The sequence below is a fragment of the Arvicanthis niloticus genome, chromosome 16 (genome assembly GCF_011762505.2).
Source record: "Arvicanthis niloticus isolate mArvNil1 chromosome 16, mArvNil1.pat.X, whole genome shotgun sequence".
Classification (NCBI taxonomy): Eukaryota; Metazoa; Chordata; class Mammalia; order Rodentia; family Muridae; genus Arvicanthis; species Arvicanthis niloticus.
The window spans coordinates 19068225-19139270 of NC_047673.1; the positions used below are offsets into that span (position 1 = coordinate 19068225).

Genomic DNA, 71046 nt, shown 5'->3' on the forward strand with positions numbered 1-71046 from the left:
TGATCCCAGAAAATGGTTAACAGATTGTAGCTGTGCCCTGCACAACGCAGGATACCATGCAAGATACCATGTAGACACCGAAGGCAACTCTGGAAACCTCGTGCCCACAAGACAGAATACTCTAGGAAGGTACTTAAACGGTAGCTCTGCCTATCTGACCCAGCACCGTGTTCTGCCCTGAGGACAGACAGATATGGAGAGACGCAGTAAGGTGATGCTGTGCTAATAATAGTCACTCTGTAGGGGAGGATGGAGCCATCGGAGGAGTGGTGATGGAATCTTCTGAAGGCTGCAGGTTGGTTGAGGCTTTCTATAGTGGTGAGAGGAATGGGGTTGAGCCCCAAGAGACGCGTTTCTCAATCTGTGGAACAACCCTTTTACAAGGGTCACGTATCAGATCTCCTGCATATCAGATATTTATGTTACGATTCATAACAGTGGCCAATTACAGTTATTAAGTAGCAATGAATTAATTTTACGGTTGGGGGTTGGCACAGCATGAGAAATTGTATTAAAGGGTGACAGCACAAGGAAGGTTGAGAACCACTGCCCTAGGTGAATAATTTCCACTGCCAGAGCAAATCAAGAAACAGGTTTCAGGGCTGGAGAGACGGTTCAGTGGTTAAGAGTACCTGCTGCCCTTCCAAAAGACCAGGGTTTGGGTCACAACCACCTGTAACTCTGCTTCCAAGGGATCTGGCTCCCTCTACTGGCCTCTATGGGTACTTACACACTGTGGCATTCACTCACCCAAACACATACATACATTTAAGTAAAAATATGAACAATTTTTTATAAGAAACTGATTTTAGCCAGTGGTGTAAACTATAGGACTGATGGTGTATAATGGTTAGCCCAGCACTTTAAAGGCTGAGGCAGAAAAATATCCTGGGCTAGCTACAGAATAAGGTCCTTATGGTTGTTTGAATGAAAATGCCCCCCCCCCATAGACCCATAGGGAGGGGCATTATTAGGAGGTGTGGCCTTCCTGGAGTAGGTGTGGCTTTTTGAAGTGCATCTGGGGAGTGGGCTTTGAGGTCAAGCCAGGCCCAGTGTGGCACTTTGTGCCTGCTGCCTGTTGGCTGGTTCATATATAGAACTCTCAGCTACCTCTCCAACACCATGTCTATCTGCATACCGTCATGCTTCCAGCCATGATGACAACAGACTAAACCTCTGAACTGTAAGTCGGCTCCAATTAAATATTTTCTTTTATAAGACTTGCCATGGTCATGGTGTCTCTCCACAGCAATAGAAACTCTAAGCCAGCCCTATCTCAAGGGGGAAAAAAAAAATCTGAATTACCGCCCAAGTGCCTACCCACTCTTTGCTGATCAGCTTGCACCTGCACATTCCACACAGCATTCCAGAGGTGGGAAGAGTATGTACTTCTTCTTGAGTGAAGACTCTTCCCAAGCTTTCCCAGGGTCAGGGCACACCACGGGCATTAATAACAACACTTCAGGAACAGGAAAAGCTGTCACCAGATTTTGAGTTGCTGATGAACTAGGTACTTTTTTTTTTATAAGACAAAATACGTTGATAGAAGGAAAGAGAGTGACTGCACTCTATAAACCTCAGAATGGAGACCAGTGGGGTCAGTATGCTTCGGTGAACTTGGAGACTATTATGGACTGTCCAGCCTAGCTGGTCGTTAGGCAGCTAGCAGAGTGGACTGTGAGCTGGGTGTCAGGGAACTTGGCTGTTGTTCTTCTTCTAAGCCTAACTACCCAACAAAATCCATCACTTAGCACACTACATTTTTTAAAAAATTAGGGCTGGAGAGATGGCTCAGCGGTTAAGAGCACCGACTGCTCTTCCAGAGGTCCTGAGTTCAATCCCCAACAACCACATGGTGGCTCACAACCATCTGTAATGGAGATCTGATACCCTCTTCTGGTGTGTCTGAAGACAGCAACAGTGTACGCACATATATAAAATAAATAAATCTTTTTTTAAAAAAAAAAAAAATTAGAGTGGTGGAAGTCTAAAGAGATGGCTTAATTGCTCTTCCCGAAGACTGAGGATTATGTTGGTTCACAGTGATCTGTTTATTCTGGTTCCACGGGATCCAACATATTCTTTATTCTTCTGGCCTCCGTGAGCACCAGGCGCATAGATAGTACACAGGGGTACATGTAGGCAAAGAACCAGTACACATAAAATAAACAGATACTTTTTTTATTTTAAAAGCATAATTTCTATCCGGGAGTACACAGCTACAATCCCAGCACTTTGGAGACAGAGGCAAGAGGATCTTAGGTTTAAGGTCACCCTGGAGTATCCAGCAAGCTCCAGAGCAGCTTACTTCAAAATAATTAATTATACTAAATAAAACCCAGCTGTTGCTGGCCTCTAATGGGTCTATATGTTTTTAATCTCCAAGATGAAATTGTTAAACTATATAAGTATCTCTTCCTAACTGAAATACTCTATAGCATTAAGACAGGGTCTTGCTATGATGTCCAGGCTAGCCTAGACATCCTCCTGCCTCAGCCCCCCAGAGTAGCTGGCACTACAAACACATATCACCATACACAGTGTCTATGGATTTATGAACTATTTAAAGAATAGAACATCATGATGGCTATAACTGGTTAGGATGCTGTCACCGAACCCCATGAAGTATAATTCTGAAGTTCCTATCAGACGTGACAACATAGCTCAGTGATAGAATATGCCCAGCATACCAGAACAGCCAGTGTGGATGATCCAGTAAAAGAGGCTCCGTGGCCTCAGTTTATCAACAGTCAGAGGGAAGGAATACACGTAAAAAATTCCAGTAGTATGGGATTCTTCACCCCCAAATCTGGGGCCTTTCAAGTGAATTGCTACTGTGTTTTATTTTTAATGAAGTGCTCAGTATGGGCTGATGTGCGTACTTCCGCAACTCCACAGATGGTTCAGGTGAGGTAGGAATGATTTTAAGTAATTTGAAAAATCCTGAGGTTAAACCAAGGGCTTCAAACAGAATTCAATTTTTCATAGCCTACAGCTAATTGTTTTCAGAGAGTGGGGCTAGCTAGAGAAGAAACGAGAAGCAGATAAATATCAAACCACACTGTAGACCTTTGCGCTGAGTGGGCAGTGGGTACTTCTGCATGGTTCAGAACATAACATGAAGTCATCGTGAGGCTTAAATCAGAGCCAGATTTAAGAATAGGAACAGCAGTTAGAAAGTATTATTGCACGTCCCTCCACATCCTGTTTGTTCTCCTGGGTGTGTGGATATGTGAGCATATGTGTGTGCATGTGTGCTATACACAAGTTTGTACTCAGTCCTTACAGGAAGTGGCATGGCGCTGCTTTCCCAGTGACTTCAGGCATGTGGAGCTGTAGATCAGACCAGCTGGAGATCAAGAAGCATCACTGTCCGTCACTGTCCGTCATAACAGTTTCATATAAGATATGCAAAGCACTCGGTTCCTCCTGGTTTTGTATACTCAGGCTGGAACCCAGGGCCTGACACATCCTAAGTAAGTGTTCTGCATCTCAGCTATAGCTCGGGTCCCAGCTACTTAATTCTTATGACAAATGACTGTTTCCCCTTGATGATAGAACTGAGATTTAAAGAGGTTAATTGCCCAAGATCTCATAGTTAAAGGGCTATGGATAGCTGAGTATAGAAAGATCCACCTGTAGTACCAAGTACTTAGTGTACTGAAACAGTAAGACTGTGCCAGATTCAGCAGTGTGCTTCCAGCCTCAGAGACCCCATCTCCAGTAAAATCAAACAAAAAAGCTATACCACCAGGATCTCGCTGTTCTCCCGACTTTAAGACAACTTGCACTTAGCTCCAGACTTTCTGTCTTGGAGATCTCCAAATCTGATGATCTGTAGGTTGCTTGTCTATCCCAAAAAAAAAAAAAAAAAAAAAAAACCATTTCCTGTTTGAAAGTTGTGTGTGTATTAGAAGCATCTTAGACCACAATGCTGGTCAGGGCAGGAGGTTTGACTCAGTCAGTAAACACTCAAAGTGACCACCACATACCAAATAAAACCAACTGGGATCAAACCCAGGGGGCCACACATGCTAAGCAGTGTTAAGCAAGCTCTCTACCTCTGAGGCAGACTCCTCTTCCAAAATATTATTTAAAAGAGCTGCATAGATATTGAACATAGATAATGATACGATTGCGTCTCACCAGTTGATACATTGTATAGAATACAATGTATTCTATTTATTGTAATTGTAGAATACAATTGTATTCTATACAATGTATCAACTACTCATACAGCATTACATCCTATTGAGTATTTCGAGTAACCTGCAAGTGGTTTGACTGGAAGCGGACCTGGGTAATAGGCAAATCCTATGCCATTTTTTATAACAGTCTTGAGCATCTGTGGATTTGGGTACCCAAGGCAGGCCCTGGAACCAATCTACCTGGATGCCAAGAGGTACCAGTCGAATAATATGGCCTAGGATTTAATTATATGCATTATGCATATGATTATTTCAAGAAATTTACAGATGAATATGGTGTGGAGACACATTCTAGTGAATGCATGCTGTACTAAGAGATCCATCAATGCTGTTGTGATAGCCACTGTTGACTAGAATCTGTGGTAACAACCAATCAACACCCAAATCCCGCCTTAAGGAAGATCTTCCTTCCTCACTCAAGTTCTATAGCCAATGTGGACCGACAAGGATTCCATCAACCATAATTCAACCAGACGGCAGTGGTAAGACACTTCTTCCGAGTCATTGGCTTATGCAATTGTAGTGGCTAGCTAAGCAGACGAGGAGTCTGTGGGGCAGCGAGCAGGAAGGGAGGATCACAAACACTCTGAAAGTCTGCTGGCATGATCCATGACTTGAGGGATGGCCTAAAACCTCTCTCAAAAATGTTCTCCCAATTAGGCCTGACCCTCCCCAGATCAACCCTTTTGATCAACCTAAAGTCCATTTCTCAGGAATTCTTACCACAGTTTTTAAAGTGTTTCACAGAGGCACTTGGACTGGTATGTGATTGCCCAGCGGGACTGTGGCTCAGTCACATCATGCCAACATATGAGAACACATCACACTATGCTATCCAAATAATCAGACCCATTGACTGACAGAGACACCAGCAGAGGATCGTGAATGCATTGTCACTTGCGTCAAGCCAAAAATGACCCCGTTACCTCTTCTCACGGGATCCTTGCCTCTAACAACAAGGATGATTTGAAGACATTATCCTTGAAGGCATCCAGTGCACAGAGTGGATGTCTACAGGGGAGACAGCCAGGGGAACTGGTGCCGTCCATTCTGACATCCTCAAGCCCATTGTCCATAGAGAAAACTAGGTCAGTGAAGAGATGAGGGTATCCCATAGCCGCTAAAGGTTATAGACCATGGATACAGGAGAAGTTCGTCTAAGCTCACCTCCAGCTGCTCCCTCAGAGCCTCCCTCACCACACAGAGGCTCTCCAGTCCCACCGAGTTCTGTTTCCCTGGACAAACTTGATGCTGACGTCATAGGGAAGGTGAGAATCTGATAGTGTGAGAGTGTGATGCCAACGCCAAGAACTTAGAACCAGAATGGCTTTGAGTTTGAGGCCAGCCTGGGCTACATAAGGAGTTTCATGACATCCCAGAGTGAGATACTGTTTCAAATATAGAAGGGGAGGGGAGGGGAAGAAAAGGAAAGTAAGGACCCCCCCCCCCCCCCCCAGGGATGGAATGCTTTGGCAGCCAAGGCTGGCAACACCAAGGGCAAAGCAGAAGGCTCAGAGCTACACAGAGATCAAGACTCGCACCCTCCACAGAGCTGAGGCCTCCACCTTACAAAGAGCCACAGATGTGAGCACTTTCTGTGGCTTATAAGTGAACCTCCCCCAACAAAAGAGCTAGGGGCCTCTGATGTCTTTGGTGACAACAATGGCCTCCCAGTACAATTTCCAGGAAGCTAAAGGTTGACCCAAAGTGGTAATGATCGGTGGTCACTGCCATCAATGGTCACCAACGGGTGCTGTCAATAGAATGTGCTCAAAGTTCAAATGAAATCGAATGGATCCCTGGGACCAGACCTGAGCCCTTCTCTCTCCTGTAACATTAACTGGAGGCTTGCTGCGTATCAGGCACTGAGTTAGCACTAGGCACAGTTGGTTTCATCAACAATTGCCTTCAGTAAGTCTTGACACACTTTGCCTAAAGTCACAAGGAGATGCCTACCAAGTCCTATAATTGCAATGCCTGTGTTTCCACCACCAGGGCTAGCTACCACAGATGGAGCCTACATCAGCCCAAGGCAGAAGCAAGCAAGCGAGCAGGTCTCATAGCTGCCTATGAGAGCCAGTGTGGGCTGTATCCACAAAGCCGCCCCATGGGGAAGCAGCAAGGGAAGCCATGATTACCTCTGACCCTGCCCTCTGAAGACCAAGGTTCAAAAGGAGCCCTCAGGCCCCTGGTCACAGGTTGCCCTCCTGAAGTCTGACACCAAATGTAGACTTGTGTCATGCTAATCACCAGCTACAAACGACTTCTGGAGCCCAGTGTCCAATACACCAAAGCCCAGTCTTCAGGAAGCTGAGGCCTGAAGATCCCAAGTTCAAGGCCTGCCTGAGCACCTTAGTATAAAACTCTGTCTCAAAAAAAAAAAAAAAAAAAAAAAAAAAAAAAAGTTTTTGTTTTTGTCTCATTCCTGGAGAACTTACAGTATGTGTTAAATACTATTGGAGACACTCTGTGCACCAAAGTGCCTATGATCCAGTAGGAAGAACAACATAAACTCACACTAATAATGCAAATGATAATGGCAAACCCCCAAAAGTTCAAGACCTTCAGAGCACCCCTACACACACACACCCAGAAGAGATAGCCTGAGCAAGACCCAAACAGGACTGTGTGTGCATACAGGGGATGCCCAGCCTGGATGCTCTGATTGACTAGCTTGTATACAGAGCAGGAAGCCACCTAAAGCCAGCAGTTGATTTTGTTTCTGGGCCCCCTGAGGAGGTGCAGCCACCCAGTAGGTGGACAAGAGAGGGCTCAGGGTAGGGAAGTAGTCTGACCAGGTTGCTTCAGCAGAAGGGAAGGGAAACCCTCGCTTTGGGCTTAAGATTTGAAATGGGTGCCACACTTGCTCAGCCAACTTTCGAAGTCCCAGCTGTCCACCCTGGACTCTCATCCTCACGGGGACCACCTCCCTGGCTACGTTAGAGCATCAGGGTCCAGAGCACAGTGGGTTCTCAGGAGCCTTTCCATAGCCACACCCACAAGATGGGACTTTGACATATCCCCAGTAGTTACCTGCTCCCCATCCCTGACTCAGTTTCTCCCCTCCCGACTATTGGGGAGTTCTTAGCATATTTCTTTGCACCCTTGTACCTCACTGCAACTGTCCCCCTTGTGCCCCTCCCCCAGAGCCATTCCTCCCCCCCCCGAGACACCCTCACATGCATGCTCCCCCTCACCCTCGCCTCCCCCCCCTTCCCCTCCATTTGTTTCAATGAACAGCCCCTTTTATCTATTCTGTAGGTACAAATGAAGCTGTCAAATTTGATCAGGCGCTTGATATGACAGGCTGTGGGAGTCAGGACCCCTTGAACAGAGTGGGCCTTGTCTGTCACAGCCTGCCTGACACTTCCCATAATGCCCAGACTGATGAGATTCTGAGTAGGGCCCAGCACATTTTCAACTCTATTTTGGGTGAAAACCCTTCTTGAAAGGTCTTGAAAGGAGCTGGCAGTTCCGCCGCCCGGATGATTAATGAGGGTTGGCTTCACTGGACGGATTTCTCCGGGTGCCAACAGCCGTCCTCCCAACAGGCCAGAACATGTTGCCTTGGACTCCCCCAGTGTTTCCTCACAGACATTACCCCCAAAAGTCCCTTCCCATCAGCCTTCAGAGTGCCACCAACTCTTGTGTCTTCCACCAGCCAAGGTCTCTGCCATCCTCCTCACGTTCTTCTGGGAGCCTCCCCCACACATGGAAAAAGTTAGCCTCACAGCTGAGGGGCCAACGTGAGGGAGCAGGGCCTCCTGGACATCTTTTGAGGAGTGGGGGTGGCTAAGGGACAGCTGGGCAGGGACTGTGGAGGACTTGTGACCATGGACTCCGTGTGTGTATTCTGTGCTCCACATGGGTAGGGTAGGCCTTTCTGCTTTCCCCTCAAGGATCTCAGGGGACAAAAGGCCCCAAAAGATAAAATATCGAATTTTTTGTTTGTTTTGCTTATCTTTGGGGGTTTCTCAAATGAGACAGCTACTGCCACGAGAGTCAGGGAGGCACCTGCAGAGGGCAGAAGGTTTAGCACCTTGGTCTCAAGACTGCCCTATCAACAAGTCCATGGGGATGATTAAAAGTGCTTCCCACCACTCCTAATGCCCCCAGGGCACTGCCAGCTAAGCCAGGGACCATCATAATGCAGAAAGCCCTTTTGACCCAGGTAGCTAAAGAGCCAGGATCAGTGTAAGCTTTCATGAACCTGTGTCCTTTAAGCCCTGCCCTCCCCACCCAACCCTGTAAACTGCAAGGTTGTCACTCTCCCTCTTCCCCCTTCTTCCCTCCCTTCTTCTCTCCCTCCCTCCCTCAATCCCTTCTTCCTTCTCCAGTTCCCCCACCCCCAATCCTATTACCTAGCAGTGCCTAAATGTTCTTTGGGGATTTTCAAACTCAGAACGCTTCAGGAACAAGCAGGCTATGGGTAGCTGGGGTTAGAAATTTGACTTGCCCTTTCTTGCTAGCCTCCTGTTTTGGTTGGTTGGTTGGTTGGTTGGTTGGCTGGTTGGTTAGTTTGGCTTTTGGTTTTGGTTTTCTTTTTTTCTTTTTGGACATGATCCCCTTATTTGGCCAGAGTTACCTCAAATCTAGAATTCTCCTGTTTCCCAAGTGCTAAGAATACAGGTCTGCATTACCACACACATGTGGCTTCTTTTCCCTCTGAGGCAGACCCTAGCTGTGTTGTTCAGGGGCCAGCCTCATGACTGACTGAGTTTACCACTAAAAGTCATTCTGTCTTTCTTTAAAGCACTCATAGATCTCTCTTTCAAACTAGGTTTGAGGTCCGGGAAAGAAAATGGGTCTCTATAACCAGAAGGTTCCCCCCTTCCCTTCCTATGAGAAGAAAGAAATTCCAGAATACCCCAGACCACTGAGTAAATAGCCAGCTTTGAGATTACCCCCAATCAACACTTGAACCTGAGACAACTATTTCATTACCAGGCTCTGGGGAGACAACAGTCAGTCAAAGTATGCAGTTAAATAAGCCTACAGATTCCCCCTTCATGCAGCTGACAGGTAAGGAGATGACACCCACACACACAAAACAGCATACAATTGTGAAATGCAGGGTAATGTTAAGCAAAAAGTGGAGTGTTACGTAGGGCATACATGGGGTATGATGAGGAATCATCGTTTAGCTCCAAGGTCCAAGAAGGCCTCACTGGAACATGATCCTGAAAATAAGATCCAGTGGCTAAATGGGGGTTATCCAGGTACAAAATATGTTGGGCTGGAGAAAGTCATGAGTGACTATCAGCTAACTTCCTTTGTTCGTAGGGCTGTTGTCCTCTTCAGCCAAAACATTATGGAAGACAAAAACTTAGAAACCCATCCAAGCCTTGACAGAACCACCGGAACAATGAGCTTGGAAGACAAAGGACGTCTAGGAACGTGGGGGGGGGGGGGGGGGGGGTGGGCAGGGGGGACACTGACCACAATAGCCTGGGCAAGGCAAGACCTTTGCACCTAGGCGGGTGAGTGAGACAATACAGATGCTGTCTCTCAGCATGTTGCAGGACCCACAGGGAGGCACTAGGCAGCCCTCCCGCTCCTGGAGCTAACTGTACAACGAAAGCTAGAGGAAGGCAAAAGTCAACAAGAAACCCTGCCATCAAAACAGAGCCATTACAAGACCTTTGCCAGAAGTGTGTGGCTTAAAGAGAAGTTAGTTTTCTCTCTTCCAGAAGATACTTTTTAAAGGAATTATAGAAGATTTTTACTTTTGGAAAACTCCTAGGTTCTATGGTAAGTTGGTTTTTCCATCAATTTTTTTTTTAACATCGGTCTTAAGGCTCAAGAGATGGCTCTGGAATTAAGGGAATTTTCAGCAATTGCAGAGGACCCAGGTTCAGTTCCCAGCACCCACACGCTGACTCACAACCATCTGGAACTCCAGTTCCAGGGGATCCGACACCTCCTTCTGGCCTCCACAGGCACCAGGTACACACATGGCAAGCAAAAGACTTCTACACACAAAATAAAATAAGTACATGTTTTAAAGAATTCAAAAAGAAATGTTAAGCAGCTTTTGGTGGCTTGTATCTGTAACTGAGGTGCTCATGAAGCTGAGGCAGAAAGGTCACTGCCAGGTGAGGCCATCAAGCATAGTAAGTTGTAGGCGGCCTTGGCTATAGAGTAAGACTTTATCTCAAAAGAGAAACAACCAACCAAAAACTAAAGGTTCATTTTAGCTCACAGTTTCGATGCCTAACAGTGTCCTGTCCCTTTGGAGCCTGTGGCAAAGCAGCATACCATGGAGGGACTCGGAGTAAAGAAAAGCATTCAATTAATGATAAGGAGATAAAAGGAGTTATGTTTGCAGTGCCCTTAAACCTGTCACTGGGCCCCCCACTTAAGGTTACACCAGCTCCTAGTATATTACCAAGATGGAGCCCAAACCTTTCATACAGGAGCTTTAGAGAGAAGTTCCACAGCCTAGCTACCAAGCGGGACTCCACTGCGCCCCCTTTGTCTACTAAGGCCAAACCTTTACTTGAACATGGATATCCTCATGTCCCCAGTGAGCTACATTCCCTACCAGAATCCTTCACAGGAGCCGATGGGACAACTAGATGCTTCCTGTACATGACGCTCTTCAGGGACTTGGGTCTTTTTCTAAGACTCCCATGCCCCTCAGAGCTGTCAGTTCTTCCCATAGCCCTTATGACTTTGGAGGTGGGGAGGAGGGGGCTAAAAACATTCTCATCTCCTCTTTATCTTCTCTGTAATCCTCATGTACGTCCCTCTCGTCTTCCTGAAATGGACCAGAGACAGCTTAGAGGTATTCTATTCATCTTCACATCCCCTCTGCCTAGGACGGTGCCCAGCACCTGGTAGGTAATCGATAAGTGCTTTCTGAGTCCCATTAGTTGAAATCACCGCAGGGATAAACATTTGTCGGTGTCTTTGAACTGAGTCATTAAGCAGACATGGGAGGAGCCCCAGGGATGAAACAAAAAGGAGACAGGAGCGGCACCGATAAAAGGGGAGAGAACCAACTTACGGTGGCACCAGGACCCAGCAATTGGTTATTCCAGGATTCCTTCCTTTAGTCAGTCTCCCTTATCTGGACCAAGCATGTGGTCACTCTGAGGGCCACAACTCCAGCAGCAGGTTTGGAAGCCCACAGGAGAAACAGACTAAACAGACGAACAGAGACTCCCTCTGCCAACATACAATAATGGCTAAAATGTTCCCTTTAAGCCACTGTTTGGAGAAAAAAGGAGATCATAAAAGCACCACAGAGGCCAAACAGGATGGTACCTGTCTGTAATTCCAACCCTCAGCAGGCTGAAGAAGGAAGACCAGAGCTTTCAGACCAGCCTGGGATACATACCAAGTTCAGTGCCCTCCCGGATTACGTAGTGAAACCCTGTTTCTGCAAAATAAACAGATAATAGAACTGTGCTTATAAGCAAGGGGTGGGGGAGGACAATCCTGCTGCTGCACCGTGTCCACTAAACAGGATAGAAATCAGACCTAGGTAAACAGAAACTGGGGGGTCTGAGGTCAAAGGGACACAAGACCATTGGAGAGTGAGACAGTGCCAGGTCACAAACAGGTTCTCAAGAAAAGCAGGTCCAGAATCAATGCCCTGAGGGTAGAGAACAGATATTTCCTTTTTAGTTTTTTAAAAATTTATTTAGTGAGGGGGTGCGCATGCGCGTGCACACACATACCTATACACACACACACACACACGCACACGCACAGGCACACGCACACACAGCACCCTTGAAGAGGTCTGTAGACAATGTATGGGACTTGGTTCTCTCCTTCTACCATGTGAGTCCAGTGTCCTGAACTCAGGTCCTCAGGCTTGGTAGCAAGCACCTTTTACCACAGAGCCATCTCAATGGCCCATAGATATTTCTTGAATACAAAATGCTTTTTCCCCTAAATCTATAATGAATAAATAAGACTAAAATGTGCTTAAACAAACAAACAAAAAAAAAAAAAAAAAAAAAACAGACCTCAAAACAAACTAGACTTTGCCCTTTGGATTCTGCAGGGGGACCTGGAAGGCACACTGAAATTCGGCCTGACCACTAGAACAATACCTGGACGAGTGGCACTCGTCTTCCAGCAAACCAGGTCTTCCATGCCTGCAGCTTGGGAAGGATGCACTTCACAGATGTTCTCCAACAGTCTCTAGAGCAAAACCAAGCTCCCTCCTGTCTTTCGGAATCTCTTCAGGGAAAAAAAAAAAAATTTCCTGCTCATGAGGCCAGAATAGAAAAACAAGGCTATATAAAACATGCCTATGAGGGAAAGAGAGGCCAGGAACAATATGCTTGCCTCTCCTGTATGCTCCTCCCCCAGGACCTCACTTCTTTTGCCTGGGGGGGGGGGAGGGGGGGCCAAGAGGCAAGCCAAGCCTAGTTTGGCCCTTGCCCTCTGACCCTTGCCAGACCAAAGGCCTTCATAGGCAGGGAAAAAAAAAAAAAAAAAAAAAACAACAAAAAAAAAAAAATACCTGAGGCTGATTACCAAGAAGGGAACTAGGTACTGGGAGCACGTGTGAGCAGAGAGCCTCGTTTCCAATTCAGGACTGTCAGGCAGTGATTAATGACTAACAGCCATGGAGCAGCCTTGATTGCCAAGTGCCGTATTGTTAAGCCTGACATTTAATGAGGCCGGACACAACTCCAGCACAATTCCACACCGTCATCTGCAAATAGTGCTCGACGGACTTAATTGGTTAAGTATTTGTGTGTGTGTGTGTGTGTGTGTGTGTGTGTACATGGGGTGGGGGGGTGGGGGTATGCAAGCTGTCCTAGGGTGAATTTGCCTTCAGTGGACAATGTGGCGCTCTATTTTAATACGCAGGGCTGGGTTATCACCATGAGGGGTTGATATGAGGGCCACAGCATTGAATCTGCCCACCTACACACCTATAACCTCTGCCCCTCGTGTGATGAAACCTGCCTACCCAACAGTATCAGTGCCCGGCTGTGGGCTCCTTCCCACCACACCACTCTCCCTGCCAGTGTCTCTGAGGGGCAGCTGGGAGCTGGCATGTTTGTGAAGTTAAAATACATGAAAGGAGATTGAAAGAAGAAGTTGTCTCGAAGCGGGCCGGGATCCAGAGCTCCCGAGAAGCTACTTTTCACTGGACTCAGATCAATGGCGCCTTGGCCTGCCTCGCTGGGCGGCTCCTCTTTTGCCAAAAGAAAACTATGTCACCCCCCATTCCGGAACTCAGGGCTCTCTCAGGAGATGGACTGAATCCATCTGATTGTTCTGGAAACAACAACATCCCAGGCAATCAGGGCTGAGAGATGGGCCTGGCATAGATTCTTTGGGCCAATTGAGCAAGGTGACATGGGGCTTTAGAGAGAAGATGTTGGCTCCGAAGGGCAGATCAATTCCAGGAACCAACGCCTATGGAGTACCAGCTCTCCCTCCAGTCTCGTGTCTTACAAGGACAGATGGAAGTGAATGGCATGCAAGGAGCTAGCCATCTAGCTGGGGGGGGGGGGGGGGGGGGAGGAGGATAACAGATGGACATGTGGGACAGCCCAGACAATGGTGCTAAGGAGCACATGACGGGGAAAGATGGTAAGTGCCATAAGGGTACTCAGAGAGGCCAGCAGCTAGGGAGGGGGGAGGGGGGAGCAGCCTTAAGAGAACCTGAAAGGTGGGAGGCACTAGGAGAGCTCTAAGAAGGCTGTCATCCGGTGATGACTTAGGACCATTAGTCCCCATTCATTAACCCCCATTGATTAGTCCCCACTAGCCACCTTAAAGGGTGTTGCCCCTAGCTATAGAAAATCTATATGCTCATGGCCCCCGGAGCCTGTTGTGATGCAGACTCTAGGACACTCTGCTAGACCCGCAATTCCACAGCTGTAATTTCACAGCAGCCCCCTAAGTAACAGTGTTCGTATTGTAGGTCATAGGTGAGAGGAGGACATCCCAGAGCGCTGGCCAAGAAGCTGTATGAAAGAGCAAGCCTGGTCCTAAACGTCATGTCTGACAGTTCTGTGATGCTTGCCTGTAATCCCAGCCTTGGGAGGCTGAGGCAAACGGTATACCAGTTCAAGGACAGCATGGGCTACCGGAAAGGGAAGGAAGGAGAAAGGAAAGGGGGGGAAAGAATAAAGCTGAGCAGAGGGGAGAGAGGATGAGTACAAGTGTTGGAGAGAAAACTTAGTCCTGGTCCTCTGGCTACAGCGAGAGTCCTCCTAGGGGCTCTGCGAGACAGTTACCCTTTGCACTGAAGGGCTCCGGTCAGGAGCAGGGGCAGGTGACTTTCTCCTGTGGGTGTCCCAGCTCTAGCCTTTGTTCCAGTCCAGTGGTTGGAACCTAAGGACCCCATGCTGGGGAATTCAGCTCATTACTGAGGCCTGGTGTGATTTAAGCATGCCTAGCCTCCCTGATTGCTCCAGCCACTCCAACTGTGGGAAGGGCTGTGTGCCTCAGAAAACAAGAATTAACAGTTAGCATTTTCCAACTGTGACTTGCCTGGGTGCGCTTCTGCTGTGGTTCAGCCTGCTGGTTCCTTTGGACCTCAGAAACCACATGCACATTTAGGGACTCTTCCTGCTTGGCACCTGACTCCCTGTGATACAGGATGCTCCTGTGACTTCCATCCTACTGCCTCGCCCCTTTCTGAAAAGCAGACTGAAATCCAGAGCCTTGGTTCTAGTTCTAGCTCAGCATTCCAAGTGATCACGCTCCTAACATTACTGGCCTCTTCTCTTCCTTCTTGTAGAATGTTATGATTTGATTAAAATGTCTCCCCACAGACTAATGGTCCTGGTGACAGGAATTGAGGAATCTGCCAGACCCCTTAGGAAGTGGACTCTACCAGATCATGAGGAGCTGGCCTCTGAAAGTTATAGCCCGGGCCCCTAGTTCTGGCCAGGCTCTGCTTCCTTGTCAGGTATCATGTGAACAGTTTGGCAACACACTCCTGCCACAATTCCAGCCAAGATGGACTGAATTCCTCAGCCAGAATAAGTCTCTTTCCTTAGGTTATCTCCATCAGGTGTTTGGGTCACAGCGATACAAAAGTAACCAGTACTGATTTCATGGATACATTGTAGGGACCACAAGGGGATGGTTGGTTTTCAATATCCTTTCAGCAGTGACACACTGATTTTTATTAGAGAATAGGTTTGAGGAATACTGAAATGAAGGATGTTAAAATTCACGAAAGCAACTTTTCACTTATTTTTTAATGATTTTTTTTCATGTGCACCCATGTTTTGCCTGAGCGTATGTCTGTCAGATCCCCAGGAACTGAAGTTATAACAGTTGTGAGCTGCTATGTGGGTGCTGGAAATTGAACCCAGGTCTTCTGGATGTTCTTAACTGCTGAGCCATCTCTCCAGTCCCCACTAAAGCATCTTCAAAGAATATTATCATCTGGACCTGAGGAGACTCACTGTCTCTCTCACTGGAGTCCCCTCCAGCACATGACTGGAAGAATCCTATTGTTTGTATGTTTCCATCTTCCTCACCATATGGGAAGGGACATGAGGGCAAAGATGGAAGTTTATATGACTTTATGTCCCTCCCAGTGACTCACACCCACAGAGGCCACTCATGGATGTTGTTTGCAGGAGGCAAACTGATTGCTCTCCCAGCTGCTTGTTCACTTAAGTAGAATTGTTAGAAGCTTAACAAACAAGTGGTCATCTTTGCTTCTTAAGAAAGGGAAGTAGTCAGGCAGTGAGTTCAAGGCCAGCCAAGTCTCTACAGAGTGAATTCTGGAACAGCCTACATTAGTTTAGCCCTCAAAATTAGCTAGAGTTGAGCCAAGCTGGTGTGTGTGCATGCTGGTGATCACAGCACTTTGGGACTGGTGCTGGGGACATACAAGCTCAAAGCCAGAAGGAGAACATAGTGACATCGTATCTTTTAACAAAGACTGTGCAATGAATGGCTCAGTAGCTAAAGGTGCTTGCCTACCATGAACTGGCATGGTAAGTTTGAGTCCCACCTAGAAAGGTAAAAGGAAGAAACAAACTCCACAAAGTTGTCCTCTGACCTATACAACACGCATAGGCACATGTGCGCATACACACACACACACACACACACACACACACACACACACCACTGGTAATACACTAGAAACCATTTTGTAACATTATCTTTCAAACCCATAGGTTGGCCCTACTCTCACCCTTGGCCAGAGAAGCATCTTTCTACAGTTGCTGAGAATTAGTGGCCATTGAGTCCTCCCTGATAAAGAGGATGTCTATACTAACACCTGAGAGGCTCGGGGAACATCAGGGTGAATGCAGAGATGCTGTGAAATGCTGTCTTCTAGATATGGTGTGGCCAGTGCCTCTTATGAACTCACTGCAGTATAGTTATCTGCACATGGTCAAACCAACGATCAGTCAACATTGAGCACAGAGAATTAACTGGACTCGAGAGAGTTACAAAGAAAACAGGAGAGCACACGGGAGAGGGGTGTGTTAGAAGGTTCCTGGGGGGAGTTGAGAGGGGAAAGTTAGGGGTTGGATATGATCAGAATATATTTTATTCGTGTGTGAGATTGCGAAGTAATAAATAAAAGAGATTAAAAATATTTTGGCACACAAAAACTATTTTAAAGCTTTATTAAGACATCTAAATGGAATTTCTAATACTCCTTTGCCAGTTAACACCACACTAGCATGCCCACAGTTTAACTCCATTCCCCAGGTTCTTCCTGAGTGTGCCATGGGCCAAGAGCTGGCTCAGCAGTCAGGGAAACCCAGAAACAACAGTGTCACATGACGGTTTGTTTGTTTCAGAAGAGGCCTCACACTGGAATCCAGTCTGGCCTCCAATGTACTCACTATATAGCTGAGGCAGGCCTTGAACTCGCCCATCACTTGTGTGCACAGCAGGACTTAGATAACAAAATAAACACTGCCCATTCAAAATGGCCACTTTGAAGTATGGGTTCTTTTTTTGCACTGTGTCACCTTGCTCCAAGCCACTTTTAAGAGCTTATGGCTTTCTGTACTGACAATGACAAAGCTTTATGGACTGATGCAGACAGGAAGTCAATTTTCAATCACTGTGATGAAATACCTGAGATAAGTTAGCATATGAAGCAGAAAGCTTTACCTTGGCTCCCAGTTTCAGAGGGTTTAGTTCCATGGGTCCCTTGGCCCTGTTGCTTGGGCTGTGGTACATAGTGTATCATGGCAGGAACGCATGGTACTGGTTACTTCATGGCAGCTGGGAAACAGAGAAAGTGGTTAGCTTCTCGGTCTCCCCTCAAATGGCATACCATCAGTGACCTTGGTTCTTCCTACTAGGTCCTATCTTGCAGTGTTTCGGCCACTCCTCAGTAGCCCCACAGGTTGGAGACCAAGCCCTCAACCTGTGGACCTTTAGGGAACGTGTTGGGTCCAGACTATAGCAAGGGAGACTCTCTCCTGAAACCAACCCTGGACATTGAGACTTATCTAAAAATCTAAATGAAGAGCTTGGTGGTTACAGGCACTGTGCCAGAGAGCCTACAACTGCCTATAGCTCCCTCTTCTGAACTCCACTGGTTACCTTCATATACACAGTGCAGATACAATCACAGAGATATACGAATATGCACATGCCCGTAAAATAAACCTTTAAAAAAAATGTAAGTGACAGGTATCTTATAGTGAAGCCTTGATGAACAAGGACTTCACACCTGTAACCTCAATACTGAGGAGGCTGAGGCAGGAGCATTCCCAAGAGTCCTAGACAAGCCTGTGCTACACGATGAGCTCCAGGTAAGCCTGGGCTAAAAAGTAAAACCACACCTCAAAAAAAAAAAAAAAAAAAAAAAAAAGAATTTGCCTGCTCCAAAAGTCAGGTTTTGTTGGGATGCCTAAATTCTGCATGCTTGCAATATATATTTATATATATCTTCTTCTGTTTTGATCTTATTCCAAACCTCCAAAACCCCATTTGTCTATCCCCAATTCAACAGTCAAAGAGATCTTTGGATACCACAAGTTAGATCATGCCACTGACTGGTTAGAAACCTCTGAGTAAAGGCCAAAGTTCCCAAAGTGGCTTCTGAGACCACACGTGATCCCACACCCTGTCCTTTCTCTAAGTTCTCCCACCATGGTCTCCTCCATTGGCTTGGCTGCCAGCCCCATGGTCTCCTTGCTGCTCCTCAAACATGCTACACATGTTCAGACTTGAGGCCTTCACTCCAGCTGTCCCCTTCTGGAAAAGTTCTCTTGAGTAGCCACTGAACAATTCCTTTATTTTCTTCAGGTCTTTCTTCTCAGAGAGACCTAGTCTGACCTCCTGTTTATCACCTCCAGAAATGGCTCCTTCTACTTCATGCATTCCACTAACTATGACGCAACCACTCACCCACACCCTCACCTCAGTGCTCACAGACCCTACATAGTTTGTCTCTTAGCCATTGTGTTACAGTTGCTGTGTCTCCCCGTAAGAACCTATGCTCAAAAGGGCTGGTATCTTTGTCCATTTAGTAGATTCACAAACACCTGGACTGGCACTTAATAAATATATGCCAAATAGGACTGGATTGGATTAAATCAGATGGACTTGCATTGTACTGGGTTGCATAACAGTTTGTGGCCACTGCTTTTCCATTTTACACTGCAGATTAAGAGACAGCCCAGTGGTTTCAAGCACCAAAGTGTCTCCTGGACAACCTGTAACACATGGCTAGGGAGATGCACAGTGCCACTGTGGGCACCCAAGAGGAACTGGTTCAGGATTGAGGAGGAGAAAGGCCATAGACCATTGTCTACCTTATCCATCATACCATCCCCTTACCCCTAGCGCATGCCCAAACATTCCAGCCCCTGCTCACTTACTATCACTGTTCCATGGGCTGTGGCACTCTTGCCTGGTTATGCTCCCTTACCCAAACTCCCCCACCCACCAATGCTCAACCTCAACCCCTTCCTCCGTGCAGTAATCGTGGCTTTCTCACAGCTTCTTTCCCCTCTCAGCTCTGTAGAACCTTCACCATTTCAAACCAAGCCTTACAGTAAAAATACATAGCGTGGAGAGGAATATACAGGGCTGGAGAGGTAGCTCAGAAATTAAGAGCACAGATCACTCTTCCAGGGGACTCGAGTTCTAATCCCAGTACCCTCATGAGATGACCCACTGCTATCAGCAACTCCGGCTCCTAGAGGATTTGACACCTCCAGTCTCTGCAGCCATTGGTCCTGAAGCACACAATCCCACACTCAGACCCACACACATAGACATTATTAAAAATAATAAATCAATCTCTCTAAGGTGTACGTGTGTTAACTCCCCAGATAACAACCGTGCTTTTTGTTTCTTCTATTATGTACAGAGAAACAAGCATGCTGCAGGCAGCGGCATCCGTGAGTTAACAGGCAAAGAGAACGAGGAGACATTTCAGGTAAGCAGGGAAGGTAAGAGACAGAGAGAACTGAAGAGTGTTTGTGTGTGTGTGTGTGTGTGTGTGTGTGTGTGTGTGTGTGTATGTGAGAATGGAAATATGGCCCAGGCATTAGTATATTTTCAGAGTTCCCCAAAATGATTGTGATGTGTATCTGGGGTTAAGAACGACCACAGGGTTAGAAATATCAAGGGACAATTAGAGAAATGAAACTGTACAAGGAATTGGGAAATGGGCCTAAGTACTATAGTCTGCCTCGCCTTCCTCTCTGTTTTATTCTTGTCAGAGGAAGTTCTATGGATCGACTGTGGACAGAAGCTACTGTCATCTTCCTAAGCTCTGAGGAGTAGCAAGAAGTCCATTCATGAAGATATCGGATGCAGCCGAGGCCCAGGTCAGTGTGAAACTCCGGGACACAGGAAGGTGTAAGGGAGTGGAGAGCTATTTGCAGCCACTGGAAACTGTGCTGCAACCTCTCCTCCCTGGCAATGGTGGTCATCTTACTCTCCAATGCCTGCTGACAGATCCAGAGCACGGTTGCTACATGAGGCCACTGTTTCAGAACCTCTAGGCTAATCCTCATGCCCCTCTTCCCTCTGCTATGTGACTTAGCAGAGGTCCAATGTCCACCCTTCACGTGGCAGCTTGGTCCAAGTGCTCTGAAGCATCTTCGGTCGATTTTAAAAGTCCAGTCTCCTAGATGGTCTGCAAGGATTCTCTGCTTTGTGCATATGACCCAGAGGGGCAGAGCAGGCAGCCAAATTGTGAGTTTACCTGAGGGGCTCCCACACGCCTCCATCACCCTCACTTTCCTTCTTACACACCAGATATGACTCCTCTCCATATGCCCCTACTAGGAAAGGGGCTGAGAACAAAAGGGCCTCTAGAAATGGGAAGGATGCAACAGAAAGATGAAGATGAAGTGTTTTCCTGAGAACAGACTCTGTCTATTCAGAGTGGAGGGTAGGGGGCTAAGAAAGGGACACAAATGTGCATATGCTGGCATTCTGTGGCTGAAGAGGAGAAGACAGTGTGCCAGGGAACCAGGGGAGGGTGTGGAATGGTGGCCTAGAGAGATGAGACAAACCCAGACTTCATGGCTGCCAAGGCCAAGCCCTGTGTCCTACAGGGCACAAGGCGGGCTCTGGAGGCCAGCTCCTTTCAACTTTCTTGTCCCCTCTGATCGCAGAGTACTCTCTCTGTACGCAGACTCACTGCCAGGCATCCAGGCTCCCACCATCCTGCGGCCTCTCTACAGTGAAAAGGGCCCAGAAAACCCCACAGGAGAAGAGAGCAGGGTGCCACAGGGAACCACACATCTACTCAGAGGTAACTCTAAACTCCAGTGGGCCACGGGAGGGGGTAAGGGAGGGGGGGTAAAGTTTTTCCACTTCCATTTGAAACTGTCAGGCGAGTGATTAATGACCAACAGGTTTGGAATCGCCTTTTATTGCCAGATCAGTATTGTTGCCCGTGACAGCTAATGAGGTTGGACAGGCTTCTCCACACTGAGCTTTATGGAGCCTGCTCCCTCCCCTGCAGAGCTCACAAGCTTTGCCAGCTTTTGTGCACAGGAATGTTCAAGCCCTACCCCCCCTTCATTCCTTCAACACCACCTCCCCCAACTCCCCAACTACCATCTCACCCAGAACCTCGCCCATCTACAAAGGAAACTGGGTAGTAGGGCACTGGCTTGCCCTACTGGAGATACCCATCTGTAACACCTAAGTCCCTAAGGCAGTTCCCACCCACCCTGGAGCTTGAACAGTAAGACCAGAAGCAGAAAGGAGAATAGAGACAAACAAACATCGTAGCCTAGGGGATGGAGGTTGGAAGGCTTGCGTGAGACAGCTGCATCTGGGTCCATCACCCTTGACAACCACTCCAGACAGCTGTAAATCTCAAGGCTGACTTGACATATTCACCATGTCAGTCTGCGATGTGTTAAGGGGGTAAAGATGTAGAAGCAATCTGAGTGAAGAAAGAAGGCTTAAAACCATCACTAAAGATTTCTGAAGCTGGGGGCTGGGCTTAGTTGTTGGTCACTGGCTTAGTAACATGAACAAGTCCTTGGCTGCCACCCCAAGAACTAAAAAGGTGGGGGAAGAACTATTTTAACCCTCACCTTAATCTAGGATCCACAAAGCTGGTTTAAGTTCAGACATCAAGATGGCCCTTGTCTGAGGGTTAAGACATTAACGAAATGCCAGCTTTGTTTTCTTACCTCTTACAAATAATATTTACCTTTGTGCTGGTCCACATCTTGATATGGTTAAGCACATGCTTGCCTGTGGTTTAATATTTGAAGGAGTGAGAGCAATGTAATAGGCAAACAGCTTAAAAGGCCCAGAAAGACCCCCTCAGCTTAAAAAATCTATTACTTTTCAGTGTGATACAAATGCATTTTGCTTCTGCTTAGAGCAATTTCCTAGTTTGCTCTTATTAAACCAGGAGACGGTTTAGCAGAGTTCTTGATTTATGAAACACATACTAGATTCATTAAAACCTTAAAAGATTTAATACATTTTATCAGGACATTAAATCTGTGCCAGCTTTTTAAATCAAATACCTGCCATATTTCATTCCCCACGCCCTGGACGCTGACTCAAGAACACTGAAATGCCGACTGACAAACATTATGGGTATTTCAGGCCTGATTTCGAAGTGCATTAAAGTCTTCCCTCCCAGGATTTACAGCTCAGCCTCTCCCCAAGCTTCATCTTTCCCAGGAGCAAGTGATTCCTCCCTTTGGAATTTGGTTCAGTAGGATGGGCTGAGCTACGTGTTTCCTATCTCACACCAACACTCCATCTCTCCTGTCCCCTTCTCCACATTCCTGATGCTGAGACCTTTTAATACAGTTCCTCATGTTAGAGTGACCCCCAACCATAAAATTACTTTCCTTCTACTTCAGAACTATAATTTTGCTACTGTTGTGAATTGTAATGTAAATATTTTCGGAGATAGGGGTTTACCACGGGGTCACAACCCACAAATTGAGAACCACTACCCTAAACCGGGTTTTATAGAACCTCACCCTCCCAATAAGCCAACTTTCTCTAGACTTCCTCATGAACTCTGTGGATTTGGGTCTTCAATCAGACCCCCAAAGACCCATCACCAGCTTGTGGTGTTATGAGGAGTCGGGGAAGCCTTTAACGCATGGGGCCTTGTAGAATTAGGTCACTAGAGAAGTACTTTCAGAGTGGGTTCTAGAGTCCTGGTCTCTCATGTTTTCTCTCTGGCTCTTTCCCAGCCAGCATGGGGTACAATGATGTCCTCCTGCCATACATCCCTGCCAGGACATACTGTACCTACCAGACTAAAAAGCAACGTGGCCTAGCAACCATAGACTGAAACCTCTGATACCATGAACCAACATAACCCTTACTCTTGTGAGTTCTGTGTCTTAGGTGTTTTCATCAGTGTGGTGGAAAGTGCATGCCCACATCACAGCCCTTTTCAGTCCTTACGACATGGCCCGTGCAGAGCCACATCGGTATAGCACACCACACTTGGGAAGCCTGCAAGAAGAGGCTTCCAGTTCTTAGCACCTCACTTTTAAAACCTTGCCGTGGTGTTTCTCAGCTGGAATATTTTTGTGACAATACACAGCGGTGGGGATGAACATTTGGCAACACCTGGGACATGTTTACTGTCACACCTGAATCAGGCACAGTGCTACTGGCCCCTAGGGATAGACGCCAGAGCTACTGATCATCATCTTACACTGCACAGGATATCTCCCTCCTCCATCCTTGTCAGGGGAGGGGAAGGGGAGAATAAGAAGTATGCAGCCTAAAACCCCAACAGTGTGGAGACTAAAGAACTCAGCAATAGCATCGTCGCAAGTATGTTCATAAGTTTTCCATTGCTGTGACAAAAATGCTTGAGATGACCAACCCAGAAGGAAGACAGAATTCTTTATTTGGACTCACAGTCTTGGAAGTTTCCATCCATGGGTGCCAGCTCCATGGATTCTGAACCTCTGAGAAGGCAAAGCTTTCTGGCAGAGAGCAAGTACATGAGGTAGCAGACCTGCTCAGGTCATCACAGTGGCCTGGGAGCAGCTAGTGCTTACAGCATAGCCCCTCCTCAAGAACTCATGCATCTATGAACCCAGTTGGAGTATGTGGTAACTTGTAGTCATTGCTGGGGGCATACAGCTATTAGCAACTGACTGAACCATTGATTATATCAATGCCTACAGGATCCATTCACCTCCCAAAGGCCCCCACTTCTAGACACATAAACTTGGGGTGGGGGTGGGGGAAGAGTCCAAGCCTAGCAACCAGTATAGGGGCTCTTCATTCTCAATGTGCTTCCATGATGTGTCTCGGAACCCACAGTCTCTTCCCCTACACGATACCATTGTGTGAGAATCACCAGACAGTTCTGGAGTAGCCTAGAAATTTTATTCAGTGGCCAATGGAGAAGATGGAGAAGAGCTCTGACTCCAAACACAACCTCCCTCAGAGGTCTAGGACTGGATTTTTGCTAGTGGTAGTTTGTGGGGAGTGTGGTACCCATGTCGTTCTTAGAGGCTTTCATGGACAGAGTTTTCAAGGGATCAGAAAACCACTTCTTTTCTTCCTCAATTCTGAGCATGGTCAAATCATGGTTAGAACAGTGGCTATGTTTTTTTGTAATTATAGTTTTAACTACAGTGAGCACGAGCTCACATGCAGCATTGACAGAGCACCTAAATCAGACGAAAGTGGACTGGTTTCACCTGGGCAGTCGGAGTGTGTGATAACTCGCCAGTAGTCATTGGTGGGAATATGTAGCCACTAGCACGAGCTTTAACTTTTTCAAGCAAGCAGTATAGCTGACACAACCAATGGGCCATCAATAGTTTCAAGGTTCAGTCTAGTGTCAGAGTCAAATTGTGGCTTAAAACAAGAGCTTGTTTCAATGAATGTTGCTTGAATTAAACCAGATTTCTATCCCGATACTGGGACTCCCTCCCAACTTACAAGTGTACAGGAGAAAGTATTGGATTTAGAATCGAGTGATTCTGCTCAAGACTCTGAAGTGCGCCTAAGATGCTTTGGGCATAGAGAAGTGTTAGGAAGAACCATGGAAGACAAATAAGAGTTAGTATCACACGCATATGCACACACACAAATATATTGAAAAGGCGGGAGGTGCAGAAAAAGGATCACATTAAAAAGTCTACATGATGAGATAAAAGATTTGAAGTTGTTTTCATGGAGAATCTATTATTACATGTTTAAGATATATATATATATATATAAAGATTAGTTGAGGGGCTGGAGAAATGACTCAGTGGTTAAGAGTGGTCAAGACTGCTCTTCCAGAGGTCCTGAGTTCAACTCCCAGCAACCACATGGTGGCTCATAACCATCTGTAATGGGGTCCAATGCTCTCTTTCTGGTGTTTTGGAGGACAGCTACAGTGTGCTCATATACATAAAATAAATAAAATCTTTTTTAAAAAAATGTTGGCAATAAGCTTTAAAAAAATTTAAAAATACAAGATTAGTTGAGCTCCAGCCTGGTCTACAGAGTGAGTTCTAGGACAGCTAGGGCTACACAGAGAAACCCTGTCTCGAAAAAGAAAAAACAAACAAGAAAGATTACTTAAGAGTCTGGTCTGGAGGTATAGCTAAATGGTAGAGCATGTGCCTAGCACATGCATAGCCCCAAGTTGGATTACGGGCACTACAGAAGACAGCATGAGGCACACTGTTCAGGAAGCACGGACTGAAAGGTGAGAGATGAAAGGTGGATTCAGGAACTCCATTAGTACAGGTGATTACAATAATCCCAGTGACAAAGCCATAGGCTGAATAGAATAGAAATAATTAGAAATCTACAAGTAATTAGATGGAGCAGAGCAGGAGAGAGGCTGATAGATTTGGGGTGTGGCTCAATAGCAGTGTTTGCTATCCATGTAGCTCTGGGTCCAAGCCCCAGTGCCACAGGAAAAAAATCATAATAAAATCAAATAGAGGATGAATGGACCTTAAATAATTGAATGAACAGTGATGTCTTTCATGGAAAGAATATGGCTGAGGAAAACAAATTTAAGTTTTAGAAAGGATCTGTTCATTTCTACCCAACATCCGAATAATTGGTACCCTAATCTATGCCTCATGGGTATCAATATTCACAGGGGTAAGGCCCTATGTTGAATGCCTGCCACTACACATTTTTTCTAACATCCCCATAAATTCAGAGTTGGGAGTCAAGATGGCCTGAAATGTCAAAGGCCAAGCAAGCTTCAAGCCAATTAGCAAAAATAAATTCAAGCTAAAGGGATATTGTTTCTGGCCATCTTCAAACTACATTATAGACCTGACTATGCTTGCTTTCTACATACTTATTTTTCCTTGTCTGCCTGATTCTCCCTGAATAAAATCAATGGACTAATTGGATATCATGGTAACAGCCTATAACGCTAGATGAAATTCCACCCAGCAGTGCTGTCCGTAGACAGAACGCGGATGTCTCTCAAAATGATTATTGTAGATCAAAGAAATGCATACTTGTGTAAGAGTGCACACTGTATAGATCCACTTCTATAAAACTCTAGAAAACACAAACCAAGAACAATGTAAGAAAATCTGTGGGTATCTGGGAGGACAGGGCTGCCACAGAGGGAAGAAAATGGTGGAGACTTCAGTAAGTGAAGCCTAGTCAAAGGAAGTTAGGTTGTTGGAGACTTGCCCTTGGAAGAGACAGGCCAAAACCTTCATGCCTCATCCACCACACTTTCCCAGTGCTATACTAGCCTAGAACAGTTCCAAAGCCAGAAAGCCAAGTGACCAGGAATGGAAACTATAGGTCAGATAACTTAGGTTAATGATCTCAGTTGTTTTGTTACGGGGAGGAAGGATGAACAACGTACTGCAGCAATCTACAACCACAAGATGAACAATACCATGTAACTCATTCACGGACTTCACAACATAATGTGGGCAGTGTCCAAATGAAAGAGCTGCCATTTCTGACCACCATCTGCATTCCTGAAAGGCTGAGTGTGAAATAACTGGTGTGTGCACCCAAGTCTACACACATATGGGTGTGGATGTTAGAAGCTCAAACATTTTCCACCTAGTTTACTAGAAAGGAAAGAAACAAAGAAAGAAAGAAAAAAGGAAAGAGGGCTGGCAAGATGGCTCGGTGGGTAAAGCCTGGTGACATAAGGTCAACCCCTGGCACCAGTGTAAAGGCGGAAGGAGAGAAGTGACTTCACAAAGTTGTCTTCTGACCTCCATGCACTATGGCACACACACACACACACACACACACACACACACACACCACACATGCATGTGATACAAACAAACATTTTTTAAAAATATAATTTAAACATAAACTAGAGATCATTTGGACTCTGACTTTGTTACTCACCAGCTCTGTGGCTGTGCAAGATGGCTTTATGTCAACTTGACACAAACTGAAGTCATCTGAGAGAAGAGAACTTCAATTAAGGAAATGCCTTTCTAAGATCTGGCTATAGAAGGGTCTGTAGGGAATTTTCTTAATTAATGATTGATGGGGAAGGGCCAGCCCATTGTGGGTGGTGCCATCTATGGCTGGCAGTGGGCCTGGGTTCTATAAGAAGCAGGTTGAGCAAACCATGGGAAGCAAACAAGTAACAGCACCCCTCCATGGCCACTGCACCAGCTCCTGCCTCCAGGATCCTGCCCTGCTTGACTTCCTGTCCTGACTTCCTTCAATGATGGACTGTGGTGTGGAAGTGTAAGCCAAATAACCCCTTCCTCCCCAGGTTGCCTGGGGTCATGGGGAAGTGCCTTTGTTTACAGCAACATTATATGTCAGTCTGAGAGTGCAGACTCATTGTTATTTGCCTCTCTGTTGCTTGAGTTATTTAGAATGTAGGTAAAGACTCCAAGAGCCTCCGCTGGGCAAGAGAGTCCACTCCCCTGTCATGTGAAACAGCCAGAGCCATCCATCTTCCCTGTAGATAAGGAGGAGGTTTCCTGGTCCAGCCTACAAAACTGGGAAGAGGAACAGACTCTGGCCAGTCTTATTTCCCATGCATCGTTTTCCCGCATTGAGGTTAGCATGCAACTTAAACTCCCATAAGACTGGTACTTTATCAATTAAAGTAATTTATCTCTTAAAACTTTAGAGTCTTGACGAATAACATTCTTTTGCACTGGAGAGATACCTCTTCGGTTAATAGCACTCCTCTTCCAGAGGACTGGGTTCGATTCCCAGCACACACATGGCCAATCACAACTGTCTTTAACTCAAGTTCTCAAGGATCCAACACCTTCACAGAGACATACATGCAGACAAAACATCAGTGCACAGAAAAAAATTAATAACACTGTTTGAATTAGTACCAAAATAAACTTTAAACTATACATACAGACCATAGAGAAGTGACATCATCTTATTAAAAGAAAGTGGGATCTAAGTTATACAGGGAAATACAACACAAAAAAAAACTTAGTCTGTGAGGAAGCTTGGGGGCAGATGTGTTTTTATCTGAAGTGTGTGGATCAACCCTAACTTCAGAGTGAAGTTTTTTTTATAGCATATGATAACTTACCAACATCATCTATATCAGAAAGGGCATTTTTAATAACACTGAACCCAGCCATTTATATTGGACAGGATACTCAGTGTGGAGTCCAGCGACCACTAGACAGACCTGAAGCATCTGTCCTCCTTTTACTCTGGGTAGAGATGTCCAAATGACTCTTATCTGTTGGATCTGATGGAGGTCACAGAAGATCTTGATGATAACAGGGTCACCTCTTCCTTCTTCCTTCTCAGATAGAATCTATTAGTGGGGGAGGGGGTTCCTTTGTGGAAGGCTCTTACCTGCTGTGCAAGGGACACACATGCAGAAGCTGCTTCTTCAAGTGTGTTTTTCTCTGCTTTGGACAGGTTGAAAGGTTTAATTACAGTTCATCCCTTAGTTGCTCAGTCAGGAAATGGAGGATGTGTTCGTAGTTCAGACATGAAGTTGCCTTCCTTATTCTCAGGATGTTGTTACAGTTACGGGGATGAAAGGCAGCTACCCTGGTGGTATGGCTCCCTGACTTCTTCCCAGGTTGCCACTCCTTGTAGAGAACATTTCTTAAGCTGCTCATTCTCCATCCTGCCCCTCACTACCCACTGACTCGTCTTCATTCTCTGCTCCAACTCTTGCTCCTAAATGCTTTTCAGCAATGGCGGCCTTGCAGGTGGTGCACTGGACACAGTACATCTGCTGTTGGCCTACCTGTGTGTCTAGATTTTCAGTATCTTCCTCAGCATGCATAGATGAAAGTTTAATGGAATCAGTGGGGACAGGAAGACTAAGTAGCTGTTTCAGGAATGAGATCCCCAGATTCCCGTACTGTAAACCGAATACCAAGCTCAAGGCTTGGGGCGTGCAGAAGCACAGCAAAGAAGAACACTGAGGGACAGTAATGATAGAAGCTCAAACACCAGGACTTGATCTCAGGCTTCTTAAACCTGAGCCCTTCTTGCCTGGGACACTATCTGTCTAGTGAGCTTGTTGGTGTTAATCTAGAGATTGATAAGTGAATGAAGGAGTCAGAGTCAAAGAAGAAATCAGAGGATGAACACTTGGGATTGCATTCCAGATCTCGCCCTGCTAAGATCTTGGAAGATGTTGTGAGTATTCCATTAAAGAAGGTACTTTTGGTCACTGTGTCTAAAAGAACATAAAAGAACAGCATGCTCACCAGCTGTTCACCAGTGTTGATGCACTGACCAATGGGAGAACTGAAACAGCAGAAGGAAGCAGGTTGCCTTAAGGCTCACCATCATCCCCTTCTTTTTTAAAAAAAAAAAAAAATACTTATTCACCATTGTTCTCTTCAGACAAACCAGAAGAGGGCATCAGACCCTATTACAGATGGTTGTGAGCCACCATATGGTTGCTGGGAATTGAACTCGGGACCTCTGGAAGAACAGTGAGTGCTCTTAACCACTGAGCCATCTCTCCAGACCAACCATTATCCCTTTCTAGGAGACCTTTGTTCCCTAGAAAAGGGGGTGGGGGGATCAGTTACTGTTCAGGTCCTTTTCAGCTGTCCACTGAGAAGAGAGCCAAGGAGAGGAGCAGCAGAAGTTCCAAAAGAAAATGGCTGAAATGGGAGCCCAGAAAATGCAGCATTTGTGGGAAGACAGGCAATGGGAGAAGAACAGAAAGAGGAGGAGCTAGCTGGGCTATGGAAAGAACTAAAGCACAAAGCAAGTACTATACATGTCTATGCACCATGTGTGTGCAGTGCCTGTGGTGGCCAGCAGAGGGCATCAAAGCCCCCTGAAACTGGAATTACACATGTTGGTGACTTGCCATGTGGGTGCTGGAAGTCAAACCAGGTTCCTCTGCAAGAGCCCCTAGTGCTGCTAGCTGATATTTTTAAATCAGTCAAACCACTTTCCTTCAGGAATCATGTCTTACTGGGGAAATGAGTAATTTGAGAGGAAGGCCCAGGAACTTTCCAAAGCAACCTGTTCTCAAAGGAAAGTGTTACGTAACTTTTCCTGTCAGAATATCCTTCCGTATTTCATTGACTTCTTCTCCAGACACCATCCCATTGAAAATGTTATATCTTCAATCAGAGTATCTTTTTTCCAAACCAAGTGAGCTTTTTAAATATCAGGTATATTTTTCCTTCCATAAGATGTAATTCACATAAAATCTTTTTCAAACCAGGGGGTGAGGGCTTGGAGGTGGGGGTAACTTGCGACTTGCTATATAAACCTGACAACCTGAGTTTTACCCCCTGAACCTTTGGGGGAAGGAGAGAGAATGGGGAACCTTTGGCCATTTGTCATTCCATTGCAAACGTTTTGTCAAGATCTTTCAAGATGCTTGACTGGAACATGACAAGTTTAGGCCAGCAGGTTTTGTTGTCAAGGGGATATTAGGGCCAGATCAACATCTAACTTGAGGCCCAATTGTCTGAAAAAACAAACTGTTTTTAAGCCAGCCAAGACTGTCTTTGGGAACAGAGTCACTATTGCCCATGTTCATTGGTCTAAAAATGGGCCAAGACCAGTTTCCTGCTCTGGAAAGTCCTCCAGAGACACAAGTTTCACTGGAATTAAATTCCCAAGCGTTTCCAGAGAGAAGAATAAAAGACTCCTGAAGCAGAGTCAGATTCCCAGGACACTGCTGCAAACAGACAGGCCCTTTACCCACATGCCTGCCGAGCAGGGAAATGGCTAATGTTGGGTGTAGTTCCAGAAATAGCAAAGGCTGGCCTCTCGGGTACTGGAGGTCTCATCAGAGGGTAAGAGCAAGAAAGCTCACCAGTTCTGCAAATGAGGACTCCCAACTAAAACCTAAATTCCACTCACATATCAATGAGGCTGTTAGGAACTGTGGCTCCAGACTGGGCGACGTCTCCAGTAAGGGACCTGACCTGCTTGCTATTTAGCCTCAGTGATCACTAAGGACAGAGTGATGCTTGGGAGGGAAAGAAGGTTGAGATTCTGGAGATAGCAGATAGGATAGAGGTGAAGAAGGGGTTCTGGTACCAGTATGTAAGAATATGTAAGAGCTGTTCGTAAAGAGAAACAAAAGCTGAGAATTCAGATGACCTCAAACAGCTGTAAGAGGCTTTATTTAATGCCTCAGGGGTAGATTCTCTAGTTTGGACCACACTCTGATCAGGGCACAGGAACCAGTCACTCAGTAACCAGAGTTCAGAAGAATGAAGATTACATGCTTCAACCCTCTGGTTTTGTAGCTAAGAATCAGGAAGTGGAAGGGGGCTCTTTAGAGGCAGAATGGGGAGTTTGCTGGTTCCCTTATACAAGCTGTTTTTTGAAACTACAGGGTCTGTTGTCTGCTTTTGCAGTCACTGGGTGTCTGGGATTGGGGGCAGCTGCTTTTCTTCTGCTGTCCCCAAACATCTGGCTTCCCGGAACTTTGAATTCAGTTTCAGAGCCTTGGCTTTTGGGAGAAGACAAAGGGGTTCCTTTACTCTCCTTTTCCTGAGTCCTAAAATCGTCCGACATTGACAACTGGCCATCTACTGTATGGAAAAGCCTTTTCATTTACTAAAAGCTGGAGTTAAAGCGGGCACTTCCTGGCCTGCAAACAAAATGACTTCAGTGGCTGGTTTAGAAATTCCCTGCTAAGGAAACAGCTTGTGGATAGAGTGCAGCCAGCCACAAAGCCCTTAGTTCCATCCCCAGGACAAAGTGAGAGAAAAGGTCCAATATGAATGTCTCAATGGCATGCTGCTATAGAGTGAGGTCATGTGAGGGCTTTAGCTAGGAGACGTGGTTTTTCTTCCTGGTCTACTATACCCCAGGGTACAGATGACGGACAAAAGCTCACCGTGGCCGTTTGCTAGGCAAGACAGGAAGCCTGAACTATTAAGAAAATGCTAAGGAAGTTTTCAACAACTGCTGTTGGCCTCAGCACTCACAGAATTCAGAATCCGTTCATTAAAATCGGGACAATAATTCCTTGTTAATTACTTTATGTTGCTGTGGGGACCTCAAGGCCAAACAAAGCTCTCAGAAAAGTAGAAAGAGCAATTCAGAGTAGGACTGTTGACTGGCGACGTCATAATCCGCACGTTTGGAAGTTTCCTCCCCGCTGGTGCAGCAGGAAAGCAGCAAGCAGAAGGCGAGAAGGCTGCATCGCACTGGTACCGGCTCCGGAAGAAGAAAAGAAATCCAGCTCGACGTGAAGCAAAGGAGAATCTCTAGCAATCTCCAAAGCCTCGGAAGGTGATCCCAGAGCCTTGGTGTCCGAAGCCCACTCTGCCAGCCCTGGGCACCTGTGCCTTGGACATCCTAAAACCGGCAATCTCAGGTCTGCAGCCACCGGGTCGGCTCGCGAGGGCCCCCTGGCGCCACCACCGAACACTGCGGCTCGCGGCTCGCGGGGCGGGGCGGCCAGACTAGCCCAGGGGTGTGGGCGGGGTCTTTTTTGCGCGGACTGATGGCGTCATCGAAGCGACTGGCCCGGAAGGAAGTAGCGTGCTGAGGGGTGTGGCGGTTTCTACGGTTGCACGGGGCTTCAGACGTGTACGGAGCGCCTGGAGGGACAGCCTGGTACGCGGCCCCCGCCCCTCAGTGCACGTTCGGCCTCGCTCAGGCTCGGGGGCTGGAGCTGACGTGCTGAGCTCCGGAGCTCTAGCCCCTCACAGCCCCTCAGCTCGCCCACCCGGGAGCAGAAAGAACCCCTGTCTGTCCAATCCGCTGCCCACGGGTCCTTAAGCGGATCCGAGCGGAAGCTCTCAGACGAGTCTGTCTCGCGGAGGAGGGGCGGGGAAAGGGCAAGAGGTGTCGTGGGGTGGTAGTGAGGACATTTGCAGAGAGGACACTATTGCTGCTTGGTAGCTGAAGGCCGCTACGGTAAAAATAAGTTAGACCTGAGAGGTGGAATCCGGTGCCGGTGCTCCCGTTTCTCACTGTAGTTTTCCAGATCATTCGGTGTTCAGGAAATGAGTTTCTACAAGTAACTCTGTGGCATCTGGGTACCTGGACGTTTTGGGACATCCCACCACCAACAACAACCCCAGGAGTAGTCCAGAGTCTCCAGCCTGAGACATCCCGTTTCCTATATCCATGGGGCTGGTGGGCAAAGGAGATGAGAGAATGTGTTTCAGTTTTATTAAGACATCTGTCCTGTTTAAGTTCAAAGGAATAACAGGGTAGATGGCAGACCAGAGAATCCTGCGTCGAACTCAGTTGCTTGCTGTCTCTCTCCCTGGGGTCCCACGGGAATGACTGGTGGTTTCCTTCGAAATGGCAGGCAATTAGAAGTAGGAGGCTCTGACCAGAAACACATAGCCACAGCTGCCTGTCATTTGACATTCTCTATAATTTGGGCCAACACAGTGCAGCTGCTTCTCTTCCTTACTAGTATAAACGGCTCCGTTGACAACACATTAACGAGGAGTGAAGAGAAGGCTGTGTTTTGAACCCTGCCCAACTGACACCGAATCTCTCTTAGGTATACCAGTATCTGGAACTAGTGCTCCTGCCTTTCGATGGCAATTATTCTCCCACTATTAAGGAACGGAATGTTGACTGAGAGCAGGATACAGTGAGTTGTAGATCTGGCTAGTAGTGTGTATCTACTACAACAGGGCTGCCTGGGAATCACTTTATATGAGCTACCCTCAGTGTTGCAGTGCCCCCCCTCCCCCGTCCGTCAGACCACACATTGTTCCATATCTTATCTCTAGGATACAGGTTCACTGATGGCTCAGTTAGGAGCAGTTGTGGCAGTGGCTTCCAGTTTCTTTTGTGCATCTCTCTTCTCTGCCGTGCACAAGATAGAAGAGGGACATATTGGAGTATATTACAGGTAAGGCAGAGACAGGGGCCTCCTTTACAGCTCTTAACAATGGCCATGAGTAAGGGTGCACGTGTGTCTTTATCTAAATTTGTAAACTTAAAATTTTCTTTAGTTTTTTAAGGTGCTATTGATATGGATTTGTGGGTTTAAAGATAAAATCTGAAGGAATCGGTGCTCTTTCAAGATCATCTCTGACATAGTTTTCTCTTGCATCCCTTGAAGAGCCTTGCCTCCACACTGCAAGGTTGCCTCTCCAAAAGTTGGCATAGTCCCAGTTCCTGATGGCAACTTGAGAAGTGTACTCTGCTAACTTGAGAGACTGTTTTAAAGTGAATATTTCAAAAAAGTTTAAAGGCTCTGCAGGATGATTTGTATCAAGGCAGCTTTCTAGGAGTGGCTCCTAAATAATCTTGAGTTACTTTCCAGTGACTTCTCTGACCAAGGTTTTCATTTTAGGTTTTAGAAGGGGAATTTGCATGACTAATTGTTTGGTTTGTGGTGCTGAGGATCAAACTCACAGGTTAATGCATACTGGGTAATTGCCCTACCACTAAATATACCTCAGCCCTTGCTGTAAGCCTATAATGACACCACCACCTCCTCTGAGACAGGGTCTCGCTGTGTAGCTCTGGCTTGCTTGGAATGCTCTATGTAGACCAGACTGACTTGAACTCAGCTCTTTCTGCCTCTCCTTCCCAAGTATTAGGATTCAAGGTGTTTGTCAATAAAGGGGGTCATCTTGACCCCCCTTTTATATAAGACCTATAATACTTATTTTATAGACTGCCAATAGCAAGCTCTAAATGATCATTAAATTAGAGTTGTAGCTCTGTGGAAAAGCATCTAACTAACATACTCAAGATCCTGAATTTAAAAACATATATTAAAAAAAATTGTCTTAGTCAGGGTTTCTATTCCTGCACAAACATCATGACCAAGAAGCAAGTTGGGGAGGAAAGGGTTTATTCAGCTTGCACTTCCACATTGCTGTTGATCACCAAAGGAAGTCAGGACTGGAACCCAAGCAGGTTAGGAAGCAGGAGCTGATGCAGAGGCCATGGAGGGATGTTACTTACTGGCTTGCTTCCCCTGGCTTGCTCAGCTTGCTTTCTTATAGAACCCAAGACTACCAACCCAGGGATGGCACCACCCACAGTGGGCTGGGCCTTCCCACCCTTGATCACTAATTGAGAAAATGCCTTACAGCTGGATCTTACGGAGGCATTCTTCTCAAGGGAGGCTCCTTTCTCTGTGATAACTCCAGCTTGTGTCAAGTTGACACAAAACCAGCCAGTACAGAAATGTAAACTTTTATTGAGTTTCCTCTTTTTTGTTAATTTACCTCTACCGTCAGGTTTCATGTTCCTCAAAAACTTTGAATTTTGTCACATACAACTTGATTAGAAATATATGTCAAATATATATTATATATTTTATATGTATTGAAATGACTTTAAAATTATTCTTGAACCAAGTATAATGGCTCAACACCAGTAATTGTACCACTTGGGTTAGGGCTAGGGCAAGAAGTTTAATATGAGTTTTAGGCCAGCCTGGGCTACATAGCAAAGTACTAGGCTATGTAGCAAGATTTCTGTCTTAAAAATGGTGAGATATCATATGACAGTCCCCAGATGATTCTGGAACTTGGTGAGGTAAAGCCAAGTGAATTGCCTTAAGTTGTACTGAAACTTGTAAAGATCTTTCTTCGTTAAAAAAATTCTACTTGCCTATTCTTTCATGGAGTCCCTGTCACTTCCTGCTAAAGTATATTTAAGGAGCAAGGCGTAACTCATAATGGTGGAGTACTAGAATGTGTGATGCCCTGGGTTCAACCCTAGCTCTGACCCCAAAAAATATTCTTTTAATTGCCCATGTCACTGAACTCTAAAGTAATGCTGCTCGTTGAAACTGGGTGGAACCCTCTGGTGACCACCACAGGCCCATAGCTCTGACAGACTTCTCTCTGATCCAATGTGTAGCCAGAGATCCTGCTGTCTTTGGTTTACTTAGGCTACATACTTCCTTCTCTGGTGGAAAAAGCTTGACTTCTGGTGGAAAGTTTCATGTTTTCCGTCAGACTTCCTAGAATGCTGCAGTGGAAGAAAGGGAGAAGGGGTAGACATGTCACTCTACATTACATTTTTATAGGACTAGCAAGATGGGGAGGCCTATAAGTCTTGATCTAAGGTGTGGTTCACAACCTTCCTAATACTGCCACCCTTTAATAGAGTTACCACTCAATTATGTTCATTGCGTCTTTATGTCTGTAATCTTGCTACTGTTGTGAACTGTAATGTAAACCCTGTGAAAGAGTTGTTTGACTGCACAGGGGTTGGGACCCACAGGTTGAGAACCTTTGACCTAAGGGCCCTCCCTTGGGATATTGAACCTGCCTTTCTCCTCCTCTACAGAGGTGGTGCTCTGCTGACCTCCACCAGTGGCCCGGGTTTCCATCTCATGCTCCCGTTCATCACATCCTATAAGTCTGTACAGGTACGAGTGGCTTGTGTAGATCATTACAGTTTGGGTTGTTGACTAATACACAATTTGAAGTTATTTAGATATTAGATGAATACCTTTTCAGTGACTGACTTAAGGATTCTCTGTCTCTCTTAAGTACACACACAGGGAGAGAAAGAGAGTCAGAGACTTATATAATATCACTTGATCACTGAAATCGTTGAATGAAGCCATTTCTTCACTTTGAGCTATCAGCCCCAAATGGAAATTATTTCTTCACTTTTGGGGTGGAGCTAAAGAAAAATTTTTCTTTAATGAATGTTTAGAAGAAAAGTCAAGTGTGTGTGCATATTAAATTACAGGTTACCATGACAGCTGTAAATAAAACGTGGAATTTTGCTTGTACTTGTTTGAAATTCAAAACTGTAAATACAGTTCCATGGGGAGGAAGGTTGGGTAAGGACCAATGCCACGTAAATCAGTACGATAAATTGTAGCTGACCTCCCCCTGACTCAGTTAGACTAAGCATCTCTAAAGAATATCCAACTAAGACAGGGCTGGAGAGATGGCTCAGTAGTTAGAGAACACTGGCTGTTCTTCCAGAGGAGCCTGGTTCAATTCCCAGTACCCACAAGGTGGCTGGCTCACAGCTCACAGCTCAAAGTCTGTAACTCCTGTTCCAACTGATCCTATTCTCGTATTATGCAGACAAAACAGCAGTATAAATAAAAATAAATTATACATTTTTAAAAAGTATATCCAACTAAGAAAACTCAGACTTCAAAAATAACTTTTAAAGTCGACCCATCAAGGGACTGGGGAATGTCACACAGAGATAGAAGCTAGCTTACACCATGCCCTGAGCTCAGTTCCTAACACAAAAGAGTGGAAGAAAATTAAATTAACCCAGAAGAACACCCATCTTCCCTTTGCCTTGCTATTGGACCTCACAGTACTTTGGGTAGTTTTTTCTTATCTGAGTCTCACAGTGATGCTGAGCAGGCACTATATCCGAAACTGGTCAAAAATGAGTCTGCTGCTTCAGCACTAGGAAAACCACTCTTCAGGCTCCAAACTGTCTTTTTTTTTTTTTTTTTAAATGATCCTACCCGTTCATATGTGCTTCATGTACAGTGACACAAGAGTAGGTATTTTGCTTGGTTTCAAGTTACAGCTTGTACACAGTGCTGGTTGGAACAGTCAATGTTTAGCAAGCAGGAAGCTCAATCTAATCAAGCCATCAGTTAAAAGGACAGGCTTTGGGCCTTCCAAATAGTAGGTGGGCCTCTTTGTCACTGCCCGTTGTACATTAGTTGATGTTTCCTTTGTCTCCAGACCACGCTCCAAACCGATGAAGTGAAGAACGTACCATGTGGAACCAGGTAAGGTACCCAGAGTAAGGCTGGTGAACCCCAGCAAGTAAGCGAGCAGAGACGGGTGGCCACCAGGAGAGATGCTGTGAGGGAAAGGCAGGGCAGACTGGAGTGAGGCCAGGATGAGAGGCAGACTGCAGGCACCCAGGACGCTCTGAAAACCTACTCACTTGCTTTGTCAGAAGATACTAGTGACTCAGAAGGTAGGAACTACCCTTTCTTGCCTGATACTGCAAAGGTCTTCCTGTTTCCTTGTGCAGGTCAGAAGCTCTGCACATCTCCTACTCAGAGATGTGAGCTGCCTCACAGTGCACAAACACTGTCCTCCTATTGTTCACTCATGTCTGAAGTCATCTCCTTAGGAGAGTTCACCAGATTCCAGAGCGCTCTGGTAACATCTTTGTCACTTCTTCCTCCAATAGTGGTGGTGTGATGATCTACTTTGACAGAATTGAAGTGGTGAACTTCCTGGTCCCAAATGCAGGTATGTCTCCTAGCTTGTCCATACACCTGCGCACACACATTTGTCTGAGCCCCACGAGAACTGAGACGTATGTTTTGAGGAGTTTGCAGTCTTGGCTGTCTTTATGCTGAGCCCTCCCTCTCCTTGCCCACAGTGTATGACATAGTGAAGAACTATACTGCAGACTACGACAAGGCCCTCATCTTCAACAAGATCCATCACGAGCTTAACCAGTTCTGCAGCGTTCACACACTTCAGGAAGTCTATATCGAGCTGTTTGGTAAGAGTCTGGTGACACTCCACCCCCTCCCTGAGGCCAGTCAGGCTCCAGCAACCCTCTGTCTGTCTGCTTCTGAGCCACCACACCACAGGATGGGGGGACACAGCAGCCAGTCACCAAGAGGGCTCCAGAGAATATCAAGAAGAGCCCAGCCTGTTGTCTATGCCTGTAATCCCAGTACTCAGGAGGCTGAGGCAGGAGAGAAGCAAGTTGAAGGCCAGCCTGGGCTACAAAGTAAGACTTTTTCTAAATAAATAACAGCCCCCCCCAAAAAAAAAAAAAGAAAAAAAAGAAAAGAAGTTAAGAACAATGGAAAGATCCTTGGAGTAGTCAGACATAAGCGTTGGAGTAAGAGTGGGTAGAGCAGCCACTGCGGCCTGAACAGTGGACTGGAACAGAAATGTCCTCACTGCCCCAAAATAGTCTATAATGAGAATGCAGTGGTTTCTAGAAGAATCTTACAAGGCATGCAGCCTAAGGTACTCTTTTTTAAATGTTCTTCTTCTCTCATACAGTACATTCATAGCTTCTCCTTCCTCCACTCCTCCCAGTCCCCACGCCTTTTTCCCCCGATCCCCTGGATTCACTCTCCATCTGTCTCTAGGCCTCCCAGGGACATCAACTAAACTTGGCACAAACCTTCATGGGGCCAAGAGCAAGAACACACAAGAGAGCTGTTGGAGCTAGACCTCTCCCGTTCTCCCCCGACCCGCGCCATTGAGTGGTCTTCCCACTGAGTGCAGGGAAGCCAGTGTAGTGTGGTGAGAGTGGTGGGTCTCTGCTTAGAAGTAAGGACACAAAGGTAGGGTTTATATGTCCACATCAAGATCTGTCATTAAGGGGAGTCAGCAGGAACCTGGAGGCAGAAACTAGAGTAGAGACAGTGGAGAGTACTGCTTACAGGCTTGCTTTTCACGATTCACTGTGTGCGGTTTTTATAGAGTCCAGGACCACGTGCTCAGGGGTGGCATGCTGCACGGTGGTCTGGGCCCTCCCGCATCTATCAAAATCAAGAAAATGCCTCTATAACATGCCTGTCAGGCTAGTCTGCTGGAAGCAGATCTTCAGTTGAGGTTCCTTTTTCCCAGTTGTCTCTCATTTGTGTTATGTTGACAAAAATAAACCAGTATGGTATTTATTTCTTCTTGTACTCTTAGGCCCATATAAGATGGAGGTGCTAATTTTATGCTTTCTCTTGCTCAATACTAAGAGGCTTGTGAGAACATATTCACATGTAGAGACATGGCAGTCCTTGCCTACCATAGGGCAGGTGAGAATAGTTTTAACATTGTAACAATCAAAACATAGTAATTAAGCAGGTGTTTCTTCCCTCCCCCACCCCGCACCTCTGTGTGTGTGTGTGTGTGTGTGTGTGTGTGTGTGTGTGTGTGTGTGTGTTGCTAGGTGGAATCCAGGGCCAGAGTTGTGCATGCCCAGCAAGTATTCTGTTATTCTGTAGCTTTGCCACTCCCCACCCCATCCCCAACCACAAGCTCATACTTTGGTTGCTAGCTAGCTCCCATTGTCCTCAGTTTGAAATCCCTAAAAGGAAGGAGACTCACTGTTCTCAGAAGCTACTGCTTGGGCACAGCTGACTAAAGCATGTGGCAGCTGACAATAATAGTGTGATTCTGCTCAGCTATCCCAGCCTGGTTCTGTTGACTTTTTCCAGCATTTCAGTGAGATCTCGGTGGTAGAAAGCAGGAAGAGGAAGCCCAGGCCAGAGAGGCAGCTTTAGTGTTGCTGTTCACAGAGGAGGTCAGTGATGCCAGTTTAGAAAGGCTTCTCAAGGAATGTTATTAAATTGTTTCTTGTTTCTTAAGCTTAGGCACCCTGAAAGGTATGGTTGATGCTTTAAACAGTGAAGAGGATTCTATTTTGAGGCCAGAGTAGTGGATTCCTGCTGTATTTCTCTTTCATAGAGGACTGCTCTAGGGGCTCACCTTAGGTCTCTGGTTAGGTATGCACACTGTGCTGGAGAGACTGCAGTGAGCAGTGTTTTTGCTGGTGTTCTCCCCACACTCTTATCTCCCTACCTAGACAGTTTAACAGCTCCACTTCGTCTTTCTTGATTCCAGATCAAATCGATGAAAACCTCAAGTTGGCTTTGCAACAGGACCTGACCTCCATGGCCCCTGGGCTTGTTATCCAAGTAAGCACTGCCTCAGTAGGGAGTACCTGTATTTGACACTTTGTGCTAGCTCAAGGGATGCTCTGTTAGCCCATCGGACCTTATGTCCCTAACTATTGTCATCTTCCCATCAGTTGTTATTTGTGCCCTCTCCAGGCTGTACGAGTGACAAAGCCCAATATACCTGAGGCAATCCGCAGGAACTATGAGTTGATGTGAGTATGCCCTGGCCTACACTGACTGCCGTGAGCATCCAGCCCAGCCCAGCCCAGAGCCACAGCTCTGATTTTGTTCCTGTCCCTTAGTATGTTAGTCTGCTGTACTAGAAGGTTGGGTGGGTATGTCAGCACTCAGGGCCGTAGAGGAGTGCTGGAGAGCTGTGGTGCTTTGAAAGGGGGAGAGGGCCGGGTGGTGGTGGCGCACGCCTTTAATCCCAGCACTTGGGAGGCAGAGGCAGGCGGATTTCTGAGTTCGAGGACAGCCTGGTCTACAGAGTGAGTTCCAGGACAGCCAGGGCTACACAGAGAAACTCTGCCTCAAAAAAAAAAAAAAAAAAAAAAAAAAAAAAAAAAAAAAAAAAAAAAGGGGGGGGGAGAGTACAGGGACAGACAAGGACAAGTAGGTCTACTTTATTAAGGTTGTTTATGTTTCTGTTATTTTGATCTGAGAGGGTCTTGTTAAGTGTCCAGGCTAGTCCCAAGCTCCTATGTTTAAGCTGTCCTACCTCAGCTTCCCAAGTAGCTGGGACACAAAAGAAAGCCATATGATTATATGCAGCAGATCAGCATAAAGGCTGAACCACTGAACAGACTTGCAGGGGAGAGCAAAGAGTGTGCTTCTCCTCAGCCAGAGTTGGGTTCTGCAGGGAGCGCGGAGTTCCCCAGCCCTCCAGCACAGTCTCACAGCTGCATCTTTCCCTTCCAGGGAAAGCGAGAAGACGAAGCTTCTCATTGCAGCCCAGAAACAGAAGGTGGTGGAAAAGGAGGCAGAAACAGAGCGGAAGAAGGCCCTCATTGGTCTGTGTTGGTTCTCTAATCCCCATTCAGGGACGAAGGGTTGGGAATGGTGGGATGCTGTCAGGAAGGCCAGGGCATGGTTAAGTCTCTCAAAATGCTTCTGGTGTGCTGGGATGGCATTCATATCCCCAGGAGCCAAGAGGAAATTACCAGATTGTGGACACAGATAGTGAGTCTTGAGTTTGTATCTCTGAAATGGAAGGGCACTTTTCTTAATAGGACCGACTACCATCCACTGAGAACTTGATATGTGAAATAATTCACTTATCATCCCCTCCAGAGGAAAGTGCTGTCATTTGCTTGGATTTCTTATTTGTTTGATTTCTTAAATCTTATTTTATTTTTTATTCTGTGGGGGTGGGGTGGAAGTTGGGGAGATGTGCCTTTAAGTAGGAGCTCATATGCCATGGCACAATTGTGGAGGTCAGAGAACAACTTCCAGGATGCTCCTTCCACTGTGTACGGAGGTTGCAGACTGCCTGGCAAGCGAGTGCTTGTACCCACCCAGCATCTTGAGGTACATGCTTTGTTTCACTGAACTCAGTGATTTGTACACCTGTCCACAGCCATGTGGCTAATAAGAAAAGGCACTGGAGCCCCCGCTCAGCTGGAGCTGTTTCCTAAAGTGACTGTCAGGGAGAACTGAGACATCAGGTCATCTCCCTGACTTCCCGGAAGGCATGCTTTTCTCCTGGGTCAGCTCCTTTGGTTACTTACGATGTGCTCCTGTGCTCACTGGGACATTCGTCTTTGCTCAGGTGTGCCCATTGCAGCTGCCCTCTGTGGACTTGGCTCTATCTGAGCAAACCCATTCAGGTATTAGGGCACTCAGATCAGGGGACAGGCACAGTCAATCGAGGTCTTTTGTTTTTCCATTTATTTGTGTGTAAGTGTGTGGGCACGTGCATGCCATGCTGCTTATGTGGACCCTAGCGGACAACCTGTGGGGACCAGTTCTCGTTCCACCACGTGGGTCCTGGGATTGAGCTTGCATCAGCAGGCTTGGCAGCAGCACCTTTACCCACTGAGCCATCTCACCTCCCTAGCTAAGCTTTTAGCATGTCAGCACTAAATCATTTCTCCGCTTTATTCACTCAGAGGCAGAAAAGGTGGCACAGGTTGCAGAAATCACCTATGGTCAGAAGGTGATGGAAAAGGAGACAGAGAAGAAGATTTCAGAAATTGAAGGTAAGCACTCATGATGTCGTGTCTGGAGCTTGGGTGCCTAAGTTATTTCCTGAGCTTGTCTTTCTGTTTTGGGTGTTGTGATATCTTTGAAATACTAGTTCTTCTCTGCTTAGATTCAGGGTTAGAACTTTCAACCATTGTTGACCGGAAGCAAGGGAATACTGGCTCAGCAAATGTTGCTTGTGTTGATTATGCACTGGGCATTTTCTTGGGAATGAAAAGAGAAATGAAGGGTTGATGAAATAGTAAAAGTGCTTGCAGCCAAACCCGAGGACCTGAATTTGATACTGACAAGCCTCAGGGTGGAAGAGAGAGCCAGCTCCTGGAAGTTGTCACCTGACCTCTGTACACTCACCATGGCATGCTTGCACGTGCACACATACACATAAATAAATGTTTATAAGTAACTAACTAAATAGTGATGGGAGCAAGGGTGTCAGTCCAGGCACGGTAATATAGTCCTATAGTCTCGCACCTAGGGTAAAAGCAGAGGGGGTGGTGGGTTAGAGGACATCCTGGGCTACAGAGCAAGTAGCTCTGGTTCAAAAGAGAAAAAGAGACAAGAAAAAGAAGAGGAAGAGAAGAAAAAAATCTAACAGCCCCTGTTGACCTGGAACTCAGTCTAACAAGTGTCTCTGAGCACTGACACTGGACCCAAACAGCAGCTCTCCCCTGCCTTTGCTCTCTCTTCTTCAGAAGCCGTCTAGAGCCAGGCATGTTGATACACACTGGCATCCATCGCAAGGCCCTGTTAGGGGAGAGGAGTCAATTGGTTGCATATTTTCATCTTAAGAGTTTGCTCTCCAGGTCAGTGCAGACATTAAGTTAGCCTTAGTGACAACACTTTCCAGCACGTGCAGCTCTGGAGCTGACAAGTGTTGGTCACCAGCTTCCAGCCATTGTTCACCTGCAGTCCCCTCACGAGCCCTCACTTCCCACTACCCTCACCATGCTTCATGTAGTGCCTTCTGTCAGTGATCTCCAGGACAAAGGTGGATCCTCACGGAAGCTGCAGGCCACAATATTCCATGTAATTATCCACTCAATGTGGAGCCTGCAGGCTTTGCAGGGACCTACCAAGTCCCTGCAAATGAGGATGTCACAGATCTGTGGGCTCTCACCAGGGAGCTCTTGGTAAAGCAGTGCTTTCATTTCCTGTAAATGTGTGTCACAGGGCCGAGAGGCACAGCCACTAACAGAGTTTATTGCTCTTCCAGAGGACTGAGTCCAGTAACAAGGGCACACGTGGTGCAGGTCACAGCCACTTATAAATTCCACTCCAGAAGAATTTGACACTTCTTGGTTCCATAGACATCTGCACTTACAGACACACAGATACACATAATTAAAAATAAGTCTTTTGTAAAATGGATCATTTTCCCTACCTCCTTATTGGGATTACTGGATTACATAGAAAAACTGTCTCAAAACCACCAGCAACCGGTCAGCAAGATGGCTCAGCAGCAAAAGCAGTCACTGCCAGTCCTGACAGCCCAAGTTTGATCATGACAGAAGGAGAGTCCTGAGTTCCCTAAGTTGTCCTTTCACCCACACACACATGTCATGCTGTCCATGCCCCACCCCTTCTCAATAAACAATGGAATAATGACAAAGTCTTAATATTTTACAATAGTGGAAAGGAAACAAAAACAACCATAACCCTGCATCCCCAATTCTTGTCCCTGAGTATTTCCTTGTGACTATGTGGCTGGCACATCCCCAGGCTGTGGGGCTCAGAGCTGAGCTGGGGCCCATCACTGAGCAGGGGAGGTACTACGCCATGATGCGCTGGAACAGGTCTGGATCCAAGCAGCGTTCCTCTGGACCAGCATACAGAAATCTAGAATTAGCCAACTTAATCACTGTTAGAAACTTTGGGGAAATGAAAGGAACTTTGGGGGAAGGGTCTTGAGCTATTTGACATTTGTGGTATTCAGTCTTAGACCCATGATATGCATAGCAGTACATGTTTGTAATCCCAGCACTGGAAAGGCAGTCAGAGTGATGCTACATACATAATATATATCCATATACATTCATACACTATGAAACCACAGTGGGGGAGGCATCATATACATAGTATACATTCATACACTATGAAACCACAGTGGGGGTGTCCTTTTGTAGTAAACTGAAACTCTTGCTACCCTGTCATGAAGATCTCAGATTACTTTCTTTTAGAGAAATGGTTTCTCTGTGCTAACAGAAAGCCTGCATAGTCCAATGCTAGCCTAGCTATAAGGTGAGACCATTTCAGAAACAACACACACACATACAAAACGATCTCGCCAAGGCCGTGGAGACCAGAAAATGTCTTTGTTGGCTTTTTGTTTTCTGCAGTGCCAGGAATGGAACCTGGGCTTATGTATGCTGGGCAAGTGCTGTCTATACCACTGAGCTGTAATTGCCAGCCCCCAGACAACAGGCTTCTGTACCTTCCCATGGTTTTGTACTTGATCCACTTCCCTGCACCCTTCACCCCTTAGATGCTGCCTTTCTGGCCCGGGAGAAAGCGAAGGCTGATGCCGAGTGCTACACTGCTCTGAAGATCGCAGAAGCAAACAAGGTAAAGGCCTGACCCAGCATCCCGAGGTGTGCTTGCCTTTGCCGCTTAACTACCCAGAGCCCTCACAACAGAACCGAGGAGCCCTCTGCTGGGGAGACAGGCACTTCTCTTGTGTAGGAGGCCTTAATAGAAGCTTCATGTTTGTGTCAAACACAGAACCTCTTGAAACTGTTGCTACTCTGTCATAAGACCTTAGATTATTTTTCTTTAGGAAAAAAATGGTTTCTGGGTAACAGGAAGGCCATGAAAAGTGGAAGGTGCATATCTGCTTGACAGATAACCCTCTCCAGATGAGATTCCTCTGGTGTCATGTCCCCTAAGCGCTCTTCTTTTCTGTCGTAGCTCAAGCTGACTCCAGAATACCTGCAGCTGATGAAGTACAAGGCCATTGCCTCCAACAGCAAGATTTACTTCGGCAGAGACATCCCCGACATGTTCATGGACTCCGCGGCTGGTCTGGGCAAGCAGTTCGAGGGACTGAGTGACAAGCTGGACTTTGGCCTAGAAGATGAGCCCCTAGAGGCAACCACAAAGGATAATTGAAGAAAAAGAAACAAAAAACAAAAACATGTATGCAACCTCTGATTGTGCAGCTTAGAGAGATCTTTATTTTTGAAGATGAGACAGAGTGCTCCTCCTTTCCACACTACCTTCCTTGACTCTTCATTACTGTGGTTAAAAAAAGGAAGAAATGGACTCTAACTTACCCCCTTCTGGGAAGGGCGAGCAGATGGAGAATGGTATTTTGGGTGTATTTTTAATTCAGGTAAGTAAGTTGTATGACTTCTGATAAGGTGTGTACACCATAGATTTGACCTCTGACCTGCAGACACCAACTTTGTCACTTTGAAGCTGGCTTAACTGGGGTTACTGTCAGTAAGAAGAGGGAGGGTGTGGTGCTGCCTCCTCATGGTTTCATTTCCTTCATGGGAAAATACTCTGCACAGCTCTCTCCCTTGCCTCTAGTGTAGGCAGCGTCTGCTGTGGACATCAGCTGCAGAGAGCATTGGCCTGCTGGGCTTTTTGACTGTGAGTGGATTACTCTAGAGTTATGCTGTCTTGAGCCCTTTTTAGGAAGAACTTGGTGCTAGGTTTTGCAAGGTTTTCTACACACTATACTCTGCCCTAGTGTTTGCTGACTATATCTCACCGCAGCAGGGCTTGGTCACACCACATACTCCTTTTCAATACTTTGACCTGATCTGTGATTTGATTTCTTCTTGAATAATCTATTCATTAGTTCCACTCAGCATTAAGATGGGAACAAACAAGTGCTATACTAGCTGATGACGGAGCTCCTTACACCGTTAGCACTGGAGCACTGTTTGGCTAATTATGTGTATGCTTTTGAGACCAAACATCTTTATCATTATGGAGATTCTTCTCTGAAGATCTCTGAACACTGTGGGGGAGAAGGGCCCAACCAGGAGACATCTAAGTAGTAGTGCCTGTGGCCTACTATGACCTGTGCTGGGGGTTTGTCTGACACACTGATAAAGAGAGCTTTTAAATCCAGAGAGCAGGCAGCCACTTGAGAGTCAACTCCACAGATGCAAGGCAGTTCATGCCCCTGCCCTGTGGGCTGCATTGAATCCCCGGGCTTTGATTTTCATTGCTTATTAGGAAAACCCAGAGTGACCCTAGGAAATTGAGACTGGGAAGAACAGATAGGTAAGAAAGGTATTTCTTATCCTGATATTGGGTGAGTGCACACAGAAGACTTTTGTGAGGGCAGCTCTGCAGTTAATTTGCAGACATGGCAGCACCCTGTGCAGCCATGGCCAGCTCTAGCTTAGGACTTGGCCTTGTTAGCTGGTCCCCTGCCCCATCCTCCCCCACACACAAAGCACCTGGTGTTCTCTCTTAGGTGACTACTATACATGCTATTTTCTGGCATCAGTTCCCACTCAGATTGGTTTTGTAAGTCAGGCCAGTTTACTCCTAAGTGGCACTAGGCTAGTCAGGTATTTGGGAAGCATTCAATCTGCCCAGAAAGAGGCAGAGTTCATTGTGCTTACTTCGGATGTTCCCTTCTCTGTCCTGACTCCTCAGACTGAAATTTCTCCGACCACTGACCCTGGCCTCACTGTGTACAACCTACAAAATGTTCCTTGAAAGGACATTTTAATGTTCTCAAAAGCTCTTGCAAAAGTGCCCACCCCCCAAAAACCAACTCATCTTCCTCCCATTTGTTGCTGCTAATCACTTGTTGAGAGCAACACGCTGTACCCAGCATCCTCTCTTCTACGTGAATGTCAGAAAACACTACTTCAGTGGAATCAGTGCAGGAGTGAGGGTGTCCCGCCAAACAGTACCCTCCTAGCCTGAGCGTCTCTGTGACTAACATTCTGATATGATAGCTCACCCCCCATCACAAAGAGCCATAAGAGAGTCCTGCTGCAAGTGCTGCCCTCCCACCCTTTAATGTCACTTCTTTAACAAAACATAAATGTCCCCATGTCATAACATAAATTCAGTAGCTGTTGGTATCTGTCACAGCAGTAAAATCATGGAACTCAGATGTCTTTTTAGCATGGGATACCTAGTCCATCTGTCTTTGAGACCTTGTTTTTTGTAATACTATAAAGTCTGATTGTAAAGCATTTGAATTCTAAACATAAAATGTGATAAGCCTGTGGTTTTGTAGGCAGTGAAGTCATGGCTGCTATTTTTAAGTAGAACTTCTGTCAAAATAAGTAGCTGTTTGTAAAATTCAGTTTTTAGAACTTTCTCAGAGCACAGCCACCCTGGTAGAATGCTTCTCACTCACTAAATGTTGCAGAAGCAATTCATATTCCATACAGTTTTTAATCACTTTTCAATATATGGTTAGAATGTTTGTAAGGAAGCCTAAGTTTAATAATTTTTATATAACTAAAAATAGGTGTGGAGGACTCAATGTGGGCACTGAGGAGGAGGAGGGACACTGAAAGAGGCCGAGTAATGAAGTGCTCTGAAAAGGGAGGTGTTTCCTAAACGATCTGTGGGGCTGTGTGTCTTGTGAAGGTGAGATAGCCATGCTTACTGACCTGGACTATATCGTCTGCTGGACTTTGATAAACTGCACCTGGACAATAGCTACTCTGTCTGTGAACTTAACCTACTTCATTGTCTTCAGTGGGGTTCTAGCCACTGTTTGTTTCCTTATAAAAGCTGTAATGGGCAATCATGTGTTTGTACCTCCATTCCTTTTTATCTCTACTTTTGTCTAAACTGGTGATTGAATAGTTAAAGCAATTTATTTTCAGTGTGCCCCAAGGGCATTAATGAGCCTTTCTAACTGAGAAATTATTCTTGTTATATTAACGATTCCATAAATGATACTACTAGATAAATTACCTTGGGTTAATAGCTCCAGGATTTGTTTCAGACAACACAAAAGGTCTCATGTGAATATACTTACATCTTGGATTTAATTTCAGTCTTGCTAAATAAAATGGTTTTTGTCTTTACTTTTTTGATTAAAGTAAAATTTACCAGTAGATACTAGGACAAGTGATGGAAATCAAACTTCCTTCTTAGGCTTTCCCTAAAAATATATCCAGGTGATATATATTCTAACCAGCATGGTGGTACATGCCTTTAGCTCCAGCACTCAAGTAGGAGGATGTTTGAGCCCAGCCTGGTCTGCTTCGTGAGACCATGTCAAAAACAAACAGAATTAACACATTTCTCCAAAAGATAAAGGCATTCCCAGTTGACCCAAAACTCATGTGATATCGTTTAAGTAGGTAACACCCAGACTGGCTCTGGCAAAGTGCCTACTAGTGTAACTAGATAAATGTTAGTGTCAGTTAACTTTACAAGAACTATATACCATCCCAAATAGTCCACAAAACCTACTTTTATAGAAGAATTTGCACTTTACCTGAAATTTGCATTTAACTGGGTATTTTCTTTTAAATAACAAGTTTGGGATTTTTTTTGTGGGTTTTGTTTTGGTTTTGGTTTTTGTTTGTTTGTTTGTTTGTTTTTTTGAATGTATATAGTATAGGGTGTTTTGCCTACATTTATGTCTGCATACCATATGCATACCTGGTGCCTGTGGAGGCCAGAAAGAGGGCATTGGATTCCGGACAGGGCAGTTGTGAGCTATCCCATGCTTGCTGGAATCAAGCAGGGTCCTCCTGAAGACCAGCCAGTGTTCTTAACCTCTGAGCCATCTCTCTAGCCCCTCCCCCACCCCGCCATATTTTTCATTGTTGTTTTCTTATGTTTTTCTTACACTGTCCTTTATTTCTTTTTGAAAATGGTTCTTTCACAATTCACACTTTGACCATAACCCCCCCATACATTATAATCTTAATCCCTTACTCTCCCACCAAACTTTTCTTTTCACCAAGTCCCCTTCCTACTTTTTGAAAAAAATGTTCACTAAAACTGAGTTTCTTTTTTTTGTTTTGTTTGCTAAACATTCTTTTTTTTTTTTTAAGATTTATTTATTATTTATATGAATACACTGTATCTGTCTTCAGACACACCAGAAGAGGGCATCCAATCTCATTACAGATGGTTGTGAGCCACCATGTGGTTGCTGGGAATTGAACTCAGGACCTCTGGAAGAGCAGTCAGTGCTCCTAGCCACTGAGCCATCTCTCCAGCCCTAAAACTGAGTTTCTTAATTGTTATTTTTTATTTACTCTTTATCTATTCACTTTATATTCCAATATCAGCCCCTTCTCTCTTCCCAGTCCCCCCCCCCAACACACACACAGTTCCTCCCCTCCAATTTTTCTCCCCTTTTATGAAAACGGGGTGGTCTCCCCTAGGTTATCACCCCCTCTGGCATATCAACCTGTTCCCCTACATTTTTTTTTTTTAAATCAGGGTTACTTGCATAAGCCTGAGTTGGGAGTTGCTTGGGCAAAGGCAACTTCCTAGTAGCAACACCACTGAGAAATATGGCTCCCGCTCCTCCAGCAACCGCAACTGTCCCATGATCCTGAGAGACTGGCAGGCAGAGCCTCATGAGCTCCTTCCTTATTCATGGTGGAATGCTGATGGCCCCAGTGCTGTCCAGGTGACCACTATTGCTGTTGGTCATAGGCACAAGAGCCATGACATGCCCAGAAGATGTTGCGGTTCATCCTACTCCTATCCTCTGGCTCTTACATTTTTCGACATTACCCCCCCCCACTTCCAAGATGTTCTTTGAACCTTGAAGGAGGTGATACAGAGATACTCTGTTAGAGTTCAATAGTCACTTATTTTGAGCACTTTGACCAGTTGTGACTCTATTAATCATTACCCATTACAACAAAAACAGCTTCTTTAACCGAGGCTGAAGTCAGCACTAATCTATAGGTATAAATATTTATAAGGCAATTTGATGCCTTGTCCATTTAGCAAAACAGTAGTGGTAGGTTCTTTGTTAGGCCCTAGACTGCTCCATCCATGGGCTTTTGGCCAGGTTTACAGTACCTGACATGAACCCCTCCTGGGGAGTGAGCCTCAAATCCAGTCCAAAAGCAGTTAGCTGTTCCCATAATAGTTGGAGCACTCCTGCACATGTTACCTGGCAGGTTGGTGATTGTATGTAGCTCATAGGGGCCAACTAAAAGCTTTTCACCCCAAGTAGCCTGCAGAGCACCTTCTCTCCTTGCTGGCATTATCAAAGTCAGCCAGCAAGCAGGGAGCTTCCAGCTCAGTTTCAGCCTGATTTCTCTATGGCCTGTAACCAAAGAGTATGGTATCTTCAGCAATGTGGTTTCACCATCTAGCTCTGGAGGGCATAAGAACAGTAGCAGTAGAATGTATTGTTGGTCTCTCTGACTGACAACTCATAAGGAGATGTCCCACACTTGGAAATTCTCAGTTAATAACCTAAACAGCATTATCTACCCATGTCTTGTGTTTCTGTTACATCTGACAACTTCAGGCTTGCTTAAGTCTGTAGACCAGACTGACCTCAAACTCAAGTTCTGCCTCACCTTCCCAAATGTTAGGATTCCAGGCATGAGCCACCAAAGCCCTGCTTTCTTGGTGTTTTTATGGGATCTGAGAGATGGCTCAGCAGGAAAAAAAAAAAAAAAAAAAAAAAAAAAAACAAAAAACAACTTGCTATGCAAGCCTGGTGACCTGAGTTTGGGCCTAGAAACCCATATAAAGGTAGGAACGAGCCAATTCCACAGATTTATCCTCTGAGCTTCACATGTACACAATGCACCCAGACCTGCACAAAGTAATTTTTAAAAAATAAATACATTTATGATTTATTAGTAACTTTAATTTGCTTACCTGCCTTATATTTTTTCTATTCCCTGGGCCACATTAAAATTTCTCATGCCCAAATTTAAGAAAGCCTGCATTTGGTGCTTGTGCTAGTTTTCTGTTGACTTGACACAGGAAGAATCATGAGAGAGCAAAGGCCTCCATAAGATCTGGTTATAGGGCATTTTCTTAATTAGTGATTGATGGGGGAGGCCCCGGACTATTGTGAGTACTTCTCCTAAAGGGGTGGTCCTGGGTTCTTGAAGAAAGCAGGCTAAGGAAGTCATAGGAAGCAAACCAGCAAGCAGCACCCCTCCATGGCCTCTGTATCACCTCCTGCTTTTCTGCCCTGCTTGAGTTCATGCCCTCACTGCTTGTGATGAACTGTTCTAAGGAACTGTGAGTGAAGGAAACCCTTTCCTCCCCAAGTTGCCTTTGGTCACGGTGTTTCACCACAGTACCCCTAAGATAGATGGTTCAGTGGATAAATCATTGCTCTGCATGCAATTATAAAAATCTGGTTTAGATCCCACACATCTATAATCCTGAAAAGGCAGAGACAAAAAGAACCCTGGGCTTTGGCCATCCAGTTTAGCCAAACTAGCAAGCTCGGGCTCAGTCAGAGACTTCTGCCACTGATCTATGTTCTCTATTCACAAGTACACACACACACACACACACGAGGCCCTACCCTAAATCTATGTAGTATTTATAGGTCTCATTTTTACATTTGTGTACATATATATGTATGTATACATCCTTGTACGTGCACACATGCTCAAGCGCCCTGACATTCAAGGATCCAACTCAGATTATCAGACTTAGTAGCAAGCACCTCTGACCCCTGAACCATCTTATCTTCTTCAGTTTCTTTCTTTCTTTCTTTCTTTCTTTCTTTCTTTCTTTCTTTTTTTTTTTTTTTGAAGCAGCATATCTCTTCAGTTTCACCATCATCCCAGTCTTCATGAATCCTTTAAACTTGACCCACTTACTCCTCGATGCTGACTAGCTCTTTCCAACTGAGCTCTACAGCACGTGTCTCATTAGACTCACTCTGTAACAGGCTTCTGGGACCTTTTAGGTTGAGAACCGCACTAGCCCCACGTTTAGGTGCCAAAAATGTTGCGGCCCGAGCAAAATGTTGAGGCCCGGGCTGCCCTGCATTTGGCGGCCACTGTATCCCGGTCCAAGCTGCCACTTCCGGACCGCAGGTCAGGGTTCAGCAAGAGAGAGAGTGAGGACGGAATCGAAGAATTGAGATATGCGATTCAATCCTGTTTATTCTTCAGTCTCTCTTCTTCTCTCCAAGTCCCAAGTCCTAGTTCCTAGTCCCTAGTCCTCCAAGTTCCAAGTTACTTCTTCCAAATTCTCTTCCAAGTGTCTGCTACCTAATGCCTAATTCCTACTCCAAGTTGTACTCTCTGAAGTGTCTCCTAAATGTTTATTTCCTCTAAGTGTCTCCTTCTCTATCTCCTCTCTCTGATTCTCTGATCTCTGTCTGCCTCTGCCTTTTATATGTCTCCTCACTTCTAAGCCATGCCTTTTGGTCATACCTTTAATCATGCCCTTAGGTCTTGTCTCTAAATCTGATCTCTACACTTTTTTTTTTTTTTTTTTTTTTTTTTTTTTTTTTTTTTTTTTTTTTTTTTTTTTTTTGGTTTTTCAAGACAGGGTTTCTCTGTGTAGCCCTGGCTGTCCTGGAACTCACTCTGTAGACCAGGCTGGCCTCGAACTCAGAAATCCCCCTGCCTCTGCCTCCCAAGTGCTAAGGCGTGCGCCACCACCGCCCGGTGCGATCTCTACACTTCTAAGTCAAACTCTTAAATTACACACCTTTAATCTCACACACCTTTAATCTCACCCAAGGTATCTAAACCAAGATTATCCGAGTGAGCTCAGCTGTTGTAGGCTATTGTAATCCAAGTCTCATGTCAGGGTATATGGCTCAAGATGGCTGCAAAGCTGATAGCCGCTTTCTGCTAAAAGTCGGCCCCCAACACTTGTAGGTTTTTATTTTTTATTATTTTTTTCACTGTGGTGACAGCAGCAACATATCAAGAGGCATTTTCCTTCAATTTCCTAAAGTCTGGGATGGAGACTTTATAGCACTTAATGCTCTTACAGAGAGGTTCAGAACCCAGCACTGATGTCTCCACTCAGCAGTTCCCAGGGGTCTTATGGCCTCCTCTGACCTCTGTGGGCAGTCCACACACAGACAGACTTACATTCAGGGGAAACGCTCACACACATAAAAATATAAAAATCTGTACATTGGGGGGGGGGGGGGGGCGCTGGAGAGAGATCAGTGGTTACATACACTGTTGCTCTTCCAAAGGACCAGGATTCTGTTCCCAGCACATACATGATGGCTCGCAACCATCTCTAACTCCAGGTCCAGGAGATCCAAAACTCTCTTCTGGTCACAGCACTGCAGACAGGATGGTGCACATACATACATGAGGACAAAACAAGTCAACACACATAGAAAGAAAGAAAGAGAAGGAAGGAAGGAAGGGAGGGAGGGAGGGACAGACCGACCGACCGGGCGGTGGTGGTGACACATGCCTTTAATCCCAGCACTTGGGAGTTTGAGGCCAGCCTGGTCTACAGAGTGAGTTCCAGGACAGCCAGCGCAACACAGAGAAACCCTGTCTCGAAAAAAATTTTTAAATGGAAAGGGAAGGAAAAAGGGAAGGGGAGGGGAAGGGAAAAGGAAAGGAAAATGGAAAGGAGAATAGAAAGGGGGAAAGAAAGAGGAAAGGAAGAAACGAATGAATGAAAGTTACTTTAATGTCTTGGTTTACATCAATCAGCCCGCCCAGCTCTCGCAAGTCAATCACGCTCTCAGCCCGGGAACCTCCTCCCTCCCCAAGATGGCGCCCGCCTGGGAGGCCAGCCTCCATTGGGGGAGGTGGCTGGATGGTGAGCGTTGATTGGACCTCTCAGGAAGGGGGCGGGACCGGAAGGTGGTCTCCTTGGGTCGCGGGTCCTCTGGGCATCCTCTAGGGAATGTTGAGAGGTGGCAAGATGACGGCGGAGCTAGGAGTCGGGTTCGCGCTGCGGGCCGTGAACGAGCGCGTCCAGCAGAGTGTGGCGCGGCGGCCGCGGGTGAGGACCGGCCGTAGGGGACTGGGGCGGGCTGAGAGGGGGACACCTACGTGGGACCAGGTGTCGCGGTGACGCAGAAGGGGCTCCCGGAGGGGCTGGGGGATGGCTAGGTTTCCTTGGCGGTCTGGCCTTGAGGATCGGGACTTCCTGGAGGTTGGCTTGGTTGGTGAAAGGTGCTCACTTAGGAAAAGTGACTCGTATCCAGGCGTCTCGCCATTCGTCATTGCCCGTCACCACGGTACTAGAGCTCTCGGAGGGCTATATCCACCCGCAATCACGTGCGATGCGGGGGCGGGGAGCCGTGATCTAGGTGCGAGTGAACTTGACAAGGTTTTACCTCCACAGAGCAGGCGGGAGCTGTCAGGTGGCCAGTCACAAGCATTTGTTATTTTCGCATGGTTTTTGTCCCCTATTAGACTTCTAGACCGGAGCCAGTATCTGCTTTTCTCCATTCAAATTAAGCTACATTTTGTGAAGTGAGACAGGAAAAAAAAGCAAAACGTTTCTGTTCTGATCTAGTGTTTATGGTCTCAGATTTCACAATGATGTCTGAAGACCGAAAGCTGAATTACATAGTCTTCTCTTGACTGATGTCTGGACATTACCTTAAGTCTTGTTAACTACTCTAGCCCTTGGGTTCCTCAAAGCTGAAGAAAATGAGGTGAGCCTGGGGAGTTCCTACCTCCTTCCTGGCACAAGTGTTCTGTTTCTTCAAAGAAAAATCTAGGGATTTCCCTAGTGCAGACCACTCCAGAAATTAGGCATGCTTTACCGATTTATCTCAACGTGATACTAGGAAGTAGACACAGTCCAGAAAACAATGATGACACAGTCTCTCCGAAGGAAGCAACAGGAGACCGTGTGGTAATTGATGTGACTTCTCCAAGTCCTTAAGAATACTGTGCTTCTGTCAAAGTCTCAGAAATGGTGGGGTACATGAAGGTGGCTCTGTGAGGATTTGCTGCAGCTGAAAGCAGGGAAACCCTGCATTTTATGTAATAGATGTGGGGAGACTTTAGATGAATCTAATCCTGAATACAGGATTGTTTGTCTCATCAGCTCCGCTATCTATTGGTTGAATCATAGACTGAACAATGCATTGTATGCCCTTATCTCAATTGAGCCTCTTCCAGGGTGAATGGAAGCGTTATTAATAATTACATCAGGACCAAAATGAGTTTCTAAACTGTTTACTGGCTTCTGGTATCAGAAGCCAGAAGTGACCTCCCTACTAAGCAGGATGTTGCCTTCCCTTCATGAAGTGATGCTGTTGGGTTTTGTTTTATATTCATTTGTATGGGGTTTTTTTTTGGTGCTAGGGATACAACTCAGAACATCACAAATGCTCAGCAGACCTTATGCCATTGTTACTGTATCTTCAAGAGATTTGTGTGTGTGTGTGTGTGTTATATTCATGTATGTACAAGTTCATGTGTGTGTGTTATATGCATGTATGAACAAGCGCATGTGTATGTGTGTGTTATATGCATGTATGTACAAGCGCATGTGTATGTGTGTTGTATGCATGTATAGGTGCATGTGTATATGTGTTATATGCATGTATGTATGTACAAGTTCATGTGTGTGTGTGCACATGATATACTCATATATGTGCAAGTGCACATGCCATGAATGCATGTGTGGAAGGCAGAGGTTAATGTCAGGCATTTTTTTTTTTTTTTTGGTTGTTTTGTTTTGGAGACAGGGTTTCTCTGTATAGCCTTGGCTGTCCTGGAACTCACTCTCTAGACCAGGCTGATCTCGAACTCAGAAATCTGCCTGCCTCTGCCTCCCAAGTGCTGGGATTAAAGGCGTGTGCCACCACTGCCCAGCAGGCATCTTTCTCTCATCACCCTCCACTTTATGTTTTGACACCCTGAACCTGGAGCTAGCTAGTCAGTAAGCCCCAAGGATCCACCTATCTTGGCCCCCCAGCACTGGGATGAGAGACAAGGGGTACCAAACTTACTTTTTATATGGATGTTGGAGTCTAAACTAAGGCCCTTATGCTTACATGGCTACCATTTTCCCACTGAGCCATTTTTTCTGCCACAAACCATTAAGCCTCCAGCACTGGTTTATATGAGAATTATCAGGAACACTCAAAAAGAAATCAGCAGGCAGGGTTGGAGCTCCATGGTGGAGCACCTCTCTGGCATTCCCAAACCCCAGGACTCTGTATCCAGTACTACAAAAGCAAAAGAAAGGGGAAAATGGATCTTATTAGTGCCAAGCTGAGATATATGCTGATATATTTTATAAGCTGTATCATGTTGTTGTTGTTGTTGTTGTTGTTGTCTTTTTTGTGAGACAGTCTCTCTGTGTAGCCCTGGATGTCCTGGAGCTCACTTTATAGACCAGGCTGGCCTTGAACTGAGATCCGCATGTCTCTGCCTCCCAAGTGCTAGGATTAAAGGTGCTTGCTACCACCACCTGGCCCTACAATGTGTATCTACTTGGAACAAAATTCCACACATTCACGCCTGCGGCTCTTTCTCTCTTGGCAGGATCTCCCAGCCATCCAACCCCGGCTAGTAGCAGTCAGCAAAACAAAACCTGCAGACATGGTGATTGAGGCCTACGGCCATGGCCAGCGCACTTTTGGAGAGAACTATGTAAGATTCCTCTTGTACTGAACCTTTGGGAGAGTTGTGACTGCCAGGCTTCTGACTCGTTCTGTTCTTGCTCTTTAGGTTCAGGAACTACTAGAGAAAGCGTCAAACCCTAAGGTGCGTAGACCTAAGAAATGTTGATTTTGTACAGGAGTCTTAGCTGAAAGTTACACCATGTTGATGGTAGAGTTTTAGAACAGAAAGCTGGGCTGGGGAGAGAAACTGTCCATATTTCCATCGTGCCCTAAAGGATTCTCAGCTAGCTCTTCTGTCGGTTATTCAGACATTAATATTCTCTTGTGTGGCTGTTAGTGGATAGTAATTTTAGGAGAACCCTTGGAGATTCGAAAACATAAACCAAAGGGTATGGGATGTGGCTCAGTGGTAGAGGGCCTTGAAAACATAAATCATTTTTGTCTTTAATGGATCGTTTCTGGAAAATACAGTGAGTTGATGGGAACGAGGAAGGGTAACAGCATCAGGCTTAGATGACTCCGTTTCCTGTGTCTCGGGGGAGGCTGGCTGAGGAGAGAGGTGGCAGCTCATCACTCCTGGAAGAGCACAGGAGTAAAGGGCGTCTGAGCTGACAGAGCCTCCATGAAATCTGTGTCAAATGGTTTCCCTCTTCTCTTCAGATTCTGTCTTCATGTCCTGAGATCAAATGGCACTTCATTGGTCATTTACAGAAACAAAATGTCAACAAACTGATGGGTAAGACAAAACTCTCAATAAGAAAACAGGCCTTCTCTGTGATTGTACGACTGACACCACCTTCTAAGGCAGCAGCTTTGAGAACATCCCTGGCTCACCATTTGTGCTGCGGGATTTCTTCATAGTAAAATAAGGAGAATGAAGTGCAAGGATTGGAGGTGTGGCTCAGCGGCAGAGCGCTTACCCAGCATTTACAAGACCCTAGCTCAGTCCCCAGCACCATAAAAATAATTACTCATCACAGAAAGATTTAACCATGTGACGTGTGAGGATCTCAAGTAACCATACTTACTTTTCTCAAGGTACCAAAATTTAAGAAACCTGTATGGGTTTTTTGATAAGGAGAATGGACTAGATTGAGGCAAATTGTGTGTATAGAGGTCAGGGCAGCATAGAGGAGTTGGGTCTCTCTTTCTATTATGTGGGTCCCAGAGATTGAACTCGGGTTGTCAGGCTTGGTGGTAGGCACCTTTACACACTGAACCATCTTGCCTTCCCTGGTATTTGTTTTTCCTAACAGCTTTGTCAGGGTAAAATTGATAAAAGCATATCCAAGTACAGTAAATGACACAGACTGAAAGTGTCTGACTTGATCAGTTTTGACAGAGGATTACCACTGTGAACTGGTACAGTAATTAAAATAGCAGGCATCCATCCTGTCACCTTGCCCCCGAAGGCTCCTTCCTGTCATCTTGCTCAAACATTCCTCGTCTGTGCCACTGCTGTCATTTCTTTCTATAGTTCAGATTTTGTGTGAATGGAATTACAAAAGACAAGGTCCTCCTTCTTTCCATCCCGATCCAGCATTGACCTTTATCATGGAACACTGTCCTTCCATCTTCCTATTCAGTGGTATTCCACTGTACAAACATGTCACAGTATTTCCATTCACATTGACAAATATTTAGGTTACTTCTAATTTTGGGGTATTACAAATAAGCTGCTTTCAGATGTGGTGGCACAAGCCAGAGTCTCCAGCACCCAGGATTAATAAATAAGTGTAAGAAAAAATAAAACAAAAATTCAGACCATTCTTTTTTCAACTCTATCCTCTCCTCTCTGGTTACTTGTTTTCCTGATTCAGAGTTCTCTGCTTGCTTGTTTTCCTTCCTTCTCTGGGCATGGTGACACATGACTCTAATCCCAGCACTCTGGACACAAGGGCAGGCAGATCTCTAATAAGCTAAGAGGCCAGTGATCTACACAGAGTTTCAGGCCAACCAGAGCTACACAGACCCTGTCTCCATAAAATAAAAATAAAGGGGCTGGAGAGACGGCTCTGAAGTTAAGAGCACTTGCTGTTCTTCCAGAAGACCTGGGTTTGGCTACCCAGCATGCACATGTCAGCTCACAACTGTCTCTAACTGGAGTTTCAGGATCCAACAGCCTCTTTGGCCTCCTTAGGTACCAGGCTTCAATGTGGTACACAGACCTACAGGTAAAACATTCATGGGCATAGAATTACATTAAAAATGTTTAAATAAATTTTTTTAAAAGCTTAAGTAAATAAAAATTTCTCCTGTAATTCATCTTGAGCTGTTTTATTTCTTAAGACGGGATCTGGCTATGAGGGATAGGATGACCTTGAGCTCCCCATCCTCCTGTCCTGGTCCCCTAAATGCTGGGACCACTGTCATGTGCCACTATAGTCAGCTTAAATTTTTTAATTAATTGTTTAAATATAATAGTCAAGTAGTGTGAAGTTTAAACATGTAATATATATATGTTGTGACCCCGATGCTCAAGAAGTTTCAAATTTTGGATCTTTAAATTTTTTATAGTATAAATTCTAAGGCCACCACAAAAAAAATGATACAACGAGGAGTTATGGCTAATGAATTCATAAAATGATGTAGTCATCACTGAATTAGTCCCACAGGCAGAGAACAGTAAGAAAACTAAGGCTGGAAAACTTGCCCAAGTTTAAGCACTAAAGGTATTGAGGCTACCTACCCCTGGGGTGCAAGTGTCTGGACTGGGGTCCTTGTTTGCTTTTTGTTGCCAAGACAATGAACAAAAGCAACTTGAGAGGAAAGGGTTTGTTTGGCTTATACTTTCACATCACTGTCCATCACTGAGGGAAGCCAAGGCAGGAATCCGGAGGCAGGAACTGAAGCAGATACCATGGAGAAATGTTGCTTTACTCAGCCTACTGTCTTAGACAACCCAGAGCACCTGCCCAGGGACGACACAACTCAGCGAGCTGTGTCTTCCTGCATCACTCATTAATCAAATGGCACAGACTTTTGCCTGTAGATCAATCTTAGAAGGCATTTTCTCAGTTGAAGTTTGCACTTCCCAAATGACCTGGCTTCTGTCAAGTTGACAAAAACAACCTAAAAACAAACAAACAAACAAACAAAAAGCCAACCAGTACAACTGGTTTTACCTTTCTAAAGAATCTTGTTGGCTAAGGCCTAATTTGTTAGCTCTCAGTTTGTTATATGATATGTTGCAGCTTGGGGTGGGGGCATATTTATTTTTGCTAAAAGCTTGAGTCCTTTTAAATATGTGGGAGAAATAACTTAGTGTTCTTATCTACTAGTTCTTTTCCTCAGTTTTGGATCAGTCTCAGCAATTTAACTTCTCATTATAATGATATAATGAATAATTATAATTATTCACCCTGTGAATAGTTGTTTTTTACATTGCTGGTTAGATTTGTCATTGTTTTTCTGAGACACAGTCTGACTAACCCCGGCTGGCCTAGAACTTGTGATCCTCCTGTCTCACCCTTCTGAATTCTGGAATCGCAGGCATGACCACCAGCACACCCAGAAACATTGCCTGACAGTTTTATTTGGATTTTACACAGAAATTTGTCTTGCTCAGTTCTAGCTATTTTTATATCCCTATAAATAATTCTTCTGCTACTTTGTTCTGGAACATAATTTACGTTTTTATTAGAACAATTTGATCCTTTTAGGGTTTGGGGTTTTTGGTTGGTTGGTTTGTCGAGACAAGATTTCTCTGTAGTCCCTGGAACTCTCAGTAGACCAGACTGACCTTGAACTTGGAGATCTGCCTCTGCCTCTGCCTCCCAGTGCTGGGATTAAAGGTGTGCCACCACTTTAGGTCTTGTTCTTACTATCAGTTGGTGTAACCGGGCCAGAGCTGAGTTTAGAATTATTTACACTACCAAGGCATAGCCCTTCTATACATTCCAGTGTCTCCATCCCAACAAGGCTCTGGGTTCAGTCTTCACCATGGAAGAGGAAAAAAGAAAGAAAGGGGTGCGAGGCAGGGAATTAGTTAGCCGGCTGCCTGGAAGATCTCTACACTCAGTACAGTAAGCTGGTGGGGTTGTGTCACAGTCCTTGATCTGTGCCAAGAGTCATAGTTCATCTGCATTGAAGGTAGCTTTGATGACTTCACAGACTGAGCATCCAGTGTGAGCTATTCTGGTGTCCTTGTCAAATAAGAAGCCCCATCCCAGAAAGCATAAGAACATGGTATCTTTCCAGGCTAGCATTTTGGCTTCTGGATAGCCTCTGTCCTTTGTTACTTGTTTCACTCAGTTTGAACTGAGACATAATTGGGTCAGACCTGCTATTCAGAATCTCAATTTCCAACTTTCCAAATTGTCTCCGTACTTATGCAGCCTGATTGAGGTGTCTCTCTTATCCATCTTTGTTGGTGGGTGGGGCTTGTCTGCCTTCGAATTTCATATCTAGAAAACTCTCATGCTTGTCTTCTCGGCCAGTTGTAAGATTTAACTGTCCTTTTCTTTTCCTGGAGTTCTTCTCCCACTGCCAGATCAAAAGTTTGCTGCATGTCTCCTCTGGCAGCAGGGAAAACGAAACCTTTCTCTTTACAGCCGTCCCCAACCTCTCTATGCTGGAAACCATAGACTCTGTGAAGTTGGCAGACAAGGTGAACAGTTCCTGGCAGAAGAAAGGCTCTACTGAACGACTGAAGGTTATGGTCCAGATTAACACCAGTGGAGAGGACAGTAAGTGACTAGGCCTGACCATGGATGCTTGGTCCCTTAGATGGCTGAGGCTCGGGGAGAATGTGAGTGTAAGCATCTGGTGAGGAGATTGAAGGCTCCAGCCTTCTGGTGAGCTGCTTCGTCAGGATTTACCAGTGTGATGATCCAATATAATTCTTTACTATATTACAGCTTGTTAGGTATTGACTTTTGAAGAATTATAACTTTGATGTCCTGGAAACTCCCTCCTGGAAGGGATTGAGAATGCCTTAGGTCTCAGGAAAATTACCCAGTGCTTCATTGGGCAAGAATAGAAAAACCTGCTGCTAAGCACGAGTGAGTGACTGTCTCATGGGGCCTGGCTTAGCTGTGGCCGTGAACTACAGAGAAGCAGGACTTTGACATCAGACAGATGTCTGCCTGAGCTCCCCACTTTCTAGCATTGGAACTTTGAGTCAGTTTCCCACCCTCTCTGTACCTGAGTTTCCTTCTGTGGTGGCAGCTTTAAGGGAGTGCCCATTGTTAAAAGGGTGTGGCAAGGATTCTGCACAGTGATACAGAACACTGGATTTCTCACTTGCTCGCTTTTTGTCAAAAGTGAATGCCAGGCATTCTCTTACGCCATCTTCTAGGCACTCACACGTAGCAGATCTTGGCACAAAGGAGCTCAGTGTGGACATCTGTTTTCCAGATGTGCCCCGAAGTCAGGTTGCCCCGGTTCAAATCTCAGGTGCACAGTTCTAGTCCATAACCTTAGGAAAAGATTTACCCCGCCAGCCTTAGTTTCCTCTGAAGAGTATTGCGAGTAACAATACTTAGAGTTACTGTATGAAATGAAAGGTTGTAGGGCTGGCACAGTGGTCAGTAGGCTAACAGTTACCATTATAATGTTATATGCATGCTTCATGACTATGGCTACATCGCATATAAGTAGATACAAAATTGACTCCAAAGTGTCTTTGTTGCATTTCTTGACAATTAGCTGTGATTTGCCTTGATTAAATAACAGTGAAAGTTTCTCCCTAATTCACTTAATAAACAGGGGCAAAGGCAAAGCAATATTAATAGACTTTAAAATACATAACAAATAATTATTTGCTATAGTTCCTCCAACCACTCTTAGCCAGTAAGTTAAACTTCGCAATTATACAATCCCAACTTTATTATATGTATATGACTTACTTTTGCAGCTCCATTAATAGAAAAAAGTTCTGAGATTCATCTAGGACTTTGGCAGTGTGACCCTCCCTAGTGTCCCAAGGCATATATTGGTTTCTTTTCTATTTCTGTGATAAAACACCATGACCAAGGCAACGTACAGAAGGAAAGGTCTCTGTGGTTTATGGTTCCAGAGGGTAAGAGTCTGTGGCAGGGGAGCATGGCACAGAACAGAAGCTCAGGCCTCACATCTTAAACCACACACATGGAGCAGAGGGGGGACTGGGAATGACATATGACTTTGAAATGTCACAGCCAGCATCCATGATGTATTTCCAGCAAGGCAGTGTCTCCTAGACATATCCAAACAGTGCCAAAAACTGGGGACAAAGCAGTCAGGCATGGGACCTGTGGAAGACAGTCTCATTCAGAGCACGACATATTTTTTTATTTTCTGGCTCCCCTAGCCATTCCCAGCTAAAATCCTGTGGGGTGTGTCTTAGTGGTAGTGTCTTGTGTGTGCAGAATCATGGGTTCAGTCTTTGGCACTAAAAATAATACAGTAGAATCCTGAAGTGGAATAAAGAGAAATAATCTTGAGAAACACAGAACCCAAGTGGAAGAGGACCAGGCATGAAGGACCTCACTCTTTGTGGCCAGGGGAAGTTACTTCATCAGGTTTTCATCTAAGGGTCACCTCTGTCATAAGGAAGAGATGAAAATGGAGCCGCCTTCTGGCTAGTTAAGATGTGTTGACATACACATCTTCTGTTTCTTTCTGTGAAGGTAAACACGGCCTTCTGCCTTCGGAGACCATAGCCGTCGTGGAACACATAAAGGCCAGTTGTCCCAGCCTGGAGTTCGTGGGTCTCATGACCATAGGAAGCTTTGGGCATGATCTAAGTCAAGGACCAAACCCAGACTTCCAGGTACTGGGGTTGAGGTGATGCTCTCATGCCAAGGAGGCATCATGGGGCTGTGGGTTCGTAGGGCATGTCTAGCACACACCCATGCTTGATCCCAGCACTGGTGGGGTGTAGTGGATCACACCAGTGTGCAGGGCTAGCCTCTCAGAACACAGCCTGCCGGGTGTAATATTACAGCCTCCTCTGAACTGTTCTCATAAAGAACCCTCCCACCCACCTTCCTTAACCCAGTGTTTAGTTGGCTAATACAATTTTTAGAGCAAACTTTTTCTTCCTTTCTAGTGACTGGCACTTTGCATCTTTACTGTTGTTGGGTTTGTTTTGTTTTTAGGATGTTGTTGAATTTTTTTTTTCCACTGCTTCGGGTGGAACCCAGGGTCTGGAGTATACTATTAAAGCATTCTGCCACTGAGCCACACCCCCTGACCCTGGTAGTTTTCTTGAAAGTTGAAGATGTGGCTAAAACTTATAGTTACTTATAATAACTTCTGATAATCATGACACACCCCAGAATCATAAGAAATAGAGTCAGAAGCTTTTTGGTTTGGTAGTATTCATTTTGGAGGGTTTTGTTTTTTCTCCTGTTTTGTTTGTTTTGATTTAGTTCGGCTTGGCTTGCTTTGTTGTGGAGATAGTCTCCCTGCCCTGTGTACCCCAGGCTGGCCGTGAACTCAGGATTCTCCTGCCTAGGCCCAAGCATTACAGGCCAGCACTACTGTGCCCAGCAGGTCTGGTCACACTTTGACATCATTGGAAACAACGAGAATAAAATGGTACCACTTATGTTTTGGGCAGAGGCTGCTGTCCCTGCGGCAGGAGCTGTGTGAGAAGCTGGACGTTCCCGTGGAGCAGGTGGAGCTTAGCATGGGCATGTCCATAGACTTCCAGCATGCTGTAAGTGTCCCTGCCTGTGCCTCATCCCAGTACCAAGGGTCACAGGAGCTGAGCTTCTCTGACATCCCCCCTCCTCTCACTGCTCCTCTGTTTGAAGTGAAATTTATAGAAATTACAGCCGAATTCTTAAAACTCAGCGTAATTCACTACATGTAATCTAGGAAAAGGCTGGGATGTAACTTAGGATCTAATGAATGTGTTAACCCTGGGTTTGGTTTCATAGTGCCGAAAAAGAAATTTTAACTTGATTTTTTAAGGCATTTCAGATATAAGTCCTAGGGCATTAGCTATGCGATGATAAGTATAAACTGAAATAAAGTACTGTGTTAGCAGCTTGCATACATGAGTTTCCAAGGTAGGAAACAACAGCTGCATGCTGAGGCACACTCCTATAGTCCCACACTTGGAGAACAGGCCAGGGGATTGCTGGTGAGTTCCAAGTAAGCCTGGGCTACACAAGTTCCATGCAAGCCAAGGTTACATAGTAAGACCCTGCCTTGAAATAAATCATAACAGTTCTAAACATCAAAGTATAAAGTTGCATTTTGGAATATCATATATGTTAAAACTGTGAAAAATTCTAAAAACGAGCTTGCTTTATGTCAGATAACTACAGGGGTCTTTCCGTTTGGCCTTTCGTGAGCCTTTGGTCATGAGCTGCAGGATAGCTTTTTGCTATGCTGTGCTGTCCCACACACCTTCATCTCCACTGTCCCTTGTCCCTATATCCCAATCACCGTGCAAGCTGAGATCATTACTTTTCTCTTGAAGACTGCCAGAAAAGTGGCCCCGCTCTGTCTAGGACAACAGAGCACTCGGCCGTCTTGAGCTGCAGCTTGGTTATTCCGTATGCAGCCTCTGGACAGCTAGAAAGAGGTTCAGCACCAGCTACATCGTAGTGTCTGACACCCTCTCCTCCATACTTGCTTCCTTCCCACAGATTGAAGTAGGATCTACAAATGTCCGGATAGGAAGCACTATTTTTGGAGAGCGAGATTACTCAAAGAAACCTGCCCTAGACAAGACTACGACAGACCTGAAGGCCTCAGTACCACTGGTGCAAGGACAGTGAAGTCAGGACAGCTCGGAAGATCAACCATGTACCAGCCTAGATAATTTTGGTGTTCCTCATGTCCCCAGTCACACTCTTCTTTGGCCTATATAGAGCGCTAAGGATTACATGTATTGATGGAGACCACCTGTGCTTAGCTTCTGCTGTAGGAAGCTCAGTTCAAGCAGGGGTTTAGGCTTGGATTTGAAGAGGTGCAAGACTGAGAACTGACACCAAATTAGGAGCCGGGACCTGAGTCCGGTTGATCACTGCCCAGGAATACCAACCCCCATGAATCCCTGTCCCCGGGTGTCTTTTGGGTTGTTGATGTCTATAGTTGAGAAAATCAGAGGGATTCCCATTTTTCATCTCACTCTAATAGACTACCCTACAAGTCCCCACTTCTCTGGAATGAGATGACTTCTGCTTCTAGTTTCCATCCTGGCCAGTAGTTGTCTCCAGTCACAGTCCTCTGTGGCACTGACCCGAAATTCCAGGGTAACTTGTAAATAGCATTAGGCCTTTCTGAGGTCTTGTTGGAAAAAAGAGGGACTTGGAGCTTATTCCTCAAGGATCACAGTGATGCAAAGTGGGTAACAGGATTTCTTCCCCATCATAATCCTTTTTTGGTTTTTAGCAAAGACTGCCCCACTTGGAGACGAAAGCCTCCAGTTGTGGCGCATGGTTTCAGCAAGCCTCACTTGCTTTTCCTCTTCTGGAGATGTCCCAGGCAAATGTACAGCTATCCCCGTACACACATTGGATTTACAAGCCAGAATGTTGCAGCTTCTGGTTGTTCACAGCACTATAAGAGCTCCAAAACCGAGGAAACAGCTGGGCATAGCAACGCCTGCCTGTAACTCCAGCATTTGCAGGGTGCAGGCAGAAAGACTGTGAGTTCAAGGATAGACAAAGACTAAATGAGACCCTTTATCTAAAACTAATAATAAACCAGAAAGCACAATTCTGCAGTAATCACAACAGAGCTTCGGTGTGGGCTGCTTATTTCCTAGTAGCTTTTTCTCCTGTTTATTCCAGCCCTCATCGTTCAGTTAACAAATAACGTCAGAACCCGCTGCTGATGAATGTAATTTCCAGACTTAAACCACTATGATTCTTGTTCTGTTTCAATCAAAGCTAGCGCGGTATTTCAGTTTGTTAAAAACAAACGTGAGCTTGAATTATACCATCTGTGCCAACTATAAAGCCATTAAAGATTTATTTTTATGATCTGATGTAATGAGTGAATTGACATAGGGGATGTTGGAGCTGATGGGGAGCATCCTGGAACATCGTGCCTGGCTCTGGAGAGGCCCATCCTTGTGTCAAAGACACCACCAAAAATACACCATATACAAGGGTTCTGAACTTCATGAGTGAGAAAAATCTTCATAGAGCTTCGTGACATGCCTGTAAATACAATACACAGAAGGTGGCAAGTTCGAGACCAAGCCAGGCCTACATAGCCAGTTTCATGCCACCTGGTTTGTATATTTAGACCCTGTCTCAAAAAAAAAAAAAAAAAAAAAGTAAATGAAGTGTTAGTTGGCTTGTCAGGAAAAGGTGCCTGCCTCCTGTTGTATGAAAGTCTTTTGATTGCCTCTAGATGGCGACATTGTGCCTACCTCCTGTTCTATGAAACTCTTGATTGCCTCTAGGTGGCGACATTGGCTGGCCTGAGGGGCAGGCAAACTTTGGCTAATCTGAAGAGCACACATATTTGGCTCCTCTGTCAGCAGTTTATCCTAGTAGGGCCTCTTCAGTCTGACTCTCTTTATGAGTAGAAGTGGAGGGCAGGGAGGATGTGTTTTCCCCAGTGACACATGGACTCACACACTCGGGTGCCCTTCTGTCAATGCTGACTTGATGAAGGAATCTGAGGGCAACTCTGGAAGCTTTGGAAAAAGTGAAATGATTAAGCAATAAAAGATCCCCCTGGCTTGTGCCTGGGGATTAAGACCACAGCAGAGGAGAAGCCAGGAGAGAACAGATGAAGGAAAGAAGCCAGACTATATCCACAACGGGATGGCTCTCTTGAGAAAATTCAGTCAGGCTATGAGACTGTCTTTTGTTTCATGTGAGACAGCTGCTTGGGTTACTCCCAGGTTTTAATAGCAGCAGTGACAGCATCAGGGCAAGTTTAGAGTCAGACCCACCCATCCAGCCATGCAGAATTAACTGACTCTTCCCGACAGCCCTTTCCTTGGTGTGTGTGTGAGTATACACGCATGGGCAGGAGTGCATACATCTCCTATATTAAGGTTCTCTAAGGAACAACAGATAAAATGAACACACATACATATATGGGATTTACAAGTGTGGCTTACAGGCTGTAGTCCAAATAGCCTAACATCAGATAGGCCAAGGATCCAGTAGTTGCTCATTTCACAATACTGGATATCTCAGCAGCACAGGTTCTGGAATCCCAGGGAGACCCTAGAGAGCTGCCAGTTTTCAATCCACATTGGAATCCCAAAAGGAAGTCGGCTCTAACACCAGTAAAGGAATGGCTCAGAATAGATGAACTGGCCTGAGAGAGTGGGCCAAGCAGACAGAAAGCAAAAGCTTCCTTCTTCCAAGTCCTTTTATGTGGGTCACCACCAGGAGGTACAGCCCAGACTTAGGGTGGGTCTTCTGACCTCAAAAGATCCAGACTTAAGTGGGTCTTCCCACTTCAAATAGTCAAGAAAATCCCTCACAGGTGTGTCCAGCTGCTTGGGTTTTAGTTACTTCCAAATGTTGTCAAGTTGACGACCAAGATGAGCCATCGAATATCCTGAATTGAGCATCAGGTTTGAGAGGCTCAGGAGGCCCCTGGTAGGAGACCATACACACAGACACATATCTACACACTGGTGATGGAAGCTAGGCCCTAGCATACTCTGACAAGTACAGTACTGTAAAGCTGCCTTTACCACACTCCTTAATCTTTTACATGCATTAATTATATGCAATAACCGGCTTCATTATGTTTCGTGCATGTGTAGTGTAGCTATAATTTAAGGATGGAATCCTAATCTGCCCTCATTTCTAGCCCGTTTTAGCACCTGCATAACTGACATGGAGACCTAATAGATTTATTAACAAGCTGCAAGCCTAAATTTGGCAGGTTCTGAGCTATTCTAACCCGCCTAGGATGTTAACACCCAGATAAATGCCCTGTTACATGCCATCTTGTCTTCCATGCTCTGGTCCATGTGTGTCCTCACGGCAAATCCCTTGGTGACCTGCTCATCACAACTCCCCCTGGACACTCTGTCTTATTGTCACCTCTCCCCTGGCTGGGATCAGAAGTTCAGCCTTCCTCTCTCCCCTGCCCAGCCACAGGCTGATTGCCTCTTTATTAGCCAATCAGAGATAATTGGGGAACACTCTTTAGACAACATTGACACAGGAGACAGTTCAATCGATAGTCATGACAATGCTAACAGCTGTACTATAACCAGATCTCTGGGCTCAGAAATCAGCATCTGCATATACAGTGTACAAGACCAACCGCCAACAGTATAGCATGTATTTTGATCATATTCACCACCTATAAATCATCCTCTCTTGGCCCTTCCCACTCATCCCCTTATTCTTCCCAACCACTCCCTTGTACCTTCATGGCTTTTTTTTTTTTTTTTTTTTTTCCACTCACCACACTTCTTTAAAACAAAACAAAAACAAAACAAAAACAAAACAAAAAAAATACTCTGCATCCCACCACATACCTTCTTTAAAACTTTGGCAGTCTGTAAGTCCTCTCCCCTGTATTCTTTTTCTTATAAACATTTAAGTCTTTTATTTGATGCATGTGGGTGTTTTGCTCAAATCTGTGTATGTGCACCACATGTGTGCCTGGTATTCCTGGAGGTCAGAAGAGGGTCGAATCGCTGGAGTTGTGGATGGTCGTGAGTCACCACATGGGTGCTGGAAAGAGAACTTGGGCCCTCTCAAACAGAAACAGACAGACGCTCTTAACTGCTGAACCATCTCTCCAGCCACCACCATTTTAAAAATATTTGTTTTAGCTGATCGGTGGTGGTGTCCTCCTTTAATCCCAGCACTTGGAAGGCAGAGACAGGTAGAACTCTGAGTTCAAAGGCCAGCCCAGTCTACAGAGTGAGTTCTAGGACAGTCAGGCTACACACAGAGAATCCTTGTCTTGAAAAACCAAAATATATATGTATATACAAATGTAAATATATATGCATGTGTAGTGCGTGTGTGTGTGTGTGTGTGTGTGTGTGTGTGTGTGTGTGTGTGTGTGTGTGTGTGTGTTTGGCTATTTTGCTTGCATGTACATCTGTGCACTGCATTTGTACAGTGCTTCTGAAGGCCAGAGGAAAATGTCAGATCCCCTGGAACTGGAGTTACAGATGGTTGTTAACCATAATATGGGTGCTAGGATTCAAACCCAGGTCCTCTGCAAGAACAGCCAGTGTTCTTAACTGCTGAGTCAGGTCTCCATTTTCCCCTTTTTTCTAATTGGTGTGTGTATACATTCATGTGAGTGAGTGGGGGCAAGCCTTTGCTGTGTGTCCTGTACATGTGTAGAGACAAAAGGGGACAACCTCGGGTGTGTGGTGTCTAGTTCTCACCTTTTTGAGTCAAGGTCACTTCATTGTTCACACCTGTATACACCAGGCTAGCTGGAGCACAAACTTTCAGGGATTTTTCAGGTCTCTATGTCCCATCTTGCAGTAGGAACACTGGGGTTGGTTACAAAGGTATGCTACAATGCCTGGCTTTACATGGCTTTGGGGGATTTGAACTCAGATCTTCATACTTGCATCATAGGCACTTTATCCACTAAGTCATCTCCCCAGCCCTGTGTTCTCTCATGATACCTCAAGTATTTAGGCAATCTGTGAGTATCCACTTTTTGAATTCAGTACTAAGGCTGTGATGGACACACACACACATCTTGTCTAAGGACAGGATGATGATGATGATGATGGTGGTGGTGGTGATGGGATTATCATCATCATCAGGCAGTGCTAAGATTGGCACCCAGGTTTTTCTGCAGGCTGTCTACCACCAAGTCACATCCAGCTTCTGTTGCTAGCTCTAACTGGTGTTAAACAGTGTATTAGATTTGCAGCTGTAACTTCAGAAAGC

General features: G+C 45.6%; 2 protein-coding genes across 6 annotated transcripts; both read left to right on the forward strand.

The window, feature by feature from the left end:
- Positions 1 to 12766: 12766 nt before the first annotated feature.
- On the forward strand, positions 12767 to 48794 carry Erlin2 (ER lipid raft associated 2). 5 transcript variants are annotated; one of them, XM_076913970.1, is made up of 15 exons: positions 12767 to 12914; positions 19504 to 19572; positions 19859 to 19966; positions 20782 to 20901; positions 33749 to 33870; positions 36276 to 36357; positions 37661 to 37707; positions 38121 to 38182; positions 38316 to 38441; positions 40520 to 40593; positions 40729 to 40787; positions 41497 to 41588; positions 42687 to 42776; positions 45263 to 45342; positions 45685 to 48794. In XM_076913970.1, the coding sequence occupies exons 3-15, from the start codon at positions 19937 to 19939 to the stop codon at positions 45883 to 45885; spliced, it is 1185 nt and encodes a 394-aa protein (XP_076770085.1). In that variant the 5' UTR covers positions 12767 to 12914; positions 19504 to 19572; positions 19859 to 19936; the 3' UTR covers positions 45886 to 48794. The 5 variants fall into 5 exon arrangements, with proteins under 5 accessions (XP_076770085.1, XP_034375770.1, XP_034375767.1 ...); XM_076913971.1 differs by lacking the exons at positions 12767 to 12914; positions 19504 to 19572; positions 19859 to 19966; positions 20782 to 20901 and adding exons at positions 32635 to 32912; positions 33514 to 33606; XM_034519879.2 differs by lacking the exons at positions 12767 to 12914; positions 19504 to 19572; positions 19859 to 19966; positions 20782 to 20901 and adding an exon at positions 31005 to 32367.
- Positions 48795 to 54496: 5702 nt separating this feature from the next.
- On the forward strand, positions 54497 to 66472 carry Plpbp (pyridoxal phosphate binding protein). The gene is made up of 8 exons (XM_034519881.2): positions 54497 to 54660; positions 57168 to 57275; positions 57354 to 57389; positions 57908 to 57983; positions 61801 to 61935; positions 63859 to 64001; positions 64794 to 64892; positions 65833 to 66472. Exons 1-8 carry the CDS (start codon positions 54562 to 54564, stop codon positions 65962 to 65964), a joined length of 828 nt encoding a protein of 275 aa, XP_034375772.1. The 5' UTR covers positions 54497 to 54561; the 3' UTR covers positions 65965 to 66472.
- Positions 66473 to 71046: the final 4574 nt, after the last annotated feature.

Excerpts from the sequence above, each read along its gene's own strand:
- Plpbp (XM_034519881.2), top strand. The coding sequence starts at position 54,562 with ATGTTGAGAGGTGGCAAGATGACGGCGGAGCTAGGAGTCGGGTTCGCG. Across the intron at positions 54,661-57,167 it reads GTGTGGCGCGGCGGCCGCGG|GATCTCCCAGCCATCCAACC; the intron begins GTGAGGACCGGC and ends CTCTCTTGGCAG. Across the intron at positions 57,276-57,353 it reads GCACTTTTGGAGAGAACTAT|GTTCAGGAACTACTAGAGAA; the intron begins GTAAGATTCCTC and ends CTTGCTCTTTAG.
- Erlin2 (XM_076913970.1), top strand. The coding sequence starts at position 19,937 with ATGAAGATATCGGATGCAGCCGAGGCCCAG. Across the intron at positions 40,594-40,728 it reads CCCCTGGGCTTGTTATCCAA|GCTGTACGAGTGACAAAGCC; the intron begins GTAAGCACTGCC and ends TGCCCTCTCCAG. Across the intron at positions 42,777-45,262 it reads GAAGATTTCAGAAATTGAAG|ATGCTGCCTTTCTGGCCCGG; the intron begins GTAAGCACTCAT and ends TTCACCCCTTAG.